We start from the raw sequence: 68,021 nt of genomic DNA, 5'->3' as shown, positions 1-68,021 counted from the left end.
TTTCCCTTCATACTCCAAGAGTGTGTGAATCAATAAGTCTGAATGGAGCCCAGTATTTGTATTCTGAAGTAAGTACCCTGGGAATATTTGTACAGTTCATCTTTTAAAACATCACAGGAAGTACTGAAAGACGAGGTCTGAAAGATTTCTGAGCCCTTCTCGTTTTTTGAAAGGTTATTTAGTCTTCACTTCGGAATGATTGGCAATGCTTTCTGGCCAGGATGGCTGTCCTATCACTGTGATAACCTCTTCTGTACTAAACGCATTGCTGTAACATTAAAAAATAAAGAACTGGAGAACAAAATAAGCCTATGGAGCAGAAATAGAAATGTGAAAGAGAGAACATTGCTGGGCTATGAGTTTTCTGGGCTTGAGGCGGGGTCACGTGAGGGTTCTGGGTATGACATGTTATTCGAAGTCCCCATGTGGGGTGGGGACACAGAGTCAACGCAGTGCGCAGAGTCAGGGGCTAGAGTCACATCCACTTAGATCTAGGGTTTCCAGAACACTGTGGACCTAGAGAAGAAGGAAAGGACATTTTGAGCAGACACAGCCGGTGACCAGCCCTATTCTAGAATAATTAGAAAACTGACCATGGTTCTACATTGCAATAGAAGTCTTAAATTCAAAAGAGAAAATTTCTCTGACCTCAAATCCAATTAGAATTCAATAAAATTATTTTGAAATTGAATTTCTAGTAATATGCTCCTAAAGTTGTTATGACTTAGGCCAACAAAGTAAGGCAAAGTAAAATATATTTAAAATAAAGGCTATTTCAAAATTGGTTGTTGAACACATCCAAAAAAATATAAAGAGAAATCTGTTATTTTAAATGCATTTATTATACTCAATAAACTTGAAAACAAATGTTCAAGATATAGAGAACAACATTAAAAAAAAAACAGAAAAGACAGCCTGCAGAATGGGAGAAAATATTTGCAAATGATTTGACTGCCAAGGGCTTAATTTCCAAAATATACACAACAGCACATATAACTCAATAATAGAAAACAAAATAACCCAATCAAAAAATGGGCAGAAGACCTAAATAGACACTTCTCCACAGAAGACATACACATGGCCAGCAGGCACATGAAAAAAATGCTCAACATCACTGATTATTAGAGAATGACAAATCAAAACTATACTGAGGTACCACTTCACACGGGTCAGAATGGCCACCATTGATAAGACTAAAAATCCTGGAGAGGGTGTGGAGAGAAGAGAACCCTCATACACTATTGATGGGAATGTAAACTGGTATAACCACTGTGGAGAACAGTATGGAGGTTCCTCAGAAAACTAAATAAAGAACTACAATATGATCCATCAATCCCATTCCTGGGCATCTATCTGGACAAAACTACAATTCAAAAGATACACACACCCCTATGTTCATTGCAGCCCTATGTATAATAGGCATGACATGGAAAAAAACCTAAATGTCCATTGACAGATGAGTAGATTAAGAAGATGTGGTACATATACACAATAGAATACTACTCAGCTGTAAAAAGAATGAAATAATGACATTCACAGCAACATGGATGCAACTAGAGATTCTCATACTAAGGGAAGTTAAGTCAGAAAGAGAAAGACAAAATACCATATGATATCACTTATACATGGAATCAAAAATATGGCACAAATGAACCTATCTACAAAACAGAAACAGACTCACACACGTGGAAAACAGAATCGTGGTTGCCAAGGGGGAAGGGATTAGGAGAGGGGTGGACTGAAAGGTCGGGGTTAGTAGATGCAAACTATTACATATAGAATGGATAAACAAAGTTCTACTGTATAGCACGGAACTATGTTCAGTATCCTGGGATAAACTAAATTGAAGAGAATATAAAAAAGAAAGTATGTGTATAACTGAGTCATTCCTCTATACAGTGGAAATTAGTATAACACTGTAAATTAACTACAATTAAAAACAAAGATATAGAGAACAAACCAGTTGTTACCAGCAGGGCAAGGAAGGAGGGCAATTAAGGAGTAGGGGGGTAAGAGATACAAAATAAGCTACAGGGATGTATTGTACAACATAGGGAATATGGCCAAGATTTTATAAAAACTATAGAGTACAACTTTTAAAATTTGTGAATTGCTATATTGTACACTGTAATATATAATAATACACAGCAACTATACTTTAATAAAAAAATAAGCAACTAGCAAACCCAGGAAAAGTATGCTTAGGGGGTTCCCAAGACCGCCACCAGTTCACCTTCAGTAACTCACTGAAATGGCAAGACATAGGCAGCAGTGTAATGACAGCTATAGGTTATTCCAGCAAAAGCATATGTAACAGGATCAGCAAGGGGAAAAGAAACATTTGGAAGACTCTGGAGAAATCCATGCCCAGGCTTCCTATGTTCTCCCTTCCTGCTCAGAAGGGATCTTGCCAAGCATGGATCTTTCTCCAACAGCAAGATGCCATGTTTGTAGTGTTTGTTTCCAGGGAAGCATGTTTGTGACTCAAAATCTAGAATTTTTACTCAGGGCTTGTAGGTACCATAGGCCCATTTCCCCCCCCCCCCATTCCAGACCCCCAGAAGGAAAGCAAGTGTTTAACCAGAAATGGCATTGTTTGCACAAATTATCTGAGCAGACTGGAATAGCAGGTACCTTATCACCTACGCAATGTTTTTAAAAGTCAAGTTCCTAGACACTGGTCAAGAGGCAGCCCTGCAAGCATGATCTTCTAAGTCAAGCCTGCTATGTTAACTCTTTCCTGTATACAGTTAAACCAAAAGCAAAGATAAGGATAAGCAATAATCAATCAGTGACATAGAAAACAAAAGATGCAAAGAGGAGGTCCACTTTACCAAAGCTGGTTCTTCGTAGACAGAAATCATAACAAGCAAAAACAACCACCACAACAAACCAAACACCAGAAAACACACTGCCCATCAAAATCAACTGATAAACCTGACTCTTGACTAATCAGAGGGTGTTGGAGGAGGGAGGTAGAAAGGCAGAAAAAGCCCAGATGTAAAATATTAGGAATGAAAAGGGGCTGTAGTACAGGTTTGTTAGAATAAAAAGATACTACTTTGCTGTCTAAGCTTCCAAAATGATTAACATGAGAAGTAGAGATTTTCTAGAAAATACTACTACAACTAACATAAGGATGTATACAAAATCGGAGCAAATCAATAACCATTAATGGCTTTAATAGTGACATCTATAAAACATTTAAAGAAGAATTAAATCTAATCCTTCCAAAAAATACAAGAGCAGGGAACACTTTCAAACTCATAAGCCCATTACCCTGATATCAAAGTCAGAAAAAGACATTATAAGGAAATTACAGGTAAATATCCCTCTCCTCATTAATAGAGAGGCAAGAAAACTCAAAATGATACTAGTAAACCTAGATCAACAGCACGTTAAAAGAGATGCAGTGGTGGTTCAACAAATCAATAGATGTGACACACACATTAAAAAAATGAGGGATAAAAAGCAATGGCCATCTCAATAAATGCAGAAAAAGCATTTGACAAAATTAAAACACACTGTCAAGATAAAAACTCTCAACAAAGAAAGTATAGAAGGAAATTACCTCAGCATAATAAATACTATATGTGACAAGCCCATGGCTGACATCATGTTCAATGGTGAAAAACAGATTTTCCTCTAAACTCAGGAATAAACAAGGGTGTCCACTATTGCTATTTCTATTAAGTATAGTACTGAAAATCCTTTCCAACAAGAAAAGGGATAAAAGGCATTCAAATTGAAACGAAGTACAATTTTCTCTTTGCAGATGATATGATCTTACATACAGAAAACTCTGAAGAGTCCAAGATCTGTTAAACAAATTCAGTAAAGATGCAGGATATAAAGTCAACACACACACAAAAAAATCAGTTGCATTTCTATACACTAACAATGAACCATCCAAAAAAATAAACAGTCTCATTTACAATAGCATCTAAAAACTAAAACACTTGAAAATAAACCAAGGAGATAAAACATTTGTACACTGAAAACTATAAAACATTGATGAAAGAAATTAAAGGAGTCACAAATAATGGTAAAGATTCTGTATTCATGGATTAGAAGACTTACTATTGATAAAATGTCCATACTAATGAAAGTGGTCTATAGATTCAATGCAATTCCTATTGGAATTGCAATGGCTTTTTTTTTTAAACAGAAATAGAAAAATAAAGTCCTAAAATTCATATGGAACCAACCCCTGAAAAGCCAAAGTATTTCTGAAGAAGAAGAATAAAGTTGGGGGGCATCACACTACTGATTTAAAAATATTACATTGCTACAGTATTAAAGACATATATAGATCAGTGGAACGGAGTAAAGTACTAAGACATAAACCCATACGTATATGGTCAATTGATCTTTGGCAAGAGTTACAAGAATGCACAATGGGGAAAGGACAGTCTCTTCAACAAATGGTGCTGGGAAAACTGGACATTACCATAGAAACAAATAAAGGTGGACTTCTACCATACACCATAAACAAGAAAATGACAATTGATGAAAGACTTGAATCTAAGACCTGCAACTCTAAAACATCTGGAAGAAAACACTGGTGAAAAATTAATGTTCAAAATATATAAGGAAGTCGTAAGCTCAATAACAAAAAAAGAACCCAATTAAATGAATGAAGGACCTGAATAGCCATTTCTCCAAAGAAGACAAACAAATGGCCAATAGGTATAAAAAATAATGCTCAACATTACCAGTCATCAAGGAAATGGAAATCAAAACTGCATCATTTCACACCTGTTTGGGATGGCTATTTATTATTATTTATTTATTTATTTATTTATTTTTGTCTTTTTGCCTTTTCTAGGGCTGCTCCTGTGGCATATGGAGGTTCCCAGGCTAGGGGTCTAAATCAGAGCTGTAGCTGCCAGCCTACACCACAGCCACAGAAATGCGGGATCTGAGCCGCATCTGTAACCTACACCACAGCTCAAGCAATGCCGGATCCTTAACCCACTGAGTAAGGCCAGGGTTCGAACCCACAACCTCCTGGTTCCTAGTTGGATTTGTTACCCACTGAGCCACGACGGGAAATCCAGGATGGCTATTTTTTTTTTTTTTTTAAACTCAAAAACCCAAAAGTTAACAGATGTTGATGAGAAGAAAGTGTAAGCTTGTGACTATTGGAGAGAATGTAAACTGGTGCACACTCTGGAAAATAATATGGATGTTTTTTAAAAATTTTAAAGAAAGAACTACCATATGATCCAGCAATCCTACTTCTGGGTTTTTAGTTCAAAAAAAAAAAAAGAAAAAGAAATCAGGAGTTCTCATTGTGGCTCAGCAGGTTAAGAAACTGACATCGTGTCCATGAGCATGCAGGTTCAATCCCTGGCCTTGCTCAGTGGGTTGAGGATCCTGCATTGCCACAAGCTGCAGCATAGGTCACAAATGCAGCTGAGATCTGGTGTTTCTGTGGCTGTGGTGCAGGCCAGCAGCTGCAGCTAACATTCAACTCCTAGGCTGGGAACTCCCAGATGCCACAGGTGTGGCCGGCCATATAAAGAAAAAAAGGGGGGGGGGAATAAAAAGAAATGGGATATTATTCTGCCTTAAAAAGACAAAAAAAAGTCCTGCTGTCTACAACAACATGGTTGAATCTTGGGAGTGTTTAAAACAAACCAGTCACAGGAGGATGAATGCTGCATTATCCTACTCAAATGAAATAGTCGCATTTGTTTAACTAAAGGAGTCACACAGAAGTAGATAGTTAAATGATGGTTGCTGGGGAGTTGGGGGAGAGGGAAATGAGTTTTTATTTAACAGATACAATGTTTCAGTTATGCAAATGAATAAGTTTTAGAAAATCTGCTGTATAACATTGTGCCTATAGCTAACGATATTTATTGCACACAAAAATTTTTTAAGAGGGTGGATATCATGTTAAATATTTTTACCACAATAAAAAATATTTCTGCCCCAAAGTCATCATAAACACTCTTAAGAAACAACATAGGAGTTCCCTTTGTGGCTTGTGGTTAACAAACCCAACTAGGATCCATGAGGATGTGGGTTCGATCCCTGGCCTTGCTTAGTGGGTTAAGGATCCAGCATTGCTGTGAACTGTGGTGTAGGCTGCAGATGCAGCTCAGATCTGGCATTGCTGTAGCTGTGGTTTAGGCCAGCAGCTATAGCTCCAATTCAACCCCTAATCTGGGAACCTCCATATGCCGCAGATGTGGCCCTAAAAAGCCAAAAAAGAAAAGAAAAAGAAATAACATAGTACTTTGCAAATCCACAAGAATTAGTATCCAGAATATATAATGTCATGCAAATCAACAAAATTCTGATATAAAGTGACAAAAGCAATAACATGCAGCACACAAAAGAGGAAATGTGATAAAGAGCAATCTCTTTAGTAATCATGAAAGTTAATTAAAATCCAGAAGCACCATTTCCCCCCTTTCGGATTGGAAAATATTTGAGTTTCCTGAAACTGTGTGTTGGTAAAGAGTGTGGAGAAACTCTAGAGGGAGGGTAAACAAGTTCAACAACTTTGTGGAAGAAATGCTAAATATCTAGGAATAGTAAGCATGTATACTCTGTGTGTGCACATAGCACACACCCCAGCATTTACCTTCCTGCAGAGCTGCACCTGAGAAGCACCTAGGAACATGCGTGTATATGCAGGAAGAGTTGTATATACAAGGATATAAAGAGCAACATTAATGAAAACTAGCAACTGGTAGCAACTTAAACCTCCTTCAACAAAGACTGAATGTATTATCATTGTGGATATATAATAAAAAATCAAAAGCAATACTGAACAAAGATGTACAAAACAAAGGTATCTAATATTCATGGATACATGACATTTAGAGACCCAGAAATTATATTGTCATACCTTTTTGGCCTATAGCACTAGTCCATATCTTGGAAATCAGGAGGAACAACCACCCTAGTAGGAGGAAGCCCTTCATGTGGTTAAACCCTGAGCCAGAGCCCATCAGGAAACAGGAAGTTGTGAGGGGTGGGCTGACCCTTGTGTTATAAAAGGGAAGCCATGCTCAGATGTTGGTAGTTAACCACATTTTGGACGTCATTATAGGATATTCTATTACATCAGCTTCCTAAAATGTGGTATTTTATGCTTAAAATTGCATGTTAGTGGGGTATGTATGCAAAAGATTGAGGGTTTCTAGAACTGTCTCCCCTGTGCCTATGAAAGGGCCTGTTAAATTGTCATATAGCTCTTAGATTTAGTGAGTTGGGAAGGCTGGTTTTTAACCATGGATTTGAGGATCACTGAGACCCCACCTCATTGCTGATGAGAATAAGTCATCCATTAAGTCCTTATTTTTGACTTTTGACATATTATTCTCTTCCTAACTCCGGTCGGCTGGTGAAGAAAACTCTTGAGTGAGGAGAGCACTGTTCCAGAAGAATTTAATTGTTCCATGCACCTGAGAAGACAAATGCTGAGAGAATTTGGTTAAGATGATTGTTTCACCTGCTCTCACATCAGTCCCCCAAACAATCTCTAAGGCCGTGGTTCTCAAAATGAGATCCCTGGGCATAGTATCAGCTTCACCTGGGGGCTTGATAGACGTGCACCTTCTTAAACCCCACCCTCAGGGACTGAACCAGAAACTGGGGTTTCTGTGTTTTCTGAGGCTTTCTAGCCTTAAAACTGGAGGCAGAGCTAGGGAGAAGGTGCTCTGCTTGTTTTTTTTTCCACCTGCCTTAACTTCTAGCTGCTTTCAACTGCTGTAAGTGTTTCAAAAATACTCTGGGACTAATCCATCTACACTTTAATCGACTACCCAAAACCTGGGATGATAGTGTTGGCCGAGTGGAAGCTCTGCTCTCAGCCTGTAGTAGTTATGGGTCAGAGTAGGGAACCCATTAGCAGAATGGGTTCTGCTATAAAACTTATAATCAAAACTTATAAATAATGCTAAGATTATAGGCAGGATCCTGGTAGAGCATCTTAATTTTCAGACCCGAGAAATGGAAGTTAAATGAAATGTGGGATCTTTCGGTTGATAAGAATAACTTCTTATTCCTTTTTCTATCACACAGATTTTGGGCATCTTCCATAAGCCAGGTAGCAGTCTAGCTGTTAGGGGTGAACAAACCAGCAATATTACCTCCATCACAAAGCTTACATTTTACTGTTGGATAAAAACAGTAAACAAGTAATTACACAAGCATGACATATAATGAACTATTAAACAACAGCTAATGGGACTGAAAACTGATGAAGGGCTATATTCAGAGAAGGCTATTCTAAGTAGAAATCTGAATGAAGAGAGGGAGGGAACCATCACAAATGTTGGAGAGAGAAGTTCCCATTGTGGCTTAGCCATTAACAAACCCGACCTGTATCCACCAGGATGCAGGTTTGATTTCTGGCCTCACTCAGTGGGTTAAGGATCTGGCATTGCCGTGAGCTATGGTATAGGTTGCAGATGTGGCTCAGATCCCACATTGCTGTGGCATAGGCAGGCAGCTGCAGCTCTGACTGGACCCCTAGCCTGGGAACTTACATACACTGTGGATGTGGCCATAAAAGGCAAAAAACAAACAAAAACAAATATCAGGGAGAGACTCCCTAGGAGAGGGATCAAAAAGTACAGATGTTGTGGGTGGGGAAGATGCAGCAGGCATGAATAAGATAACTCTTAGTGGCCTACTCTCTTGTGTAACTTCTCTATCAGTGTGGTAGAAGCTGTGAATATGCTGTTATTTCTGTAATTAAGTTACTTTACAGAGCACAGGGGATTTCTTTTTTTTTTTTTTCAGTTGACTTAGAATTAATTCAAAGGGAGATCATTTGGGTGGGGCTAATCTAATCACAAAAACCCTTTAAAGGCAGAGCTTTTCTCTAATGGTGGCAGAAGTCATTAGAGACATTTGAGAGCATGAAAAGGACCAGCTCCCTTGCTCGTTTGAAATGGAGGGGTCCATGTGAGAGGAATGTGGGCAGCCCCCAGGAGCTGAGAAACCTATGGTTGAGACCTAACAAAGAAACAGGGATCTCAGGCTTAAAAGCCCAAAGGACTGAATTCGGCCAACATCCTAAATGAGCTTGGAAGCAGATTCTACCCCAGATCCTGCAGATAAAGCCCAGCCTGGCCTATATATTGATTTTGGCCTCATGGGACCCTAAACAGAGGACCCAGTTGAGCCTGTGTCTTATGACCTACAGAATTATGAGGTAATGGGAGGTATTGCTTTAAGCTGACAAATTTGTGGTGATGTGTTATGCAACCATAGAAAACTAATAGACTGTGGTTCCCCGGGGGAGGGGGAGGGGGGGAGGGGGAGGGCGTGGGATGGATTGGGAGCTTGGGGTCAACAGATGCAAACTATTGCTTTTGGAATGGATTAACAATGAGATCCTGCCGTGTAGCACTGAGAACTATGTCCAGATACTTAGCAATAGAGCATGACAATGGGAGAACAAAGTACGTATACAGGTAATGTGTAACTGGGTCCGCATGCTGTACAGTGGAAAAAAAAATTGTGTTGGAGGAAATAACAATTAAAAAAAAAGAAAACTAATACAGAGGGTGTTTTGGGTGCTTGAGAAAATGAAAAGATCATAGTTGCTGGAACTGAGTGAGGTGGGATATAGTAGAGAAAGCCATGCAACGGTAAAGAGGAATAGATTAGAAATCATATAGAAACATGGATTTAGCCCAAACACAAAAAGGGGAATGAAAAATGCAAGAGAAAACCCTAAGATAGAGAGCACCTATTTAGAAACATATATTAAAATATGTTTTTCACATTTGCACATATATGTTAAAAATCTTTGCAGAGTAATATGGAAGGATACACAGTAAATATTTTTAAGGGTGACCAATAAGTAGTAGGAACTGGGATTGGAGAGGTTGAATTAAGGAAAATAATGAGAGTCTTTCATAGATGAATGATGCTAGTTGGCCATGATAAAGAATATGGTCAAATGAGTTCCGAGATTCACAATTACAAAACATAGCAGAACAAAAAATAGATAGGAGTAAAACCAAAAATAATTTTAACTATAATTACAAATAATATTAAGAATGGACTATGTGCCAGATACTTTTCTAATCATGTATTTGTATTAACATATTTAGCATTTCCAACAAACCTGTGGGAGAGGCACTACTATAGTCCCATTTTAGAGATGAAGACATTGATACATAGGCAGTTTAGGTAGCCTGCACAATGTCACACGGATATTAAGAGTCTATAAAAATGAAAATTCAGTAGTCTGTCTCCAGAATCTACTTTCTCAACCACTATGCTAGGGTAGGTCACGGAGTCTCATTTCTACCAATGGAATTCATCTCAATCAGCAGTCTTAGTGGAATATTTACACACATGAGAGTACACACTTTCCAGGGGGTGTTCATGCACAATAATGTCAATGCATGTGAGAAGGACATAATTTTGGGGGGCCAGAGGGTGAGGTGTTATGGCCTGAATGGTGTCCCTCCACAATTGCATACTGAAGTCCCAACCCCCAGCACATCATAACATGACTCTGTTTGGAGACAGAGTCTTTACAGATGTGATTAAGATTACTTGAAGTTGTTGGGATGGGCCCTAATCCTTTATGTCTGATGTCCTTATAAGAAGAGGAGATTAGGACAAGGACACACACACAGACGAGACCATGTAGGGAGACAGAGATGGTGGCCATCTATAAGCCAAGGAGAACAGACTCAGAAGAAACCAACCCTGCCCATACCTTGACCTCACAGTTCTAGCCTCTAGAATTGTGAGAAAATAAATTTCTGTTTTTAAGCCACCTAGTCTATGGTACTTTGTCATGAAAGCCCTAACAAACCAATAGAGTATGAGATGAATGATTTGTTCTGCTATGGGATATTTGACTCTATTATTAAGTTAGCCACCCCAAAAATCTTTTTTTTCCCCTTCCAGTCCATAGTATCTAGATATGTTGAGCCAAATAGAGTGCCAGATAGTCCTCCAGCAAAGAAGGGTTTATTCAGGATTAGCAGAGAGTTACAATCTGGGGTGACAACCATGACTGACCACTTGCAAGTGCCCACACAGTAAGGACTGGAGACCCCTTTTATAGGGAGGAAAACTGTCCATGGCTTTTCATTGGCTGAGTCCTTACCAGGAAAAAGAGTCTTCTTCCTGTTGGGCTCAGCTATCATCCTAGGTCATGAGAGCTCCCCCTCCTGGTCTCCTAACTCAATTTTTTTTTTGTGTGTGTGTCTTTTTGCCTTTTCTAGGGCTGATCCTGCTGGCATATGGAGGTTCCCAGGCTAGGGGTCTAATCAGAGCTGAGCTGCCGGCCTATGCCAGGGTCACAGCAACTTGGGATCCAAGCTGTGTCTGTGACCTACACCACAGCTCACAGCAATGCCAGATCCTTAACCCACTGAGCCAGGCCAGGGACCAAACCCACAACCTCATGGTTCCTATTTGGATTTAACCACTGAGCGATGACAGGAATGCCCCTAACTCTATTTAATTGAGGTTTCTGTTTATTTTTACGGAGAGTAAATAGAGAAAATATTTGGTGGCACCCGGAGAATGGATGTGATGAACACTTTCTATTATATTTAACACTCATTTCTAGATCCAATTACAAATATTACCTAAGAAGAGGCATACCCCAAATTCAGGACAAGCTCCGATCAGAGAACCCTGAAAATCTTTAATTTTGGACTTATTAGTGGTGTTAGAGTTTTGACTTCCTGCTTACCACCTGCTTGGATAGTCTAGGATTAAACCCTTCTCCACATTGCCCATCAGAAGCCCTGTCAGTAAAATGAGACTATTTCCAGGTATCTTCTATTTCTTTTCTCATTTTGGAAATAGTGTAGGCTGAAATAGGAAAGTCTTTACCCACAGCACTCACTTTGTTTCCAGTAGTTCTGCATTTAATTCTAACCAATCCTAAATAGATTATCTGGATTTCTAGCCATAAACTAGGATTAACTCTTTTTTTTTTTTTTTACATTTTTTTAGGGCCACACCCATGGCATATGGAGGTTCCCAGGCTAGGGGTCCAATCAGAGCTACAGCTGCCAGCCTATACCACAGCCACAGAAACATCAGATCCAAGTTGCACCTGCAACCTACACCACAGCTCATGGCAATGCCAGATCCTTAATCCACTGAGCAAGGCCAGGGATCAAACCCGTAACCTCATGGTTCCTAGTTGGATTCCTTTCCACTGTGCCATGACGGGAACTCCTAGGATTAATTCTTTAACTACAGGTACTAAACAACCAATGAAAACATAAGTTTTGCATATAGCAAGTTTTATGTATGATGAGATACTCTAGCACAGCGCATTAAGAAATAATAATCTATTAAGAGAACACACGTTTTATTATAATTCCTTATGTAGTTAAAGGAGAGGCAGGCCATTATTAATAAGGGAGAGTAAAATGAAGGGCTATTCCATTTAAAATCAAGTCATCTAAAACATTTAGAAGTGTAAGGTAACAAATGGGATCCTTAGACAGTATTCCAGCTTTAACGTGCAGTCGCGTTATAGAGATTGGAATCATCTTCTGAATTCTCAGGTGGAGAAAGATGAACTGTATGATATTTTAAGGGGTAAAACTGCACATCAAGATAGTTCTGCAAAGAGAAAAAAAGAATCAGAATCTGCTGCAGTACAGTTCTCCATCTTTATCTCAGAGGGTCTAGTGTTCCTAAGTCCCATTCCTAAGGGATGGTAGACAGAAAAAGAGGTAGTGCTTAGGATTCTGTCCTTAAAAAAATTAACATAGGAGTTATATATGTCTGGGTTTACAAATTTTTTGCTTCTTTTAACTATGAAATAATATATCAGAGATATGTAACATGTGTCTGATTTAATATAGCATCTCTAATATATCAATTTTTTTCCTTTTTATAGCCACACCTGCTGCCTATGGAAGTCCCCAGGCTAGGGGTTGAATAGGAGCTGCAGCTGCCAACCTACACCACAGCCATGGCAACACGAGATCCAAGCTGCATTTGTGACCTATGCAGTAGCTTGCAGACATGCCGGATCTTTAACCCACTTAGCAAGGCCAGGGATCAAACCTGCATCCTCACAGACACTATGTCAGGTTCTTAACACGCTGAGGCACAATGGAAACCCCACATCCCAAATTTTATAAAGGGCTTGCCATCTCTTTAGTATGCAAACATCCAAAAGTTTATAATACAGATATCTGTATGTTTTCATAATTTTCCTTCTCGTTATGTAGGAAGGAAAATACATACAATGTAGGAAATACATTCCTTGGCAGACAGGCTTTTAAGCTTTTCAGGATAGTCTGAATTTAAGATATTTCTGAATGAACATTCTCATGGATGATCTACCTTACCAAAGTCCACAGTCTATGGTTTTGGTATTTCAAGACATTTATATGCTATTGGTAGTGATTTTGGTAAAAATATTTCATTTCTTGCCTCACCCTCTGTGGTTTCTGAGGAACAATTTGAGTCATGTGGTTAATACCATTCAATATATCAATTAGTGCCAGACAGACAAGGGGTTGCCCATAAGGGAAACATCTCTGGTAAGCTAGGAATACCCTAACCAGCCTTTCCCAAATTGGAAGCACAGGTATTTACAGAGTTTCCTTGAAAAAAAACAAAGTCTTGTTTATGGTCATAAAATATCTTTGGGCAGCATACTTTAAGTAATCTCACCTGAACTTCCCAGGTGATTGTCTTTCCAAAGTGTAAATGTGGTATTCCTGATCTTTTCAAGGGGCCACCTTGTTTATTTGCATTATTTCGTAAGATTCTTTTTTTAGGAGCTGGATGTCTACAGAAAGGGAAAAGAAGATAAAGAACGAGAATTGGGATTAAGCTCTTTGCAAGTCCTGGTGGCTGAGGTTCAGAACCTGCAGACAAGCCCTCACTCTTCACTTTCCCTGCTTTTGTGCCAGCAGCCTTTCCATTACTGGGAAAAAAACTATGAAGCGTTGTTCTGCCTTTATTTTAGAAAATGAGTTATTAATTTAATAGCCAAACCCAGCAAGCTTTATCTAAAAAGGAAGCCCTTCCCAAATATATCACCAGATTTGTTTTTGCTGGCTGATCAGAAGTCATTGAGTTAAAATTTAATGACCTTAGAGCATTTGCAAAAAGCATCTAAATGAGCCAATAAGAGTCCCATATCATGGAGGAAGTTAAAATATTTAACATTAAACTGGTTAAATCTAGTAGTCTAATAAACTCTGCTTTGCTTATAAATTCTTAGTAATCAGCCTTCTCTCAGCCCCTTGTTGATTTAATCATGACATCTAATCTTCCCAATTATTCTTGGCTAAGAGGTAAGAAATAGAATTTGTAATATGGACAATAAATATAATTACAACCAACCAATTTCTTAGTCTAAGAGCTACTAGATATATGGTGAAATTAGACCTGCTGGTATTACACACAGCTGTATAACACATTGAAGAAAATTAGTTGATATAAGGATGGCACCAGCTACTGTGTCCTGTGTATTTTTTATGATTAAAATACTGCTCTAATCTCCTGATGTGCATTCTCTTTTAATCCCCACCACAGATCTGTGAAATGGGCACTATTATTTTCTTTTCTTTTTTTTTTTGTCTTTTTTTTTGCCTTTTCTAGGGCTGCTCCCGCGGCATATGGAGGTTCCCAGGCTAGGGGTCTAATCGGAGCTGTAGCTGCCGGCCTACACCACAGCCACAGCAACATCAGATCTGAGCCACATCTGCAACCTACACCACAGCTCATGGCAATGCCAGATCGTTAACCCACTGAGCAAGGGCAGGGACCGAACCCGCAACCTCATGGTTCCTAGTTGGATTCGTTAACCACTGCGCCATGACAGGAACTCCTGGGCACTATTATTTTCACTTTAAAGATGGGAAGATAAGACCCAGAGTTACTAAGTGACTTCTCAGAGTTACTAAGTGACTTCCTCAAAAGTCATGCTGGTCATAAGTAGCAGAGCTGGGAGGTGAACTCAGATTAATTTGATACCAAGAGAGTAAGATTCTCATGAAGGTATGGTAAGCCTGGTCATAGTAACTTGCTCTCAGCCCTCCTCTCCTCCTTGAACCTGTAAAGGCGGTTGAGAGGATATGGCATTAGTTTGGTATTATAGACTCACCGGGGCACAACACAGGCCACAGGCATTGAAGCTTCAAGATCTGAGAACTTTGACTTAAAGATGATTTTCGATATGAAAAGGAGACGATCTTCTGGGAGGACCTACTGAGACAAAAGGAAGTGTAAGTCAACTTAAATATTTCATTAGGAGGAGTTCCCCTTGTGGCCCAGCAGTAACAAACCCAACTAGTATCCATGAGGACTGGGGTTTGATCCCTGGCCTCGCTCAATGGGTTAAGGATCTGGCATTGCTGTGGCTGGGGTGTAGGCTTGCAGCTGTAGATCCCATTCAACCCCTAGCCTGGGAACTTCCATCTGTGGTGGGTATGGCCCTAAAAAGAAAAAAAAAAAAAAGATTTCATTAGAAGTTAGTGGTTCAGTCAACATCTCTTAAAAGTGAACACACTCACATTGAAAGGCTATGTTCCCAGTGGGACAGAGGACCGTTTTCTAAGTGGCCAGAAGAATTAACATATGAGTCACAGGATGTAAAAGCACCTGCCAGTTGAGTTTGAATAATACTTTCTCAAATTCATTATTTATCATTATCAATGATAGAAAAAGTTTATAACTTCTTCTCTTGAGAAACTATTCTTTAAATTCCAGGAGTCCTTAAAAATACTGAACCTGACCTTTGAATCATAGATGAGCAAGAAAAATATCTAATTAGAAAGAATACTTTAAATGTATATGTGTACATGTGATTGGGTCGCTTTGTTGTACAGCAGAAAATTGACAGAACACTGTAAACCAACAATAATGGAAAAAATAAAAATCACTTAAAAAAGGAAAAGCACAAAAGCAAAACAAAACAACAAAACAAAACAAGATCTAGGGTAAATTCATGTAAATTAAAACACCCCAAATTATAATGCAAAAAAAAAAGAAAGAAAAAGGAATAATTTGAATAGTTCTACATGGTCTTCTGAAATAACATTTTTAAGGAAATGTGAAAAATGTAGCATACACAATAGGAAGAGTTAGTTTCATTATCTGGACACTGCCACAATGAATATTTGGGCATATTTTCTTTGTTTATTCTCAATATGCATTTCTTTTCTCGCCTACTTTTTATTATTTATTTATTTATTTTTGTCTTTTAGGGTCACACTGGCAGCATATGGAGGTTCCCAGGCTAGGAGTTGAATCAGAGCTACAGCTGCCAGCCTACACCACAGCCACAACATGGGATCTGAGCCACATCTGCGACCTATACCACAGCTCACAGCAACGCCAGATCCTTAATGCACCAAACGAGGCCAGGGATCAAACCAGCATCCTCATGGATGCTAGTCAGGCTCGTTAACCACTGAGCCACAATGGGAACTCCCTCACCTATTTTTTAAAAAGTTTTATTGAATTGTAGTTGATTTACAATGTTGTGATATTAACATTCCTGCTGTACAACAAAGTGATTCATTCATATATATACACGTATCCATTTTTTCCCCAGATTTTTCCCCCCATGTAGATTATTACAGAATATTGGGTAGAAGTCCCTGGGCCACATAGCAGGTCTTCACTGGCCAATAATTCCATATACTGCAATGTGCATATGCCAGTCCCAAACCCCTAATCCATCCCTCCTCACCACGTGTCCTCTTTGGTAACTATGAGTTTGTTTTTAAAGTCTGTGAATCTGTTTCTGTGCTGTAAATAACTTCATTTGTATCATTTTTCTAGACCCCACATAGAAGGGATATCTTTTAACATAATCGAAACTCTCTTATTAGCTTATCTGGCCTCACCATTCGTTCTCATTAATATCCCCAATTTTTTCTTTTCAGGACCATGACAATAATATTAAAATCTGTTTTAAAAGAGCCCTAAGTCTTTGTTTCTTAGTTTTCGAGAGGAGAAAAGTGAAAGGAAATCACATTTCCCTTGGGTTTCTCACAGGAAGTTAGGTGGAATGAGATAGTAGGGGAACACCAGGCATTTGAGTTACCCATGAGGCTTTCAAATGATCCATTTCCCACCCCAGACTGATGCCCTTGATCTCTCCATCCTGACTCCAAAACCCCTGGAAGGAGCTGAGATGTCAGAAAGTGAGTCAGATAGTCATTTGAAGAATGCCATTTGAAAGCAGCAGATGTGTCAACCACTCACACTCCTTCATTTGCCTACAGCCAGGAGGGACTGGCTGCTTCTTAAGACTGTAAAAACTTAGAGGGATGTGAAGCTAGTGGGTTAGCTTTTACAACACAGAACATGGATGGGCAAAGTTCAGTAAAAGTCCAGCTAGTACATCCTTTAGGCTTCATGGGTTATATGGCCTCTGTTGCAGCCACTCAACTCTGCAATATGGTGTCCGAATAGCCACAGACAATTAGTAAATAAATGAGTGAATAGGTGTGGCTGTGTGCCGATAAAATTGAATGTAGGAACACTCAAATTTTATTTTTAAATACATTTTACCCATTACCATCATTACCACCAAATTGTTATCTTCATCTTATTTTTTTATTTTTATTTTTTTGGCCACATCTACAGCATGCAGAAGTTCCTGGACCAGAGATTGAATCTGCACCACAGCTGTAACCAGAGCCACAGCAGTAACAACACCAGATCCTTAATGCATTGAGCCATGAGAGAACTCACTTTTTTTTGTTATTTTTTAAATCATTTTAGTATTTAAAAATATCTTCTTAGCTGATGGACCATATAAAAGAAGATGGTGGGGTGAGATAGGGCCAGCAGGGTGTACTTTGCTGACCCCTGATATAGGGATGAAAAAATAAGCCTGGGCTTTGCTAAAATTAGTACAAGTTTAGAGTTCTTGCTGTAACCTAATGGGATTGGTGGTGTCTCTGGAGTGCTGGGATGCAGGTTCAATAATCTGGCATGGTGGGTTAAAGGATCTGGTGTTGCTATAGCTGTGATGTAGGTCACAACTGCAGCCCAAATCTGATCCCTGGCTCTGGAACTCCATATACCGTAGGGTGGCCAAAAAATAAAAAAAATAAATAAAATGAGGACAAGTTCCACATCTTATTTAGGTTTGCATTCTCTACAGGAAGGTACAACTGACTGACAAGTGGATCCTCTTCATTCCTACCTCTGTTCTGCTCTTGGCATGGATGTGACATTCGGCAAAATCAGCTTAGCTTGTTACCAGGGAAAAAACTAAGAAAACTCCCATGTCATGCAGTTTGTGAGCCTGAAAGTCTCTGAGATAATTTAGCTGGTTATGAAGATACCTAATTACCTCGGTCCTGATGTTGCAGTCAGTGGGATGGTAGTCAAACTCATAAAATCTTTGATAAACCGAGGTTACAGGACATTCATCTCCCAGAAATACTTCATCAGGAGCCATAGGTAGGCCATTATCAAATGCAGTGGACTTGACTCTGACCAGAAATGTAAAGAGGCTGCATCGTATATACACTATTGAGAGGAAAAAAAGAGAAAGTGTCCAATAAGACAGTGGTCCTGATTCAGGGAAGCTCAGAGCCAGTTAACAAAAAAAAAAAAAAAAAAAAAAAGCCATCCCCATTTGTTGAGGAAAAACAAATTTTAGAGATTTTTCTAGTCCTACCTTTTCCCTTCAAACACTCACATGTCCTCTCATCTACAAGAAGAATCCAGGTTATCCTGTATGTGGATTAGAAATAACCCAAACAAGGTCTGAGAGGCCCATTTTACAGTCTAAGGGGAAGACCATGTCCACTGTGACATTTATATTAATAATTACAGGCAAAAGTCTACCTAGCTTTATTCCCAATTTAAACTCCTGGAAAGAAAAAAACTTTTGCCTTATCTTGGTATCTGTTTAATCTTGGTATTTTTCTCAAGCAATGTGGTTATTTGACCAAAATTAACAAAGCCAGGGTAGAAATCTAGTGATCATAGCTTAAACTTTGTGCATTTTTTTTTTTTAGCCACACCCATGGCATGTGGAAATTCTCAGACCAGGGAGTGAACCTGCACTGCAGCAGCCACCCAAGCCACCGCAGTGACAATGCCAGATCCTTAATCCATTGTGCCACCAGGGAACTCCAATCCTGTGTACTTTTTCAATATTTTCTCTTACTACTTTTTGTGATCTAGTAATTAGATTCTTTAATTTTTTTTTGTCTTTTTAGGGTCGCACCCGTAGCATATGGAAGTTCCTAGGCTTGTAGTCTAATTGGCACTGTAGCCACTGGCTTATGCCACAGCCACAGTAATGTCAGATCCAAGCAATGTCTGTGACCTACAGCACAGCTCACAGCAATGCTGGATCCTTAACTCAATGAGCAAGGCCAGGGATTGAACCTGTGTCCTCATGGATGCTAGTCAGATTTGTTTCTTCTGAGCCATGACAGGAACTCCAGATTCTTTAAATTTTTGCCCTCTTTGCATGAGAACATAAGCTCCATAAGAATGGAGATTTGGCCCATTTTGTTTATTGCTGTCACACTTACAGCCAAGAACAAGTCCACAATAACTTCTGATACATGTTTGTAAAATGAGTACATGAATGACACTGCCAATTGCTGAGAAAGTGGAAAGTAGGCACAGAGCATCCCTGATCACTGGGCTGTTTTAGGAGAACAGGTAAAACTTGGATTGTGATGGAGAGGAGGCCCCAAAGATGAAGTCTTCTAGATGTTTCTGCTACAGGTTACAGCAAACTGGTAGTTTCAAGAGATGTTATATCCTGCCAGTCAAAAGAAAATCAAAGGGATAATATTTACAGTTGAAACAATAAAGTTTTCTAAAGGCCAAAGAATCAGAATGATATAGAAATACAGGATCTGGCAGTTAAATCTCAGAGTAATTTGGTACTGCTGGTATTTTAGAGAATAAATTGGAAAATCTGAGGAGGAATTATATGCTGTTTTAAATAGGCAGGTATAGAACTACTGGAAAGTTACCTATGGGGGAAATGACTTTTAGGAGTCAACCGTTCAGAGTCCCAACACCATCTTTAGCTGCTGCTGGGGCTTTCCAACCACTAGAGAATCTCAGTACTACAATAGTGAAAGTGACTACACAAAACAACCGGCATGTCCCTTCTTCCTTTTTGGCTCATGTATGGTGGGTAGGCTGGGTATTTTTTCTTTATTCAGAGAGGAAGAGGGCGACTTGAGCATTAGGTCACTTGTCGTTCTGGGCAGTGTGTTTAAGAGGTGCAAAGACCCTAGTTGGTGACTTGTCAAAATAGAAAGAAGGGCAATGTTGCCCGAATGTACACAAACCAAAAATGAAATACTGCCATTTGCAGCACCATGGATGGATCTAGTGATTATCATATTAAGTGAAGTAAGTCAGAAAGAGAAAGACAAATACCATATGATATCACTTATGTGTGGAATCTAAAAGAATGATAGAAATAAATTTATTTACAAAACAGAAATGGAATCGCAGACAAACAACAATGGAAACACAACTATACAATATCTATGGGATGCCACAAAAACAGTTCTTAGAGGGAGATTCATAGTGATCAGGCCTTCCTCAAAAAAACAAGAAAAACAATCTAATCCACCACCTAAAATCATTAGAAAAAGAAGAACAAACAAAACCTAAAGTGAGCAGAAGGAAGGAAAACATAAAGCTCAGAGAGGAAATCAAAAAAATAGAGATTAAAAAAATAGAAAAAAACCCCCAATAAAACCAAGAGCTGGTTCTTGAAAGGGTAGACAGAACTGACAAATCTATGGCCAGACTCACCAAGGAGAAGATAGAGAAACCAAATAAACAAAACAAGAAATGAAAAAGGAGAAATCTCAACTTGTACTGCAGAAATACAAAAAACCATAAGAGAATACTATGAACAACTATACACCAACAAAGTTGACAACCTAGAAGAAATGGACAACTTTCTAGAAACATATAGCCAACCAAAATTGAATCAAGAAGAAGTAGATCATTTGAACAGACTGATTACTAGAATGAAATTGAATATGTAATACAAACATTCTCTACAAACAAAAGGCTAGGATCAAATGGCTTCACAGGTGAATTATACCTAACATACAAAAAAGAAATTATACCCATCCTTCTTAAACTTTTTCAAAAGATTGAAGAAGACGGAATACCCTCAAAGACAATCGATGAAGCCACCATCACCCTAATGCCAAAACCAGACAAAGATACTACCAACAAAGAAAATTACAGGCCAATATTTTTCATGAATACAGATGCAAAAATTCTTAACAAAATTTCAGCCAACCAAATCCTACAACACATAAAAAAGATCATACACCATGACCAAGTGGGATTCATTTCAAAGTTCACAAGGATGGTTCAACATACACAAATCAATCAACATCATACACCATGTTAACAAAAGAAAAGTCAAAAACCACATGATCATCTAAATAGATACAGAAAAAGCATTTGACAAAATCCAACATGATAAAAATCCATTCATAATAAAACTCTTACCAAAGTGGGTATATAGGGAACATATTTCAACAAAATAAAAGCCATTTTACAAAAAACTCACAGCCAATATAATACTCAACAAAGAAAAGCTGAAAGCCTTCCTGCTAAAATCTGCAACAAGACAAGGATGCCCACTGTCACCAATTTTATTTAACACAATATTGGAAGTCCTAGCTACAGCAATCAGACAAACAAAAGAAAAGGTATCCAAATTGGAAGAGAAGAGGTAAAGTTGTCACTATATCCAGATGACATGATATACAGAAAACCCTAAGGACCCCACACAAAAACTACTCAGACTGATCAATAAATTCAGCAAAGTAGCAGATACAAGATTAACATTCAGAAATCAGTTGCATTTCTGTATACTAACAATGAATTATTAGAAAAGGAATATAAAACAATACCTTTTAAAACCACATCCTCCAAAATTAAATACTTAGTAATAAACCTGACCAGGGAGGTGAAATACTTATATGCTGAGAACTATAAAACATTAATTAAGGAAATTAAAGAGGATTCAGAGGAATGGAACCATATTCCATGCTCCTGGACTGGAAGATTTAATATTGTTAAATGGTCATACTACCTAAAGCAATGTACAGAATTGCTAATGTGATCCCTATCGAATTACCCATGGATTTTTTTTTTTTACAGAACTAGAACAAATTATGTAAGTATAAAAGATTACCCAGATTTGACAAAGCAATCCTGAGGAGAAAAAAAAGCAGGAGGCACAACTCTCCTGGACTTCAGACAATATTGCAAAGACATAGTAATCAACACAGTATGGTACTGGTGCAAGTATAGACATACAGACCAATGGAACAGGATAGAGAGCCTAGAAATAAACTCAGATATCTGTGGCCAATTAATCTTCAACAAAGGAGGCAAGAATAGAAAATGAGAAAAAGACAAATCTCTTCAGCAAGTGTTGTTGGGAAAACTGGACAGATCCATGTAAACTGGTGAAACTAGAACACATCCTCACGACATGCACAAAAATAAACTCAAATGGCTTAACGACTTAAGCATAAGATATGACACTGTAGAACTCCTAAAAGAGAACATAGGCAAAACATTCTCTGACATCAACCATACAAACGTTTTCTTAGTTCAGTCTCTCAAGGCAATAGAAATAAAAAATAAACAAACAAGACCTAATCAAACTTAAAAGCTTTCAAATAGCAAAGGAAACCACAAGAAAAAACCTACAAACAACATATAGAATGGGAGAAAATGGTTGCACATGATGCAATCAACAAGGGCTTACTCTCCAAAATATGCAAAGAACACATACAACTCAACAACAACAAAAAACCAAACAACCCAATCAAAAATGAGCAGAAGACCTAAATAGACATTTCTCCAAAGAAGACATATAGATGGCCAACAGGCACATGAAAAAATTCTCAACATCACTAATTATTAAAGAAATGTAAATCGAAAGTACAATGAGGTACCACCTTACACCAGTCAGAATGGCCATCATTAATACGTCTACAAATAACAAATGCTGGAGAAGATGTGGAGAAAAGGTAACTCTCCTACACTTTTGATGGGACTGTAAATTGGTACAACCACTATGGAGGACAATGTGAAGTTCCTCAGAAAACTAAATATAGAACTACCTATGATCCAGAAATCCCACTCTTGGGCATATATCTGAACAAAACTGCAATTAAGATACATGCACCCCTATGTTCATTGCAGCACTATTCACAATACCCAAGACATAGAAACAACCTAAATGTCCACTGACAGATGAATGGATTAAGAAAATGTGGTACGTATATGCAATGGAGTACTATTACTACTCAGCCATAAAAAGAATGAAATAATGATATTTGCTGCAACATGGATGCAACTAGAGATTCTCATACTAAGTGAAGTAAGTCAGAAAGAGAAAGACAAATACCATGTGATATCACTTACACATGGAATCAAAAATATGGCATAAATGAACCTATCTACAGAACAGAAACAGACTCACAGACATAGAGACCAGACTTGTGGTTGCCAAGGGGGAGTGGGGAGGGAGTGGGATGGACTGGAAGATGGCTGTTAGTAGATACAAACTATTACCTTGAGAATGGATAAGCAATGAGGTCCTATTTTACAGTACAGGAAACTATATCCAATCTCTTGGGATAGAACATGGTGAAAGATAATATGAGAAAAAGAATATATATATATATATATATATATGCATGACTCGGTCAATTTGCTATACAGCAAAAGTTGACACAACATTATAAATCAACTATAATTTAATTTAAATAATTAAAACTTTTCAATATTAAAAAAATAATAATAAATAAAAAATTAAATAAAAACTTTAAAAAAAGATATGGACTCACAGACATAGAAAATTAACCTATGGAACCAAAGAGGAAGGGAGGAGGGATAAAGTAGGAGTTTGGTATTAAAATGTACACACCACTATATATAAAATAAATAACAAAGACCTACTGTATAGCATAGGGAACTATATTCAATATCTTGTAATAACCTATAATGAAAAAGTATCTATCTATCTATATTACTTTGCTGTACACCAGAAACTAATACAACATTATAAATCACTTATACTTCAATTAAAAAAAGTGAGAAACCACAGTGAGCACAGTGTGGGGTAAATATGATTTGGTTTATTATTTGAAAAGTCTGTTCTGCTAGGTCAGAGGAGAGTGGAATCAGGGAGATTAGTTACGAGGATGTTCAAATAGACCAGATCTAGCTTGAGCTGTTGTAAAGAAATGGAGAGAACCAGTGGGGTTCTAGAAACAGAGAGGCTGCATGTGGATGCAGACTCTGGGGGTGGGGATAATTATAAAGGATTCTGAATGGACAATGCTGCTGTTAACCGAGATAAAGAAAAGTAGGAAGAGACACGATTGGGATTTAAAAAAAATGCATGCATTTAATTTACAAAATGATAATTTAAAGATACATATCGTATATCTAAGTTAATGTGTAGAATAGGTAGTTAGAATAGTTCAAAGGAGATGATACATTAGCGTAAGATCACAGAAAATTCAGCATGTAGAAGATACTAAACTGAACTCACATGTGGTAGGGAATGGTTGAAGGATCTTGCCAAATCTGCTAAGAGTTAACTTTGCCCACAATGAACAAAAACTGACTTCACACTGAGTTCCAATTTTTTTTTTGTCTTTTTGCCATTTCTTGGGCTGCTGCCACGGCATATGGAGGTTCCCAAGCCAGGGGTCAAATCGGAGCTGTAGCCGTCAGCCTATGCCACAGCCTCAGCAATGTGGGATATGAGCCTCGTCCGCGACCTACACCACAGCCCATGGCAACGCCAGATCCTCAACCCACTGAGCAAGGCCAGAGATCAAACCTGCAACCTCATCATTCCTAGTTGGAGTCATTAACCACTGAGCCACGACGGGAACTCCATGAGTCCCAACTTTGTTTAGAATTAAGAAGTGAGAAAGTCTCTGGCTTTTTACTAAAGTTCTATTGTGGAATCCTCTTTAGTGCTTGTTAAAAATGCACATATTTGGCCAAGTTCTCAGAATTCCAATTTTTTAGGTGGAGTGGGACCCATATGTCTGCATTTTTAATATGAACCTCAGGTCTTCTCTGCATTAGAAATCTTCAAAAACCACTGAGAGATGTGGCACTTGCATTGTTAGAACTGAGTTACGCTCTTAAGCTGAGAAAGATCATTTACTTTTTCTCTAGAAATAGTGCTTAGAATGCCCCTCCAGAGGTCCTCATGCATATATTTAAAATAATTGGATTCTGGAGGTGGACCAGACTCTTATCTCTTGAAAACATATTGGGAGGATGGGATTAGGATGGAGGAATAGAAGGACTGGAGCTCAACTTCTCTCCTAAAAACAACAAAATTCACAACTAAAGGCTGAGCAATCTTCAACCAAATGGACCGTAAAACTTCAAAAAACATATCCTACTCCAGAAAACAAAGAGGAGAACACATTAAGAGGTAGGAGGGGCGAATACGCAATATAATCAACCCTATACCTCCCGGGAGGGAAGCCCCACAGACTGGAAAGTAACTGGCTCACAGAGACTCACCTACAGGAGTGAGAGTTCTGAGCCCCATAGCAAACTCTCACATGTGGGGATCTGGCACTGGGAGAAAGAGCCCCTGGAGCATCTGGCATTGAAGGTCAGTGGAGCTTGTGCACAGGAGCTCCATGGGACTGGGGGAAACAGAGACCCCATTCGTAAAAGGCACACACAGACTTTCACGTGCACTGAGTCCCAAGGCAAAGCAAAGTCTCCATAGGAATATGGGTCAAACCTGACTGCAGTTCTTGGAGGACTTCCTGGGAAAACAGGGGTGAATGTGGTTTGTTGTGAAGAAAGGACACTGGAAGCAAAGCTCTTGGGAATCTTCAGCAGTGTGCCTTTCTCTGGAGGTGGACTTTTTGGGAAAATCTGGCCTCACCCATCAGTCAGCACTGAGAAGCCCCAGGGTAAACAACAATCCAGGTGGGATCACAGCCCTGCCCCTCAGTAAACAGGCTGCCTAAACACCCCCCAGGCACACAGCCACTCTAATCCCATCCAGAGACTAAGCCCACCCACCAGAGGGATTAGAATCAGCTCAGCCTACCAGTGGGCGGGCATCAATCCCTCCCATCAGGAAGACTAGTGCAAGCCCCCATACCAACTTCAGCCACAAGGGGGCAAACACCAGAAGTAAGAGAGGCTATAACTCTTATTACCTGTAAAAAGGTCACCACACCAAAATCCTATAAAAATGAAAAGACAGAGAAATCTAACTCAGATGAGGGAGAAAGAAAAAAAAAAAAAAAAAACAGAAAATCAGCTAAGTGATGAGGAAATTCTCAGCCTCCAGGAAAAAGACTTTAGACTTTTGATGGTGAAGATGATACAAAACATTGGAAATAAACTGGAGGCAAAGATGGATAACTTACAGAAAACACTGAGCAAAGAGATACAAGGTATAAAACTTAAACAAGAGATGCAAAATACAGTAACTGAAATAAAAAAAATTCCCTAGAAGCAGCTAACAGCAGAATACAGGAGGCAGAAGAACGAATAAGTGAGGTGGAGGACAGATTAGTGGAAATTATAGATGTGGAACAGAAAAGAGAAAAAATATTGAAGACAAATGAAGAGAGTCTCAGAGAATGCTAGGACAATGTTAAATGCCATCTGTATTATAGGGGTGCCAGAAGGAGTAGAGAGAGAAGGGGACAGAAACAATATTCCAAGAGGTAATAGCCAAAAAAATTCCCCAACATGGGAAAGGAACCCCTCACTCAAATCCAGAAAACACAACAAGTACTATATAAAATAAACCCAAGGAGGAATACCCTGAGACACATATTAATCAAACTGACCAAAATTAAAGACAATGAGAAACTACTGAAAGCAGCTAGGGAAAAGAAACAAGTAACATACAAGGGAACACCAATAAGATTATTGGAAGATTTTTCAGTAGAAACTCTGCAGGCCAGAAGGGAGTGGCATCATATACTTAATGTGATGAAAGGAAAAAACCTCCAACCAAGATTACTTTACCCAGCAAGGCTCTCATTCACATTTGAAGGAGAAATCAATACCTTCACAGATAAGCAAAAGCTAAGAGAATTCAGCAGCACTAAACCAGCCTTACAACAAATACTATAGGAACTTCTCTAGGCAGAAAAGAAAAGACCACAACAGGAAACAAAAATACCACAAATGACAAGGCTCACCAGTAAAGGTATATATAGAGATACAAGATCATCCATGCACAATTATGCCACCAAAATGAGAAATCATGAGAAGAGGTGAGTACAAATGCAGGACACTGGAGATGCACTTGCAGTGAAGAGACCAACAACTTAAAACAATCCATATATATATATATATATATAGAGAGAGAGAGAGAGAGAGAGAGAGAGAGAGAGACTCATATCAAAACTTCAGAATAACTGCAAACCAAAAATATACAATTGATACACAAACAAATAAGAAAAATCAACTCAAATACAACACTAAAGTTAGTCATCAAACCACAAGAGGAGAGAACAGGGGAAGGGAAGCGAAGAAAAAAGAGCAATAAAAACAAATCCAAAGCAATTAATTAAATGGCAATAAGAACATACATATCAATAATTACCTTAAATGTTAATGGACTAAACACCCCAACCAAAAGACGTAGACTAGCTGAATGGATACAAAAACAAGATCATATATCTGCTGTCTTCAAGAGATCCACTTCACTTCTAGGGACACATACAAATTGAAAGTGAGAGGATGGAAGAAAATACTCCATGCAAACAGGAATCAAAAGAAAGCTGGACTAGAAATACTCATAACAGACCAAATAGACTTTAAGATGAAGAACATTTTAAGGGACAAAGAAGGTCACTACATAATGATCAAAGGATCAATCCAAGAAGAAGATATAACAATTTTAAATATCTACACACCCAACATAGGTTCACCACAATGTATGAGGCAACTGCTAACAACCTTAAAAGGACAAATCCACAATAACACAATCAGAGTGGGGGACTTTAACACCCCACTTGCAGCAATGGACAGATCATCCAGACAGAAAATCAATAAGGAAACACAGGCCCTGAATGAAGCATTAAACCTGATGGACTTCATAGATATTTATAGGACATTCCATCCAAAAGCAACAAAATACACATTCTTCTCAAGTGCACATGGAACATTCTCTAAGATTGATCACATCCTGGGCTCCAAATCCAACCTTGGTAACTTCAAGAAAATTGAAATCATATCAAACATATTTCTGACCACAACTCTATACGACTGGAAATAAACAACAAGAAAAAAACTGCAAAAAACACAAACACGTGGAGACTAAACAACCAACATGCTACTAAACAACCAATGGATCACTGAAGAAATCAAAGAGGACATTAAAAAATACCTAGAAACAAATGACAACAAAGATACCACACTCCAAAACCTATGGGATGCAGCAAAAGCCATTCCAAGAGGAAATGTTACAGCAATCCAAGCCCACCTCAGGAAACAAGAAAAAGCTCAAATAAACAAGCTAACTGCACATCTAAAGCAGCTCGAGAGAGAACACACAAGACCTAAAGTTAGTAGAAGGAAAGAAATCATAAAGATCAGAGCAGAAATCAATGAAATAGAAACAAAGAAAACCATAGAAAACATCAATGAAAAATGAAAAGCTGGTTCTTTGAAAAGATCAACAAAATTGATAAACCCTTAGCCCAACTTATCAAGCAAAAAAGAGAGAGGACTCAAATCAATAAAATTAGAAATGAAAAAGGAGAAGTAACAACGGACATCACAGAAATACAAAGGATCATAAGAGACTACTATATGCAACTACACCCCAATAAAACAGAAAACCTAGAAGAAATGGACAAATTCTTAGAAAAGTACAACTTCCAAGACTAAACCAAGATGAAACAGAAACGATGAATGGACCCCTCACAAGAACTGAAATTGAAACTGTGATTAAAGAACTTCCAACAAACAAAAGTCCAGGAACAGATGGCTTCACAGGCAAATTCCATCAAACATTTAGAGAAGAGCTAACACCTCTCCTTCTGAAACGATTTCCAAAAAGTGCAGAGGAAGGGATACTCCCAAACTCATTGTATGAGGCCCCCATCACCCTGATACCAAAACCAAAGATTCCACAAAAAAAGAAAACTACAGGCCAATTCCACTGATGAACTTAGCTGCAAAAATCCTCAACAAAATACTAGCAAACCACATCCAACAATACATTAAAAGGATTGTACATCATGATCAAGTGGGATTTATCCCAGGGATGCAAGGGTTCTTCAATATCCACAAATCCATCAGTGTGACACACCACATTAACAAAGTGAAGAATAAAAACCATACGATGCTCTCAATAGATGCAGAAAAAGCCTTTGACAAAATCCAACACCCATTTTTGATAAAAACCATTCAGAAAGTGGGCATAGTGGGAACCTACCTCAACATAATAAAGGCCATATATGACACACACAGCCAGCATCATTCTCAATGGTGAAAAGCTGAAAGAATTCCTACTGAGATCAGGAACAAGACAAGGATGTCTGCTCTTGCCACTACTCTTCAACATAGTTTTGGAAGTCCTAGCCACAGCAATATGAGAAGTAAAAGAGATAAAAGGAATCCAAATTGGAAAGGAAGAAGTAAAACTATCACTCTTTGCAGAGGACATAATACTATACCTAGAAAATCCTAAAGACTCTACCAGAAAACTGTTAGTGCTCATCCATGAATTTGGCAAAGTCGCAGGATACAAAATTAATACACAGAAATCGACAGCATTTCTATACACTAACAATGAAAGATCAAAAAGAGAAATTAGGATGCAACCCCGTTTACCATCACATCCAAAGGAATAAAATACCTAGGAATAAACCTACCTAACAAGACAAAGACCTATAGTCTGAAAACTATAAGACACTGATGAAAGAAATCAAAGATGACACAAATAGATGGATAGATATACCATGCTCTTGGATTGGAAGAGTTAATATTATCAAAATGATTATACTACCCCAGGCAATGTACAGATTCAATGCAATCCCTATCAAATTACCAAGGACATTCTTTACAGAACTGGAATAAAATATCTTAAAGTTTGTTTGGAAGCACAAAAGACCCAGAATAGCCAAAGATATCCTGAAAAACAAAAATGGAGCTGGAGGAATCAGGCTTCCGGACTTCAGACCATACAACAAAGGAACAATCATCAAAACTATATGGTACTGCACAAAGACAGACATATAGATCAGTGGAACAGGACACAAAGCCCAGAATTAAACCCACACACCTACAGTGAACTCATCTATGATGAAGGAGACAAGAATATACCATGGAGAAAAGACAGCCTGTTCAATAAGTGGTGCTGGGAAACCTGGACAGCCACATGGAAAAGAATGAAATTAGAACACTCTCTAAGACCATACACAAAAATAAACTCAAAATGGACCAGAGACCTAGATATAAGACCAGGTACTGTAAAACTCTTAGAGGAAAACATAGGCCAAACACTCTCTGACATAAATGACAGCTCTCAGATCCACTTCTTAGAGTATTGACAATAAAAACAAAAATAAACAAATGGGACCTAATCAAACTTCAAAGTTTCTGAACAGCAAAGGAAACCCTAAACAAAACAAAAAGACAACCCACAGAGTGGGAGAAAATCTTTGCAAATGAATCACTGACAAGGGATTAACCTCCAAAATTTATAAACAACTTCTGCAGCTCCATACCAAAAAAACAAACAACCCCATCAAAAAATGGGCAGAAGATCTAAACAGACAGTTCTCCAAAGAAGACACACAGATGGCCAAAAATCCCATGAAAAGATATTCGACATCACTCATCATTAGAGAAATGCAAATCAAAACCACCAGGAGGTATCACTTACACCAGCCAGAATGGCCATCATCCAAAAGCCTACAAACAATAAGTGTTGGAGAGGGTGTGGAGAAAAAGGAACCCTAGTACACTGTTGGTGGGATTGTAAATTGGTGCAACCACTGTGGAAAACAGTATGGAGATTCCTCAGAAAACTAAACATAGAACTACCATTTGATCTGGCAATCCCACTCCTGGGCATCTATCCAGAGAAAACCATGACTCACAGAGACACATGTACTCCAATATTCATTGCAGCACTATTTACAATAGCCAAGACATGGAAACAACCTAAATGTCCATCAGCAGAGGAGTGGATCAAGACGATGTGGTACATATACACAATGGAATATGACTCAGCCATTAAAAGTATTGAAATACTGGCATTTTTTGCAACATAGATGGACCTAGAAATTATCATGCTAAGTGAAGTCAGCCATACAATGAGACACCAACAATCAAATGCTTTCATTGACATGTGAATTCTGAAAAAAAGGACAGACTAAACTTCTTTGCAGAACAGATACTGACTTACAGATTTTGAAGGAGACAGTTTGGGGGGTGGGGGGATGTGCTGGGGTTGGGGGATGGAAATCCTATAAAACTGGATTGTGATGATCATTGTACAACCACAAATGTAATAAATTCATTGAGTAATAAAAAAGGAAAAGAAAACATATTGGCACATAACTCTCTTGACCTCATTGTCTGAATTTCTAATTCTAATCACTTGGCACTTTGTGTTACCAAACTGAAAAAAAAAAAAAACAGTTTCCTCTGAAATGGCTGAGAAACTAGAGACAAGCATTTGATACATACACAGAACACTATGAAGTGTTTCCTCAAGGTTTATTCCCAAGCAACATTCTCCATAGCTGAAGCTAAGATAACCCTTCCATCTCAGATAAGTGGAAACTTCTCTCTAATCAACCCAATTTTCCTTATAATGTGATGAGCTATTCTTGAAGGAGGAGGGGATATTGTGGGGGCAAAGGAAGCTACCAGGGATAAGGCCAGGTCAGGAAACAAGGCATTCCAACCTCAACCATTCAATGCAGATCATTTAGGGTAGACCTTTAGCTGTTAGCAACGTAGCAGCAAACTGAAATATTCAGATTTGGAACATCAAAGATGCAGTCTTGTTATTGATCATCAATTACCCAGAAAGTCCCCTATTCCCCTGGAATTACCTGGCTGTTCTCCAGAACAAGTCCAAAGCAGAGAGAAAAGGAGGTGCAGACCTCCTAATGCCGGAACAACTCTCATCTGGCCAGAGTCCAGGGCAACATCCATTCAGGCAACAGGAAGTTGTGAGAGGTCCAGCTGCCCCGTGTTAATATAGCTGCATCCCTTCAGGTGTCTACAATAATCCATTGCTTGGGCAGCTTGAGGAGAGCCTTTGCTAATTATAAGCAAAACCTCCTGAAATTGAAATATTATAGGTACTAGAGATTAGTAAGGTGATTAGCGTGAAATGAGTCATTTGAGTGTAAGCACTGAGCAACATTTATAAAGCTATGTGTTAGGGTTCTCCTGAGAAACAGAACCAAAAGGATGTGTGTATCTAATTTTTTTTTTGGCTGCACCCATGGCATGTGGAAGTTCCTGGACCAGAGATCAAACACGTGCAGCAGTTGCTACTTGTGCCACAGCTTCAGCAATGCCAGATCCTTAACTTGCTATACCATGAGGGAACTTCCTATGTATGTTTTCTTTTTTTTTTTTAGCTTTTTAGAGTCACACCCTTGGCACATGGAGATTCCCAGGCTAGTGGTCAAATCGAAGCTGTAGTTGCTGGCCTACACCACAGCTACAGCAACACGGGATCCTTAACCCACTGAGTGAGGCCAGGGATCGAACACTCAACCTCATGGTTCCTAGTCAGATTCATTTCTGCTGCGCCACGACAGGAACTCCTTTATGTTTTCTTTTTAAATAAAGAATTGGCTAGACTTCATAATCATGTGATTATGGGGGTTGAAATGTCCCAAGATCTTTAGTTGGCAAGCTGGAGACTCAGGAGAACTGATAAGGTAATTCTAGTCCAAAATGTTTCAGCTTGAGTATGAAGGCAGGAAAAACCAATTTTCCACCTGGAAGGCAATCAGGCAGGAGGAGTGCCTTCTTATTCAGCCTTGTCATTCTATGCAGGCCTTCCACTGTCTGGACAAGGTCCACCCACCTTAGGCCAGCAATCTCCTTTACTCAGTCTATGACTCAAATGTTAATCTCATCCAGAAACACCCTCACAAATGTCCCATAATAATACTGGACCAAATATCTTGGTACCCTGTGGCCCACTTAAGATATATGTAATCATCACAAACTGCAAGGTTATATCAATAACATTGATCTGTTCTCTGAGATCAGATACCTTATCTCTAGAAGCTATGTGATCTGCATAACGTATTGCAGACAGGTTAATTAAACTGCAGAGGAAAAATCATGAATGTCCTTCCTGAAGTTCTTAGATGAGTAGCCCGCAGACATGAGGGCTCCGGGTAGATTCATATGGAAGGTGGAACACCAGTTTGAGCCTGTGTTTCACGAAGATGGCTATAGGGGCACATGAAAAGGTCCTCCACATTGCTAGTTATTAGAAAAATGCAAATCAAAACTACAATGGGGTAGCATCTCACACCCGTCAGAATGGCCATCATCATAAAGTCTACAACTAACAAACGGTGGAGAGGGTGTGGAGAAAAGGGAACCCTCCTACACTGTTGGTGGGAATGTAAATTGGGATAGATACTATAGAAGACAGTATGGAGGTTCTTTAAACGAACTAAATGAAATTACCATATGCTCCAGAAATCCTACTCCTGGACATCTATCTGGAGAAAACCATAATTCAAAAAGATATATGTGCTCCAATGTTCATAGCAGCACTATTCACAATAATTAAGACATGGAAGCAACCTAAGTGTCCATCAACAGATGAGTAGATTAAGATGTGGTGCATAAACACAAATGGGATATTAGCCATAAAAAAGAATGAAATATTGCCATTTGTGGCAGCATGGGTAGACCTAGAAATCATCATCATTCTCAGAGAAAGACAAATATATCACTCACATGTGGAATCTAAAAAAAGTGATACAAATGAACTTACTTACAAAACAGAAAGAGATTCACAGACATAGAAAACAAACTTATGGTTACCAAAGGGGAAAGACAGAGGAGGGATAAATTAGGAGTTTGGGATTAGCATATACATGCTACTACATATTAAATAGATAACCAACAAGGTCCTACTGTATAGCATAGGGAGCTATATTTAATATCTTATAATAACCTATAACAGAAAAGAATCTGAGGCTGGACACCTGGAACTAACACTTAATTAATATTGTAAATCAACTATAGTTAAATAATTTTAAAGCTGACTGCAGGAAAGTTCTGGATTTAAAGGAAGGATTGGACTAAGGTAGAGTTAAGAAAACATATAATACTGTTCTGGAGGGGGGAGAGGCAGATAATGGAAAATATTTGATATTGAGTTAATGTCATTTAGTGTGACGTCACGAAAGAATGGATGGAGGGAAGGGCAGATAAGCAAGGATGACTTAACGGGAGGAAATGGGAGATAGGCAGAGAGACTAGTTAAATTTGAGAAACCTCTGACTACAGTTTTGAGAAAGGAGATAGTAGTGTGAGCTCATCAATTATTCAACAATGTTAACCGGAGCCAAGGAGAAGGTAATATCTAGGGCTAAATTGGAACCACTCACCCTTATCTTTTAAGAGAGAAAAATTAGAAATTCCGCTGTGGTGCAGTGAGATCAGTGGCACTATGAGATCAGTGGCACTGGGACACAGGTTAAATCCCCAGCCCTGTACAGTGAATTAAGGATCTGGCATTGCTACAGCTGTGGCTTAGGTTGCAGCTAGGCTCAGATCTGATCTCTGGCCTGGGAACTCCATATGCCACTGGGTGGCCAAAAATGGAAGAAAAAAAAAAAAAAAGAAAGAAAGAAAGAAAAGGAAAAGAAAAATAAAATCTGTGCAGCTAGTTTGGAAGCCCAATGTTTCACGGTCATCAAAACACCACCCTTTCGAACTAGTATCAGCGAAAGCCCACTCATACTTGGCTCTTTCCCAGCACATGCCTAAATCAGAGAAACAAGTAGCAGGTAGCTCCACAAAGACCCTCACTGTGATGGGTCACAAGTGAAGAACACTGTGAGCAATCGGAAGTTGAGAGGAGCTGAGAAGACTCAAAAGGGTTGGTACCTAAAACCACTCACAGATGGATATGGTTACCCATTACTCTGGAGAACAAAGAGAGCCCTCCGCACACTTGGAGCTCCACACTCCTGAGGTTTGAAGTGCGGGGTATTACCATGTCAAATCAAATGGAATCATTTTGTGAGTCACCTGGAGGAATTTGAAGTGCCTGGGAGGGCGTTGTCTACAAGCTAACCTTCAATACTATTATACGGTTGTTCCCAGAGTGTGGTCCCCAGGGTAGCAGCATCAGCACTGCATGGGAACTTGCTAGAAATGCAAATTCTTGGTCCCACCCCCTCAGGAATGGAAGCCAAATAATCCATGGCTTTACAGGTTCCCCAGGGGATCCTAATTCAAGGGAAAGTTCAAGAGCCATTTTCCTTTGTAGGGGGCTACCCAGGTGTGATGATTTTAGGAATGCCAAACCTCTGGGCAAAAGGCTGAGAGACTAATTTTTTACAGTTAGACTTAATTTTTCAGACTTTAAGTCTCTTATCTATCTGGGAAAGACGAGGGGAGTAGCTTCATCTACTTCCCATTTTAGACAAAATCAAACTAGGTAGAATTACAGAAATTTCAAGAGTCAAGTTAATCACACATTGTTATCATTGGTAATGCAAGATCTCTTTCTTGATTTGATCCATTGATCCCTCCTCCACGGTAGGCAACTGCTCTAATGTATTTATTGACAATCTTTTGCATCCAATGTGAAACATGTGCTGTTGTCCTGTGTGCATGAATCTTTACTTAAAATGGCATCTTAATATTCTTTTTTAATGAATTATATTTGTAGTTGTACAACAATCATCCCAACCTAATTATCTTAATATTGTATCTCAGTGATCTTTCCTTTATTCCCTCTGTGTAAATATCGACATGGCTTCTCGCTGGCTATCTTCCTATCTTTACTCAAAATTTTCTTCTTGAGTCCTTTTCCTCCACCCTATCTAAAATTTCACACGCATCAACATTTCATACCCATCTCTTTTTAATTTTTCCTTCTTAGCACTAACCACGTGCAATACATTTTACTTACCCATCTTTTTTTTTTTTATTAGGATGTAAGGTCAAAAAGGAAAGAGATTTTTGTCTTTTTGAAAAATTAATGTATTCTTCAAGCATAAAACAATAGTTTGCTCATAGTAACTCTCAATAGATGGTGGGTAACTGAACGAATGCCATGGGGTCAGTGTAAATAAAGCACCAAATCACTGATGATTCTATTTCAAATAAAATTTTGCATAGAAAAATACTTCTAGAATGAAGTCAATTGAAAATATGGGGTAATCTTGCAATGCACCTGGCCTGGGCCTCTTCAAAGGTGCAAGTCCTAGAAAATATATATTTTTGTATCTACCCGTCTATTCATTCATCCTCATGATTTTTTTTTTTTTTTTTGGTGGGAGGAGGTTTATTTTGCGAGCTTGGCTTGGGTGCATGACTTCTGCAGCTTCGGGGGCATTTTGATTGCTCCCTGAATGGCTCTTAAAAACATTGGCAAGAACTGTAAAAATAAAAGATGCCAGAACCTTAACCCAAGGAGCAAGGCCAGGGATCAAACCTGCATGCTCATGGACACTATGTAGGGTTCTTAACCTGCCGAGCCACAGCTGGAACCCCAGGGCAAAACTTTTGAAAGTGAAGCAGCTTTCCTTACTTACTGGGCAGAAGAGGTAATAAGAGGATGCAGGCTCAAATGGCCAGTTTCTCAATCCCTGAGCCCTACCTAGGGAGGTTTTCAGAGTCTTAATCTTGCCCTAAGCAGAGTAAGATCAAGGTGTCTTTTACCCTTACCGGGAAACTAAGATGCCCCTTATGAAAATGATGGTGGAAAGGGCTGGGGCTTGGACCATTCCAGCTTCAGCTAGTGGGTTTCCCTGGCTTGAATTCAACCTAATTGGACATGCAAATTGAAAACATCTATTATTAATAATGTATACACAGAAAATATGTGGGGCTTACAAGGGTAGGGTTGACTAAGCAGGTAAGAACACATCCAGGTCCATGACAGAAGCTCAGGGGCCAGTTTGGACTTTGGAAAAACCCCGTCCTATACTTGGGGATCTTATTTTACCTTCTCCATCATGTCACACCCAAGAAAGTGACTGTGCTTGCATCATTACCACAGAGCATACAATTAAAATTCTTTTGATGGTAATAGGGCTTCTAAATTTAAAAAGGTGATAACATCTTGACCAAAGTAAAATTTGAAAAGGTATCAGTAGAGATGACCATAACTTTCAGAGTTTTCTGTGCAAGTAGCCACTTGACACAGAATCTTTGGGACCAAGAATGGAAGAGTGGCTGGTATTGTTTGTATTGGGGGTGGAGGGATGTATCATAATATGACCAAGGGACTGTCAGAGGGACATGTGGGTAGAGACAAAATCCAACCCTTTGAACTTGCATTATAGAATAATTTGGTGGGGGGGATATAAATAGACATTCTGTTCACTCACCCTTCTGAGCTCTCTCTGCTTCTAATGGGTTTTAATTTCTATTTACTATCTTCCAAGCAAGTGTACTATCCATATTCCTACATACAACTACTACAAATTTTCAGCAGCTACATGTTCAATAGTTGTTGAGAATAACATTGGTGATAAACTTTCTCCCAGATCCCACCTTCCCTTTTACCCAGCCCAGTAGCCCAGCATGCTAAATGAGAAATCCAATAAAGGCAGATATATAATAAAATATGCCTTTTTATTCATGGACATATGGCCACACTGAAAGTTAAAAGCACCAATGGCCTTTCTCAAAGGCATCATGGTTACAATAGATTAAAATGAATTAAAAAGATATAAATAACATAAGAATAAAATGCCTCATGACATCGATAAACTGGATTACTTCTGTGTTGCTGTTGGATGTCCAGGAGCACACACTTCTAAAGTTCATAGAGGAAAGAAGGAGTCAGGTTCCTTGGAAGGGAGTAATTGTGTGGTCCATAAAAAGGCGTTGACTGTAGAAAAACAAAATTCATAAGCAACTGATATTTGGTATTTATGAAACCCAAGTTTCAGGGATATTGTTCAAACAAACAGGAGGACTCTCTGAGTTCATACCAAGGGGAATGGAACTAGTAAGACTATTTAAGGTGAGCTTTAGGGTCTGATTTTCTTATAACTCCCAGATATGAATTGTATCCCAGATGGTTTGAGATAGTCCAGATTTTAAGAACAGGAGCAACCTGGATCCCATCTCTTAAAGATTATAGAAGGAAAACAAAATTCAAGGGAGTCTTGCACATGTTTGAAATATTGTTTGGCTGCATGTAAATCAATGAAACTGGAACACACCCTCACGCCATGCATAAAAATAAACTCAAAATGGCTTAAAGACTTAAACATAAGACAAGACACAATCAAACTCCTAGAAGAGACATAGGAAAAACATCCTCTGATATCAATTTTACAACTGTTTTCTCAGGTTAGTCTCCCAAAGCAACAGAAATAAAAGCAAACATAAACCAATGGGACCTAATCGAACTGACAAGCTTTTGCACAGCAAAGGAAACCATTAAAAAAAAAAAAAACCTCAAAAGACAACTTACAGAATGGGAGAAAATAGTTTCAAATGATGCAACTGACAAGGGCTTAATCTCTAAAATATACAAACAACTTATATAACTCAACAAGAAAACAGTCAACAACCCAATTGAAAAATGGGCAAAAGACTTGAATAGACATTTCTCCAAGGAATATATACAGATGGCCAATAAGCACATGAAAAAATGCTCAACATCACTTTTTATTAGACAAATGAAAATCAAAACTGCTATGAGGTAACACCTCACACCAGTCTGAATGGCCATCATTAATAAATCCACAAATAACAAGTGCTGGAGGGTCTGTGGAGAAAAGGGAACCCTCCTGCACTGCTGGTGGGAATGTAAATTGGTACGACCACTATGGAAAACAGTATGGAGGTACCTTAGAAAACTATACATAGAACTACCATATGACCCAGAAATCCCACTCTTGGGCATATATCTGGACAAAGCTTTCCTTGAAAAAGACACAGGCACTTGCATATTCATTGCAGCACTATTTACAATAGCCAAGACATGGAAACAACCCAAATTTCCATCAACAGATTATTGGATTAAGAAGATGTGATACACACACACACACACACACACACACAATGGAATACTTCTCAGCCATAAAAAAACAAACTAATGCCATTTGCAGCAACATGGATGGAACTAGAGACTCTCATAGTAAGTGAAGTAAGTCAGAAAGAGAAAGACAAATAGTACATGATATCACTTATATCTGGAATCTAATATATGGTACAAATGAACTTTTCCACAGAAAAGAAAATCATGGACATGGAGAGTAGACTTATGGTTGCCAAGGGGGAGGGAGTGGCATGGATTGGGAATTTGGGGTTAGTAGATGCAAACTCTTGCCTTTGGAATGGATAAGCAATGAGATCTTGCTGTATAGCACTGGGAACTATATCTAGTCACTTATGATGGAGCATGATAATGTGAGAAAAAGAATGTATGCGTGTATGTGTCACTGGGCCACCATGCTGTACATAGAAAATTGACAGAACACTGTAAACCAGCTATAATGGAAAAAAATAAAAATCATTACAAAATTTTAAAAAATGAAATTTTGTTTGAACTGGACCGAGTGGGAAAACCCAAAGGACTAGCTCCAGTGTTCCCTTCCAAGGGCCCTCCTCAGCTTTAAGAAAGTTGGTCTCTTCACAGAAGTGAAGAAAAATGTTTGAAACTGGCAATCTCTGAATTTATCAACTTCTCTTTTCTATCTCAGTTCTCGGTTTTTGACTCAGATATTCAGTTCTAAACTTAATCAAGTGACATCTTTACTGTTAAGGGAAAAAACCCATAGGGTGAGTAGAAATTTATGACTGGAAGGTATAGGGTCATCCTCCTATAAATACCAAGGATGGTGTAATACAACTACGAGAGAGAATTCAGTGTAACGCCACTCATACATAACTCTACCACTGAATTGTATGCCACTCAGACCCTAGTGGGGATTTAGACCTTGCCTGTTGTTACTTGTCCTCAATACTTTTTTTTTTTTTGGTCATAAAATCTCTGATTTGACACATTAAATGTTGGCTTTTTTAAAATTTTATTTTTATTAGAGTATAGTTGATTTACAGTGTAGTGTAGATTTCTGCTGCACAGCATAGTGACCCAGTCATACATTTATATATACATTCTTTTTCTCATGCTATCATGTCCTACCCCAAGAGATTGGATATAGTTCCCTGCGCTGTACAGTAGGACCTCACTGCTTATCCATTCTAAATGGAGGCAACTAGAGATTCTCATACTGAGTGAAATAAATTAGAAAGACAAATACCATATGACATCACTTATATGTGGAATCCAAATATGGCACAAATGATCCTATCTAAACAGAAACAGACTCACAGATGTAGAGAACAGAGTTGTGGTTGCAAGGAGGAAGGGGGAGGAAGTAGGATGGACAGAATGTTTGGGCTTGGTAGGTATTGGATTTTGAAGGTATCCTTACCCAGTTATCTCTGAAGTGGGCATAACCACATCTCACACAGTATCTGTACTGTATCAAGAACCAGTATTGAACAGGTGGAGGTATGATTAAGCTATTGATTCTTTCAGTGTCATTAGTGGACTTGTCAGGGGAGACACAGGAGCTTTCAAAAGAAAAAAAGAAGAGAATTGAAAAGTAATACCAAGGCTTAAGATATCATTCCTGGAATTGATCTTTGGGCTCAGATATTAGCAAGCTATGCTTTAACAGCTATAACTTTTCATTTTATTTTAAGAATAATACATTATTGGAGTTCCCGCTGCAGCACAATGGGATTGGTAGTATCACTGCAGTGCCAGGACACAGGTTCAATCCCTGGTCAGGCAGAGTGAACTAAGCAATCTGGCGTTGTCACAGCTTGGATCTGATCCCTGGCCCAAGAACCCCATGTACCATGGTGCAGCCAAAAATAAACAAACAAACAAACACATTATCATGTTCTGTTCAATACCCTCACCAAATCCTTTATTGTGGGCTAATAAATTATGTAACCAGAAACGTTCTCTGTTAAATTAAGAAAAACCATTTTAAGATATGAACAGGGATTTTTGCTTGAAAAGAGTAATAGGTCCAAGGCAAGATTTTCCTAGAATCTCTTAAAGTTTATTAACAGGTCTGCAAAGAGCTAATAAAAGCTATTCTTTTTATTCAAAAGACAACATCAGCCAGTTTAGAAGCTGAAAGAGCTTACTAACCATCACAGAATGGCGTAGCATAGCAATGTAAAACAGCAGCTTGAGTCATTCTACCTAGGATTAAATCTAGGACTTTCTAGCTAGGTGACATTGGCAAATCATTCAATGCATCTAAGACCAGTTTCTCAAACATTAAATATTAGTGACTCATGCATAAGGTTGATAATGATGATTAAAATGCCTTAAGTTCTTGTAAACTTGTGGCTGGCACATGGTAAGTGTTCAATAAATGAGTTTTTTGTTAGTAGCAAGGATCAAACATTTTTCTGGTCAAAAGCTGTTGCCTGACAGTCTGTTCTTAGCAAAGTTTCTACTTCTTCTTATTTAATTCCAACTGGTTTAAAAGAAATTGTACCCTTACTGCTCAAACAGTAGAATTTTCTTTTTCTTTTTAAAATTGGGATGTTGGATACTGTTTTGTTTTTTTGGTTTTTTTTACCCCATATTTTTAAGTTTCCAGAGAAGAAAGGTATATGTTGGTTTGCTGTCTGGGAGAGAAAACCATAGGAGGAAGAGTTTCACCTTCTATGGGCCCTCTCCCTGCATTTTTCTCAGTGGAAGAAGAAAATATTATCCAATAGTAAATTTGAGAGAAAGAACTGATCATTGACCATTCGGTCCCAGTGTAGTTCTCTTTGTGGAGCCAGACTGTCTTCAGAGGGTCACCTTCTGATCTGCTCTGCAGCCAGGAGGCCAGCTTACCAGATCAGTTCTTTGCAGGCAAGGGGGGAAGATTGCAATCTTCCAGTTCTTTCTCCTGAGTCAGTAAATTCATATCATGGTGGCAGTTGTAGGGAGGTTTATAGTTGCAGGTCTAAAGCCTCATTTGCCAGTTGGCTTTATTAGAAATAAAGCTGCATCCTGATCAACATCTTCTCTATCCTCTGACTTATTACTTCGTTGATATCAAATTCAGGAGGGGAAATGGATTATTATTTATTTGACTTCCCAAACCCCAACTCTTCTGCACAAGCAGAGCCTCTTGAATTACGGAAGAGTCAAAGCCCATCTATCCATCTGCCTAAGACACCTTACATGTGTGTGTCAAGTGTTGGTGCCATGAGTAGATTAGGCAGCATACCCTCATCATGGATGGGAGAGTGAATAGAAAGAATCAAGGATCTAGAATTAAGAAGCGAGGTTCACGTCTGGCTTTGTAACTTGTGTAACTCACTCATCCTGAGTCCTGACAGCTGAACAGTGAGATGCTCCAGAGATTAAATAATATTGGCAGACATACTATCAAGCTAATCTAGATAGAAACAATCATGGCGTTCCTGTTGTGGCTCAGCAGTAATGAACCTGACTAGTATCCATGAGGCTGCAGGTTTGATCCCTGGCCTTGCTCAGTGGGTTAAAGCTCCAGTGTTTCCATGAGCTGTGGTGTAGGTTTCAGATTTGGCTCAGATCCTGCCTTGCTGTGGCTGTGGTGTAGGCCAGCAGCTACAGCTACGATTTGATCCCTACCCTGGGGACTTCCATATGCCGCTAGTGTGGACCTAAAAATAACAACAAAAACAACAAAAAAACCCCCAAACAACTATGACTTTCGAGGTCTCTGGATAAATAGTGCTACATTTCAGCAAAAAGCTATAGTATGTAAGGAAGAAAAAAAAGGATGTTTTGCACTAACCTGGGAACCATACACTCCAAACGAAGTTCAGCAGAAAGTAAGTGATTCCTTGGTTTGTAGGTAAGCCAGGAATTAATGAATGTTCCATCATAGAAAACCTGGTGGGGAAAAACACCTTTGAAATTTGTGTTTATTTGTCGCAAAATATTATTTTATTCAAATTTAAAACTGTTCACTCTCTAGAGATCATGATATTGACTGCAATTAGGGTAATTAAAGTTTTCCTTGGCAAAGCGGAGGCATTTAACTTCAGGAGAATACAGAACAAAAACACAGGGCATATGATTTTGAATAGAATTGGCAGCTAAGGGTCAGTTGATCCTGAGTGTTTTATGTTCAACTGCTCAAATCAAAATTAAAAAATCATGAGATTCAAGTTTTAAAATGATACAAAAGGTGATGAATGTATTTTAAAACAAAATGCTTTACTTTGTATGCAGTAAGTCAGAGTACAGCTTTGTGGTAAAATGGTCCTATATTCTGAACAGTATAATAAATTTCATTTTTTAATAACTTAGATTATTCAAAAATTATATAATATGTATCAAATCATATTTAATGCAATAATTACAGCTAGAATTGGCATACATTCTTTTTCTTTCCCAGAATATTAAAAAAAAATTTTGAGGGGAGTTCCCATCATGGCACAGTGGAAGACTAGTAGCCATGAGGAGGTGGGTTCAATCCCTGGGCTTGCCCAGTGGGTTGAGGATCTGGCGTTGCTGTGAGCTATGGTGTAGGTTGCAGATGTGGCTTGGATCTGGTGTTACAGTGGCGTAGGCCGGCAGCTGTAGCTCTGATTTGACACCTAGCCTGGGACTTCCATATACTGTGGGTGCAGCCCTGAAAAGCAAACAAAAAAAAAAAAAAAAAAAAAAAGAAAAGAAATTTTTCGAGGAATGAAAAAAATTTCACATCTTAGGAGAAGAATTTTTCTACCAGGAAAGGATTTTTTAAAAGACAATATTGTGGGGTTTTGAAATACTTTATATAGCTTCTAATTAAAACATAATATTTTCTTTTTGATCTGCTCTTCAAATCCTCGAAAACATTAGCCTGATAGGAAGATAGGTACTTAAAACTTCTGCATGTGTTCTACTGAACAGAGTTTTCTGAATGTAAAATATGCACATATTGCAGGAAGCATGTGAAATATGTTTACGGCTCAGCAAATGAGGTATATTTCCTAAAATGATATCATCCTGGGTTTAATTCTCTGTTGGTGTGTATTTCTACCTAACTTTATTAGCTCTCCACTGTTTATATTATTAAGATCTTAATGTATATTTTGTATGTGTATCTTCTTTTTTTCCCACTTTAATAGGGAAGTTCTTATGTCATCAAATTATAGATTTATTAGCTACAGAGTATCCTGGCATCTAAATGATTTATCTGTTTCAGAAAATCAAGTCAAGTGGTAAGATTTTTTAAAAAGACAATTAGGAGTTCCCTGTGTGGTTCAGCAGTTAACAATCTGTACTGGGAGCCATGAGGATGCGGGTTCAATCCCTGGCCTTGCTCAGTGGATTAAGGATCTGACTTTGCTGTGGTGTAGGTTGCAGTGTAGGGTGTTTAGCTATATCTCTGGCCTCTGCTCACTAGATGCCAGTAGCACTCACTGCAGCCCTGCCTGATGTGACAACTAAAATTGTCTCCAGACATTGCTGAATGTCCACTGGGAGGCAAAAAATCACCCCAGCTTGATAACTACCAGTTTAGGCTGTTGCCTAGGACTGTAGGAGTGACAGTTGTTTTTAACCATTAAAAGTGGATCAAATGACTTTGGATCTCTCCCTGGCAAGGATGATGGAGAATATCTGAGTCACTGGATCCCACTGGAGGGATTAAGGGCTGGCAAAATGGCATGTGCTGGACAAGCATAAGTGGCGCCCTCAGACCACAACACTTATGGGTCAGCGAAGAGGCTCCATTGAAAGAACTTCACACCAACATGTCCAAACAACCCCTTCTATTGACTTGTGGGTAGGTTCCTGGCAGAAAATACTTAACCCCATGGCTAAAGCAGTGCAAACCGAGATAAAATGGATGTAGTGTTACACTTACCTTTGGTGTGATGGAAAGCTCCTATATCAAAACCTTTCCAGAGCTTTCCTTACTCTGATGTTGCTATAATATGGATATATTTTCAATAATCTTTTGTGAGATAGAGAAGAACAAGCAAAGTCTATTTTGAGTTCAAAATACCTCCTGTAACTTTCCTCCAAACTCCTCCAGGTAGTTTTTGTAAAATTGTTGCTGTATATTCTACAATTAGAGCTGCTTTTTTAAAAATTAGAAATTTTAATTAAAGTATAGTTGATTTACAATGCTGATTTCTGCTGTACAGCAAAGTGACCCAGTCATATATATATGTATATATATATTGTTTTTCTCACATTATCTTCCATCATGTTCTATCCCAAGAGATGGATATAGTTCCCTGTGCTGTACAGTAGGACCTCATCTCAGAGTCATAATGCAAAACAAAATATGACAAAGGGCAGAAGCAAATAAAGCTCTGCTCTATATTAACTTTTTGAGTTTGGTTACATTGCCAGTATTTGTGCTTCAATTCCTTAACCTGCACAAATAAGGATGGCATTTCTCCATAGAATTATGAGGATTGGAAAATGTGTGAAAGTGCTGATAATATATTTATATCATGATACACGCAGACTCCAAGCTTCAGAAGAGAATGGTCTTTGGGCCTCCTATTCACTCTTCATGTTCTATACATAGTAGGTCTCTGGGAAATGAATGAAAACAGATAAAAGGTTTTTGTGTTCTTTCTGGGCTTCCGCTTAAGCTATCATACCAATTAGAAGTGCAAATGGCATATTATAATAAACATAAAGCAACAGTTTCAAATTTTTACAGATGATACTAGGTAAAACAGTTGTTTCTCTTACCTGTATTTCAATTCCACACAAAGTAACAGGATAATCAAATTCAAGTTCATCTGCTCGCACATGAATTGCCAGACAGCCAGTGCCCAGAAATAATTCATCAGGGCCTACCAATTCATCTTTATAAAATAGTGCTCTTTTAGCTATAGTGCGGAAATGAAGACAGCTACATTGTACCAACACTGTTAAAAGAGCCAAAAAAAAAAAAAAAAATCAGCCAGCAATTCTGTTTCAACAAATAGCTCAAAGTTTGAGCAGTATTAGGTAACATGAAGGAAGACCAGCTTCAGCTAAAAGAAATGAGCTTAGAGAGTTGTATAAGAAAATGATTCTTTTCACAGTACAACACCCCCTCTTTCCACCCCAGCCACCCTTCCTCCCTGGCGCCACCAAAAATGGTCAGAATCAACCTGCAGAGCCCTCAGAATGTCTACCTGAGAAACAATGGCAGTGGCAGCTCCATTTGGTGGAGGAGCATGTCCTTATTAGGGCTCTCAAGCCAGGTGCTAAGTTCCCTGAAACCTAGTGTCCTGGAAAATGTGAACTCTTGGAAAATAATCCCCTATTTTAACTTTTTGCCCATGGCTCTGTGTCACACAGGAGCAGATGTACCAAAAATATGGAGAGAATGAGAGACTCTTTCAGGGTCACAGAACTCTTAAGAGCTGGACTGAAAATCATGCCAGGTTCATTGCTTATTGAGACCACATTCCATTACCTTGGCAGATCTGATTTTTATACCTGGCCTAGACTTCTCTCCTGAGTTTGAGAGTCTTCTTTCCCATTAGCTACTAGAGAGCAAGTGGATATTTGAAAGAGTCCACTCAAAGGGTACATGTCCAACACAGAAATCCAAACTTTCACCCCACTCCCTGTTTGTTTTCTATCTCTCTTGATAACACCACAATGCATTCAACTGCCAAGTCAAGAGACACAAGGATTTATTCCCAACTCCTGCTTTTCCTTTGGACCAGCATCCAGTCCACTGAATCTTCTCACTTTTACCTTTGAAATTAAAAAAAAATTTATAGTTCATTTACAGTGTTGTGTCAATTTCTGTTGTACAGAAAAATGACTGTATATATATTTATATACATTCCCTTTTTTATATTATCTTTCATCATGGTCTATCCCAAAAGGCTTGATATAGTTCCCTGTGCTATACAGTAGGAGCTCATTTATATCCATTCTAAATGTAATAGTTTGCATCTATCAACCCCAGACACCCAGTCCATCTTACTCTCTTCCCCCTCTCTCTTGGAAACCACAAGTCTGTTCTTTATGTCTGTGAGTCTATTTCTGTTTTGTAGATAGGATCATTTGTGGCCTATTTTTGGATCTCACATCTATCCACTTTTCCATGAGAAATGCCCTGACCCCCAGTTCCACTGTTTCTCCTGGACCACCTCCATAGCCTTGTAAAGGAGCATCCCGCTTCCATTTTTGTTCTCCTTCTAGAGCAATTGCAAACATGAAATCAGATAAAAACTATTTCACCAGCTTGCACACAACTCTCCAATTGCTTCCCATTATGCCCAGCAAACCTGAAGTTGTAATGGCCTCTACCACCTTCACTGCTGTGGTCCCTGAGTATCTGCCCACCTAACCTTCACTGATACACTAAACTCTAGCCTAGTGGTCTCAGCCTATCAGACCCAAATGCTCTAGTTCTATAATAATCAATTTTAATGTCTCCTTTATTATCCCTAAATAAAATTTATAGATAATCCATCTATACACATTCTTTAAAAAGTCACTATAATCCACTAATTGCAATATCAAAGAAATAAAAAGAAAGCAAGCTATAATAAAGTAGCATGGATATCAATATGTAGATACTCAGAGTCATCTACACTTATATCAAGAGTCATAGTGTGTGACACTGCTGCTGATACACAGAGATTTAAGTACCACAAAATTCAGGGGAGAGATATTTCCAGAATGATGAAAAACTCAGTAAGGTTCCAAGCAAACTGATGTGCAATTTTCCTTGGTTTTATATGTAGAACCTTATAAAAAGACTATTTATATATACATGAATGGTAAATTCTAGGTTTGGATATTACACACATGTTTGCCTCTAAGATAAAAGAATGGGATGTATTTGAAATTCATATGGGACAATTCTTTGCAGTATGAGATTGTCTCTTGAATTTTAGGCTGTATAGCATATTTTCTTTCCCTTAGTCTTGTTCAGAACAAAAACATAAATTTCCAAAGCACTCCAGGGGGCAATACAATGTGTTTTAATCCCTCCCTATGGTTCATTGAGGTGGCCACTTCCTTTCCAATTCCTTTTCTCTGGATATTTGCTTTGATGACTTTTCTTTCACGTCCTAGTTCAATGTCGGCTTCTCAGAAGACCTTGCACTGAGTGTTCTATTCAAGTGCCTTTTCTTTTCCGTAGTTATTCCCATCTCACATCATGCCATTTATTTCTATTATCACCCTTATCATAAAATTTGAGTCAGTTATCTACTTATTTATAGTGCCTTCTCCCCAACTATAAGGCAGGATTTATAAAGATAGAAGCTGTTTACTGTTATATTTTTACAGCCACCAACAGTCAGGCACATGGTAGGTAAATAGATGAGGGAAGAAAGTGTTAAATGGAAATTAACACTGGGCATTCTGATACCCCTGTTCTAAATGTTGGGAGGACAAAAACAGAGGTATAATATGGCCTTTGTATTTGGAAAAGGAGGAAAGATCTTGCTCAGATTCTAGACCCTTGTGAGGCAACTGAAGTATCAACGGCGTTACCATAGAAACAGAAGTAGCCCAAATAAAGCTGCCTGAGCCTGAGTTCTCTAGGGAAAGTTCAATATTGAGGGTGAAGATGGCATGTGGAATTGCATCAAAGTTACTTATTGCCAGCTCTAAGTCTTAAGGGACACTTCACAACATGCCCTAACAGCCTCATAGGCCTCTTTAGCCACCAGGTATATCCTAATACTGGGGAGAAAACTCACGTTTTCGATTCCATTATTTGAAACTTTGGGAGAAATCTATACTTACAAAGCACCTGCATACTCATTCTTTTTTGATCTGTCATATTTCTACCATTATTTTAAGTTTGAACGCAATCTCTTGGGAAATTGAACATGATTCTCTGCATTTGACAGACAAGGAAAGTAGAGACTCAAGGGCTTTGGGTGCCTAAGTTTATAATCTGGTCGGGGGTCACCGTGGCTATTGTATCAGCCAACTTGTTTACCAGGGACCCCTTGTTTAGAATTGATGGTACTTTCCACATCCTTCATCCATCTGAACTGGTTTGTGAATGATGATGCCAATTTGGGGGAAGGCGTCAGGCAAGGCTTGGAAAGAATGGTATAGGGTGGGTGAAACCTTAGGTCAGCCCCAATGCCACAGACACTCAGCATACTTTCTCATGTCCATACCACTACCCTGGTCTCCAGAATTTGGTTTCTGGTGTGAGCAGGAAAAAGACCAAAGTCTTTAGCATGAGCTGCCTTGAAGCAAGCCAGGCATTGTTCTCGGCTATGGAGCCCCAGGTCAGGGCCAGATGGGAACGGGGTGGGGGGGTCAGAACGGGGGCCCCTGGCTCTTTGTGGGGTGTTAGCACAAAGGGAGTGTTCCCTTTGATTTTCTTTTCCACCTGCCTCACCTCTGAGTCCTGAAATTTCAGTGGCAGACCAACATTCCATTCCTAGCTTCCACACAACTTCTACTTAAAAAAAAAAAATCAGCTCTCTAATAACCATTGCAAAAGCACATTACTCTCTATATCAGAAAGCCTGTGCAGAGGGGATGGTTGTGCTGCTTGCTCCCCTGTCCCCAAACACCTCAAGATCCCCTGTTACCTTTATACCCCTTTGGTCTCCTCCACCTTTTTTTCAGCCTCTCTGTATTCTATCCCCATTGGTGTAGCAGCCTAGACACAGATGACCACCACTGAACTAAAGGCATTTTGCATAACTTTTTTTTAAGGCAAAAATCAGAAGGTGTTCTCTGCTCTTCAGCCCCCAAAACTTCCCCTAAGTAAAGACAATGCCATCCCGAGGCCCTACCTCAAATATGTTCTCCTAGACTATGTCAATTCTACCTGCTACATAATCTATCTTACTTTTTCCTTCTGAGCATTTAGAATGGTTTACATACCTGCAAGATTTTTAAGTTAGCATTTGCCTCCCCTGAGCCACCCAGGTCTCTATGGTCTACACAGCCTGAATATGTTGGGAAGGGTTCTGTACCAAATTCTTCCCAGGTGCCAGAGTGAGACTACACAATGCCAGTGGGGAAACAATCTGAAAATCCCTCTTTGGGGACCAATCAGACCCATGGGATCAGAGGGTAGCCCAAGGTCTGTCTTTACAGCATATTGACAACTAGTCTATGCTTCACCCAGTGGACTGCAGGGAGGCACTGGAATTTTTAAGAAGGGGTTGAATCAGCATAGTAGCTCAAGAAACCTTATGCAATGATGTTCTGGAGGGGAAGAGAGGAAATTAGATAAGGGAGGCCAGTTAAGAACATGTAATTAAGTAACTTACACGTGAAGTGGTGAAAGAACAGTTGAGGTGTCAGCAATGGGAAGAGAAAGTCATGTGCAAGAGCATTTGGTCCAAGAATAACTTGGTGGGCATTCCAGTAGCTGACAAGCAGGAGAAGGTGGGAGGAAAAGAGGAGAGACAAATTGGAGAAACTTCAGAGAAAGTAACTTGCATACAATACCCCTTCACTCATTCAGCATTATCTGCTGGACTCAAGGGGAGGATAAGGCTGGGGCCATGAGAGTTGTAGAGTTCTTCCCTTTTAGGAGGAGCCAATCAAGTCCAAGCATCCAGAAGCTCATAACTCAAAGCTCCATCATTTGGGGTTCACTCATACCTGGCTCTTGCCCAGAACACATCCACATCAAGGAAACACATAGAAGCAGAAGTCCTCCCAACGCCACAGAGGACTTCATGATGCTAGATCCTGGGCTCAGAGGTCCTCAGGCAACAGGAAGTTGAGACCAGCTGGGGAAGCCAAAGAGCTTTTATACCTGATGGCACACACAGATGTATTCTGTTAACTCAGTTCTGCAGTGAGAGAGAAAGCCTTTAGACCTATTATCAGCTCTGGCTCCTGAAGTCTGACCTTTTCTTGATCACTTAGATATTGAAAACCAGTATCCTATAAAGGGAATACAGCAAAGCATCATGGGGTAGCCCCAGAACTGTCTTTTTGAAGACCTTTGAAGTGCTCAGAGAGATGTCATTCGCAGGCCAATTTTTGATACTATATGGGACTTAGGGTGGTCACAGCTCTGACCTGATGATGCCTTTCAGCACTCACAGATGGAGCCATTCCCCTTCCCCTAACCCGTTTGTTTGTTTGCTTGTTTATTTTTACAAATTTTCCTAGGGTGCTAGAATTGTCTGTATCAGTAGCTGCAGAACTTGCCCAACATTATCGCCCTGGAAAAGAGATGCCAACAGGGTCAGGAGGTCCAACCTTGACCACCCCTGTATTTGTGAAAAATCAATCTTACAGAGTCCCGTTCTCTTAAATGCTATGTTCACATCCTTCTTAGGGGTCGGATAGTCTAACTCTTTGCCTTCTTTTTCTTTTCTAACCAGGCTTTCATATTCCCAGATAGACACAGTGGTCAATTAGCCCTCATGGATGTTCCTAGGTGAGCAATGCACATCTCCTGAGAGCCTGTTTAATTGGAAGATTTACAAAAGTCCTATGATCTATGAAAAGCTTAGATTTTCTTCAAGTTGGTGCCTGTGAAAACATTGATTAATTTCTCCCAGTAGTGCTGCTTTTCCTATACTGGGATTTATACAAACTTAAGACTGCCTTGAAGTACCACAATACAGTCAAAGAGAAAGGATGGATATGGCAAAATTCCTGGAGAATTTGTTCTAAGAGCTACTTAATGACTTATCTGGAAAACAACTTAAAATGTTATTTTAAATGCAAATAAAATAAGTGTCATTGTAGAAAGGCACAGAAAACTTATATACATACTTAGAAAAAACTGTATTTCAAGCATGCATCTTCCAGCTATGATCCTATACACTTATGGTGTTATTAATTTCCTCTATTTCAAAGATAGTATGAGAAGCACCAGACAGGCAGATCTGAATATGGTATTAATTCAGCAAAATGGCTTAAGAATTTTATTGAGTATAGCAAGTCTAATAGCTAAGTTTTAAGTGTATTCAGTCCAGTGGGAGATTCTGTTAACTAGATGATGTAAGAAAATCCATGAAATAGTTAAAAAGCAAATGGATACAAAACGTTAAAATACAAAATTAAAGTTTCATCTAACATATTCCTTGGTGATAGTCATTGTGATAATTATTCTAATGTGTATGTATATATACACACACTCTTATTAGAAATACATTCTAGGAAATGATATATATGCATATCTATACATGAATTTAATATATAATGTTTCTAGAATATATACATATTTATAGAGGTATACATATATTTCCCTACAGACACACTTTGGAAAAAACTGCACAAAATCATCATCATGGCTAATGCCAAATCATGTATACAGATACTCTACAATACTTTATATGTATGTGTGTATATGTATGTGTGTGTATAGTGTAGACATATAGACACAGTGTATATAACTATGTATATATATTTATACATATATAGTATATAGATTTACTTTGTCATTTTTAATTGCTGAGTATCAATGCAGTGTACAGATAGATCATAATTGATCTAACTCATATCAAATGATGAATTGCTGCCTTCTAAATTTGCCAGTATAACAAAGAGTGTTACAAATAACATGTTTTAAGATAAATTGTTGCAATCTCATGTCAGTATTTCTATAGAATAAAACACTAGATGAGGAACTGCTGTGATAAAGTATGTTTACTGTATTTAATATTATTAAAGACTGAATATTTATTGCTAAATCACTCCTTGGAAATGTGTCGACTTACATTCGTGTAGGGAGTAAACAATATTGCCTGTTTTTTAAGGACCCCATCATCACTGAATGCTAATGAATCTCTTAAACTTTGTTCCCCAGGTGGATGAAAATGATACCCCTTTGTTTAAGTTTGCAATTCCTCATTACTTGGAGTCGAGAATATATACAGCTATGAATCTTCTGTATGTGACAGATACTTGACAGTTGCCAGGCACTGTATGAACTACTAGCTCAAAGTAGCCCAGAGTTCCATCATCTGATGGCACAACATTTCTTTCAATGAAGCCATATCTTTGTGCAACTGGGGATGTAGTGGTTGCTATGATAAAAAGCAAAAGCAATCATGGGAAAATAGATGTGGAACAAAAAAATAAATAAATAAAAGTATCAATGTCCAATCAGTTTCCAAGATATGAGAAGTTGTGTGTTGTTGACGAAGCATACACATTCTGTTAGTAAATAACTGTGGTTATTTAAACAATAAAATTAACATTAAATTTTTTTTTCAGCGTATGTGTTTTCTTGTTTTCAAAAAGCTATAAAGTTGTTAGGGCATAAGTACTTACTAAGTTATTTTGGGCATTAATAAATGAAGCCATTAAGTATTCTTTTGACCTAGAGATGCTCTAAAAACAATTACTAAGCCACCAATAGAACTATGTGAATGTTTGGGACCCTCCGCTGTAACTAACTTGTACATTTTCCAAGGGAAGTAATTCTTTTTGTAAAAAAAGAGCAATTTTGAAAAATAGAGATGGGAACCCTAAACCCAAGGCAAGGAGAAGGAGAGGATGTAGAGACACAGAGAAGTCTCCTTTTCGAAGGTTCAATATCTTGATTGTCTGAAGCGAATGTTGGCGGACCCCTGGTCCAGAGCTTAGTAAGAATGAGACATGGATGTTCTGTTTCTCTCACTTGGGGAGACAGGACTGTAGATGGGACCTCTGGACACCTTATCAAGTGAGAGATTTTTTCAATTTATTTTCTTGCCTGCATATAAGTGTTAAGGAGAAATAGCTGAAAGGTTTTAGTGTTACTAGCCACTTACCTGAGGGTTCATTTGAATCAGTTAGGTGTCTGGAGATCACACTGGATACACACAACGGTGAATTACAAATGACAAAGGATAGTGACTTACTAGCCCTGTACAGGCTACCCTTTGGTCCAAGTAACTAATAAACCTAATGTTGCTCGCTTGTATTAATTATTTTATTAACTAGATATGGGAGAATCTGTCTTAATTATGACTTACAGTCCAGAAGCAATAAGTAAAATGTGACCAAATAAAATTCAAAATAAAATTAAACAGTAAAAATATAACAAATAAAGTCAGAAGACAGCTGACTTCCTGGGAGGAACATATTTGTCAAAGATAAAAGCATAATCTCTCAAATATATGAAGAGTCTATAACATAATAAAAAAGAAAAAAATCATAAAAATGCACAATGAAAAAGAAACATAACTGTTCTTAAATTTGTAAGATCTTGGATTTCCCATCATGGCTCAGTGGTAACAAACCCAACTAGTATCCATGAGGACTCATGTTTGATCCCTGGCCTCACTCACTGGGTTAAGGATCTGGCATTGATGTGAGCTGTGGCGTAGGTCGAGAATCAGATCCCATGTTGTTGTGGCTATGGCATAGGCTGGCAGCTACAGCTGATTCCACCCCTAGCCTGGGAACTTCCATGTGCTGCAGGTGCTGCCCTAAAAAGAAAAAAAATTTAAGATCTTTAACTTTACTACGAGCCTATGATTATTCTTGCCAAAAAGGTTCACTTGCTTCTAATTTGAAGAAATAACTAAATAGATTCTAAATGTGGGTCTTAAGACAACTAGCTATGACTCTGCTGAAAAGATATCTTTATTAAAACAAGTCAGGAGGCACAACTAATAAGATGAAAAAAAAACTCAATAAAGATGAACAAAATTTTTGAACAGACACTTCTTTGAAACGAAGAAACAGATGGCAAATAATCACATGAAAATTTGTGCAACATCATTAATTACTAGGAAAATGGAAATTTAAATCACAATGAGAGAAAAATACATATTAGAATGACCCATAATATCAAGTGCTGGTGAGGATATGGAACAACTAGAAATCATTTTGGAAAACAGATTAGTAATTTCTTAAAATATTAAGCATACACTTGTTATACAACCCAGCAATCCCACTGAAAAGAAATGAAAACATCTGCCTATACAAAGATCAATGCACAAAAGATTATAGCTTTATTCATAATAACCCCAAACTGGGAAACAGCTTAAATGTCTATCAACTCATAAATGATTAAACAAGTGGTATAGCCATATAATGAAATACTATTTAGCTATAATGAGAAGAAAACTACTGTTACCCCTAAGAATCAAAATGAATGAATCTCAAACGCATGATGCTCAGTGAAAGAAACCAGATACGAAGGGGTACAAACTGTATGATTCCATTCAAATGACGCTTTGGAGAGGACAAATATAGGGACAGAAAATAGATATGTGGTTGACTGGGAGGTTAGCCGATGCAAAGAGAGGCAAACAGGAACATGTGGGATCATGGGAATGTTCTCTATCTCGACTGTCGTGGTGTTCACATTCTGCATATATTTATCAAGACTCATGAAACCGTACACCTTTTAAAGACCGAACTAAACTGTTTGTACATTTGCCCTAATTTTTAAAAAGTAAAAAAGTAGTTAATATTTAAACCGAAAAGGAAAGCTGAGAGACAGGCTTTAGTACATTATAGAGGATTAAAGGGATACTATAACCCAACAATGCATCAATCTTTATCATATTCAGAATATAATAAATAGTAATAAATTGCTGTGAAAAGACACATTGCTAACAACTGGAAAACCTTAAATATGGCCTGTATATTGCATAATCACCATAATAAGTCTGGAGGTTTCTGGAACCGCAGTTGCAGTAGGTAAGGAGGAGAAGGTCTGTTTCATCTTTCCGCTATTTCCTATAGTGCCTCTCACGTAACCATTTCCCTCCAAAAATTAAAATATACCCTCACTCACTAAAACATACATATTAATGTACTTAATTTTTGTAAGTACTTAAAATGTTGAGAGCTTTTTAAAAAATACTGAAAATAGAAAAAGGAGGTTTTTTTTTTTTTTCAGGGTATAGCAAGCTATTGGGGGGTTATTGCAAAAAAAAAAATAGAGGAGAGATCATGAATGGAAGCTACAGCTATCCCAGGCTAGGGTCTAAAATGAGAGCACAGCTGCCAGCCTAGGCCCACAAAGCCACACCAAACACCAGAATCGAGCCATGTCTGCAACCTACATCACAGCTCACAGCAACACAAGATCCTTAACCCACTGAGTGTGGCCAGGGATTGAACCCCCAACCTCGTGGTTCCTAGTTGGATTCCTTTCCGCTGAGCCATGAGGGGAACTTCTCTCCTAGAGATTTAACCAGATACATTTAAGACTTAAACCACACATTCCTTTACCGGTTTGCTAACAATTTGTCGACAGTTGTAGTTTTGCTGATTGGTAGATGTGAAAATCAGACACATTGATGTATCTACCTCTGCACAAGCCTGGCCTTCATTTGTGCTGTTCTTTAGCATTGCTAACTAGATGGCAATATCTATGAAATATATTAATATGCTTTTTATATTAATATGCATAAAATTTCACAAGGATAAATATTTAAATATACATATATTTAGCCTACATCAAGTGGAATATAAATAATTTGGTAAACTCTTAAATAGAAAAAATGTTAATGAATTATATATTTTTCTTTTCCACTGTTCCCCTCAGCCATTGGTTCCCATCTGTTACCAGGTACCAGGTTTGCCAAGTTCTGGAAATGCAAAATACATGGGGATGGTCCCTGCCCTTGAAGATCTCATCACTTAGTGGCCATTACTTTTAGAATAGACTGTGAATGTAAGGATAAAATCCACATAATACCAAGAGTAGTTAAAAGCATTTATCTAATCATTTCTAGTTCCTGTAAATTTCTCCTTACCATGTTATATTAAAACAGCACAGGAGTTCCTGTCGTGGCGCAGTGGTTAACGAATCCGACCAGGAACCATGAGGTTGTGGGTTCGATCCCTGGTCTTGCTCAGTGGGTTAAGGATCCGGCGTTGCGGTGAGCTGTGGTGTAGGTCGCAGATGCGGCTCGGATATCATGTTGCTGTGGCCCTGGTGTAGGCCGCGGCTACAGCTCCGATTCGACCCCTAGCCTGGGAATCTCCATATGCCGCGGGAGCGCCCAAGAAATGGCAAAAAGACAAAAAATAAAATAAAATAAAATAAAATAAAAAGCACAATATCACTGAACTTGAGGAAATGGTGTTGTAGAGGAAAAAAAGCAGCAGCAGAATGCATTTGAACCAAATATTCTTTTAGGCCCATTTTCTTAGAGAGATTTTGAAATTGCTCATCTTCATCTTCTCTTCTGAGGAAAGGAATTTGAACCTTGTATAAAATATCTTCAGGCCTTGCTAAAAATTATAAGTCAGTATCACTGATATTACCTCAGAGTTTGTTAGAAATGCAGGATTTTAGCTTGACTCCAGACCTTCTAAATCAGAATAAGCATTGTAATGCCATGCTCTGGTGATGTGTTTATGTTTTAAATTTTGATAAGCACTGCTAATGAGCATCAACACAGCATGCATTCTGAAGGCAAACCCTTCAGAGCAGTGATTCTCAAAGTATGGTTCTGGACAGTTTCAGTACCATCTGGGAACTTGCTAGGAATACAAATTCTTGAGTTTCACCCTGTCTTACTGAATCAGTAGGATGAGGCTAGCCAGCTGTGCCGAGCTTCATTGACTTCTGCAGGGAGTCTGATGTCTGTTAGGTTCAAGAGCCATTGTTTAGAGGTTTGTTGGTGAATTAGGAGAAGATAGGAGAAATCAGTCTTATAATCCTCAAATCCTCATAACTTCATCTTCTCAGGTACACAGGACAATTAAATTCTCTTACAGTTATTATCATTACTTTTTTAGTGCTTAGACATGGAGATAGATATTATAGGATCATAGAAAGTTTTTATAAAGCAAACATTAGTGTATAAAAATAACTTTGGGGAGTTCCCGTCGTGGCGCAGTGGTTAACGAATCCGACTAGGAACCATGAGGTTGCGGGTTCGATCCCTGCCCTTGCTCAGTGGGTTAACGATCCGGCGTTGCTGTGAGCTGTGGTGTAGGTTGCAGACGCGGCTCGGATCCTGCATTGCTGTGGCTCTGGCATAGGCTGGCAGCTGCAGCTCCGATTAGACTCCTAGCCTGGGAACCTCCACATGCCGCGGGAGGGGCCCAAGAAATAGCAAAAAGACAAAAAAACAAAACAAAACAAAACTTTGTATTTGATGATTGAGACTAAGCAAATGAAGTAGAGCCTTCTCTTGATCTTTGAATCATATTTAAAAGACCTGCTCCCTATGCTTTCAGTAGTCATCATTACAATTTGTGTGTGAGTTTCATGGGTGTTTTTTAGGCTTGTAAAATTCATTGTTCCATGGGAACAAAACATTTGAGTAAAAATTGTTGGGTTTTAGACAATGAACTAATGGTATATTTATGGCATGTGTGTGCTGCCCAAAGTTGGTAGTTAATTACACACACATGAGTGCAGCTTCTGCTATTTTGGCTTAAAGTGTGCTTCTCCTAGCATCCTGTTTCCCCAGTGGGATTTCATTTGCAATCTGGGACAATGAAGAGTTTATTGGGGTTAAGAGCACTCTTTCTGCTTTTTTCTATGACATGGATTTGTGTTGGCGATTAGTCAGGTATCACATACAACTTGAAGAACAGGAGTTTCTTTTTTTGTCTTTTCAGGGCTGTGCCCGTGGAATATGGAGGTTCCCAGGCTAGGGGTCTAATGGAGCTACAGCTGCTGTGCTACACCAGAGCAAGGCCAGGGATCGAACCCACAACCTCATGGTTCCTAGTCGGATTTGTTCCACCATGCCATGACGGGAACTGAACAGGAGTTTCTTAAGTGCTGAAAGATGGGGCTTTCAATGTGCTGTTTGGATTGTTCTTGATTTTGGTCTTGCTGAATCCTAGAAACAGCTAAGAATACTTAGAGTGTAGTTTTCTTTTAGATGCTTGATCTTAAGATGATTGAGTACTAGTTCTGAGACTGTAGAATGTGCCCAATTTGAGAGTTTCATGCTTTCCTCAACCCCTCATCTTTTCTGACCCCTTTCAGATGATGTCATTTCTTGAGGCTCAAATATCTGAAATGGGTTGAATATAAGGAGTGTGTGTGTGTGTGTAGAGGGGGCGGTAGGGGCACAAAATGACTTCCATGGGCATTGGCAGGACCTCAGGACTCTGGAGTGTGACATGCAGGAAGAAAGCCTTATCAAGGGCTCTGTTGTCACTTATACTATTCTTCATAAATCCATTGTTTGAGAGGGAGCATTTAGCCCTTTCCATGTGGGATGAAAAACTGGATATTCCTGCTACTTTCTCTATTTAAGCATTGAAACTCTGTCCTGAGCAAACAGGATAGTTGGTCGCCCTAAGTATAAACTTTGGTTGTCAGATTCTAAGGTTGAAATTTCAGAGTTGCAATAAGAGTTTGTATGTTATCAAATTACCTGTTTCACAGGACCACCCAGGTCTGCTGTGTAAGGTGACTTGCAAGGATCTTGGTGTATTCATTATGTTTTTCTCCCCCTTTCCTTTATTTAAAGCAGACAACCATAAAAGTCACATAAATATTCATTGACCCTCTCTTCAACCTTATTAAATCCATAGTTGGCTACAGTTGCTTACTTTTTTAAATTATTTTATCACTCAGATGAATTTATCACACCTGTAGTTGTATAATGATCACAACGATCTGATTTCACAGGATTTCCATCCTGCATCCCAAGCATATCCCCCCACCTCCCAAACTATCTCCTCCGGAGACCATAAGTTTTTCAATGTCTGTGAGTCGGCATCTGTTCTGCAAAGAAGTTCAGTCTGTCCTTTTTTTTCAGATTTCACATGTCAGTGAAAGCATTTGATATTGGTGTCTCATTGTATGGCTGACTTCACTTAGCATGATAGTTTCTAGGTCCATCCATGTTGCTAAAAATGCTGGTATTTCGTTCTTTTTGATGGCTGAGTAATATTCCATTGTGTATATGTACCACATCTTCTGGATCCACTCCTCTGTCGATGGACATTTAGGTTATTTCCATGTCTTAGTATTGTAAATAGTGCTGCAATGAACATCGAGTACATGTGTCTCTGCGAGTCATGGTTTTCTCTGGATAGATGCCCAGGAGTGGGATTGCCAGATCAAATGGTAGTTCTATGTTTAGTTTTCTGAGGAATCTCCATACTGCTTTCCACAGTGGTTGCACCAATTTACAATCCCACCAACAGTGTGATAGGCTTCCTTTTCCTCCACACTCTCTCCAGCACTTACTGTTTGTAGACTTTTGGATGATGGCCATTCTGGCTGGTGTAATGTGGTACCTCAGAGGGGTTTTGATTTGCATTTATCTAATAACGAGTGATGTTGAACATGCTTTCATGTATTTCTCGGCCATCTGTATGTCTTCTTTGGAGAACTGTCTGTTTAGATCTTCTGCCCATTTTTTGATGGGGTTGTTTGTTTTTTTGGTATGGAGCTGCAGAAGTTGTTTATAAATTTTGGAGATTAATCCCTTGTCAGTGATTCATTTGCAAATATTTTCTCCCATGCTGTGGGTTGTCTTTTCATTTTGTTTAGGGTTTCCTTGGCTGTGCAGAAACTTTGAAGTTTGATTAGGTCCCATTTGTTTGTTTTTGTTGTCAATACTCTGAGAGGTGGATCTGAGAAGATGTTGCTGTCATCTATGTCAGAAAGTGCTTGGCCTATGTATTCGTCTAAGAGTTTTATAATGTCTGGTCTTATATCTAGGTCTTTAATCCATTTTGAGTTTATTTTTGTGTATGGTGTTAGGGAGTGTTCTAATTTCATTCTTTTCATGTGGCTGTCCAGTTTCCCCAGCACCACTTATTGAACAAGCTGTCCTTTCTCCACTGTATAGTCTTGCCTCCTGTGTCATAGATTAGTTGGCTATAGGTGCGTGGGTTTACAGTTGCTTACATTTTAATTTCTGATAGAAGTCAAAGATCAGGTAGAATTGCCATCCCCATGGCCTGCCCTGAAACTATTCTCTTGCCTCCTTGACCAGGTGTGAGTTTTGTAATTATTCATTTCTCTGTGCATTTTAAAATTTTACGTCAAATTTGTCGATCCATAAATGTAGGTTTTGCAGGCATTCAGGTTTTTTTTTTTTTAATTTCTGTTTCATTCTATGGCTTTTTTCATTGTTGTTATTGTTCAACACTATTTAGAGATTTATATGTGTAGCTTCAGTTTATTTTAACTGTCAAATGGTATGCTATGGAGTTAATCTGTCATAAATGGTTTCTATTCTCCTGCTGGGAGGTGGAATTTTTCCATGTTTGGCTGTTACATGTAGAGTTTGAACTTGAGTGTGTTTTGCATCCTCAGGGATGGGATCATGAGGTCACAAGGTGGGCATATCTGAAAACAAACTCACTCTTGCTCATTCTTGTCTAACAGGGTATGACAGTCTACAGTTTTCCTAGAAGAATAATATTGTTATTTTCTCCAGCACTTGGTGCTTGCAGATGTCTTACTTTTTGACAATCTGAGGATGAAATAATAAAGCAGGCTTAATTTTAACGAACGTTTTTATTTTTAGATAGTTGTAGAGTCATACACAGTTGCCTAATGCATGACAGTTGTATAAGACATACTACAGAGAGAGATCGAGTGTACCGTTTACTCAGTTTCACCCGATCGTAACATCTTACAAAACTAGAGGACAATATTCCATCATAATGCGCCATTAACACAGCCAGGTTACAAACATTTCTATCACAACCAAGAGCCCCATGTTGTCCTTTGACAGCCATGTCTACTTCCCTCCTGAGTTCCTCATGCAGCCCTTCTCCCCTCCCACCCCAGTCCTTTTAGCTCTGGAAACCATAAATCCATTTTCCATTTCTACAATCTTGTCATTTTGAGAAGGCTGCATAAATGGATTCATACAATATATTAGTTTTGGGGATTGGCTTTTTCCACTCAGCATAGTTCCCTGGAGATTCATTCACATTGTTTTATGTATCACTAGTTCATTATTTCTGTTGTTGTTGAGTGGTATTCCATGGCATGGATGTACCACGGTTTAACATTTTCCCATCGAAAAACATCTGGGATGTTTCTAGTTTTTTGTTATTATATTATAAATATTTGCATGTGTTTTATGTGAATATAAGTTTTTACTTCCCTGGGTTAAATATCAAAGACTTCAATCTCTTTGTCATATGGTAGTTATATGTTTAGTTTTTAAGGAAACTGGGAAACTATTTTTCAGGGTGGTTATATTTTACATTGCCAGCATCAGGGCATGAATGGTCCGGTTCTTCCATACCCTTGTCAACATTTGATGTTGTCACATGTTTATTTTAGCCACTCTGATAGATATGTAGTGATATTTCCTTGTGATTTTAATTCTTAATGGTTAATGATGTTGAACATCTATTCATGTCTTTATTTGCAACCTGTATAACTTCTCGGTGAAAAGTTTGCAGGTTTAAACAGTTTCTACTTGGCTTGTGAGTTTTCAGTATCCTCTGAGGCTCCTTTTTAGTATCCCAAGTGCAACCAGAGGATTTATCTTCATTGAAGACTAGATAAATAGCTAACTTAACTCTCTATATCCCATGTCTTACCCAATCCAATATTTTTTAGGTTATTCTAATTTTCTCCTTCTGGACCCTAGCCCAGATAGAAAACTATATTAGAAAATGATTCCCTTTCTCAGACACAAAAATTACTATCCAGTTATTAGTTGGAAGGGAAAAGATAAAGCACTATAGACACTCAATTTCTATAAAAGTTTGGTTGCTAAGTTTTATTTTTTGGATAAGTCTTTATTCCTTTATCAATACTTGGTTTCTTATTTTACATATCATGAAGCTGTGGATACAAACATGGAAACAAGAACTTGCTTAGAACTACTTTAGTTGAACATTGGAGATCAAAGATGCTCTACACTTCTTAGCGCAGATGCTATAATATAGATATCGTCTATGATGCCAGCTCCATAAATGATGACTTTGGAGAGTTGGTTCATAAGATTTTATTTCATATTGATTTTTTTCATATATGGATCCACCTAAGAAACTCTTTGAAGGATGTTTGTATGGGTATTTTCAGAGAATAAAGCAAAATATGGAGAACATATTTTACAGACTTGCTCATCTCTAAGGCACGTTTTTAGTAGAAAGATGATCTCTTCATTTATATTAACTGGCTGTGCTAAAATTTCCTGACCTGATCTGAATAATAGCAATACTAACAGGAATTTTCTCTTTTCTACTTCTTAGCTATATGAGTACAGTGAAGCTACTTTTGGTTCTATGCCAAGATTAAACCCACGGTATTTCACAATTTGTATATGGACCCTGATGAAGCATTTTTAAGAGATGGCTGCCCTGTAACCTGCACATCATTGGATGATCACTATGAGTTTTTCTATTATTCTTATGACTGTGGCATAATAACAAAAGTAAGAGGAATAGATATTTTACCTAAAACCTGAGCATTGCATGATTCCTTCAACAGGTCTCCAACCTGGAAGTCACTAAGTCTCTATTTGAAATATGGCTGGACTAATTTCTATAATAGTCTCATTCAGGACAGAGGAAATTAATGAAGGAGGTGCTAAATACTTTTTTTTCTTACTGGGTAATAACTACAAACTCTAATGTGTACCTTGTAGATATTAAATCCAACTAGTAACAGAACAGGGAGATGACAGATTTGAGAGGAGAAAAGCATTTTCCACACATCATAAGTTTATCATATAGTTTCCCAACCTAGTGCCTAGTGATACATTGCAATTCATAAATTTTGGCCAGGTATTATCACAAGAAGGAAGTAACACTAGTCAAACATCAGAAGATTCTTTATTTCTTTTCTTTTCTTTTCTTTCTTTTCTTTCTTTCTTCTCTTCCCTTCCTTCCTTCCTTCTTTTTAGGGCTGCACCTGAAGCATATGGAAGTTCCTGGGCTAGGGGTCGAATCAGAGCTGCAGCTGAGGCCTGTGCCTCATCAGATCCAAGCCCCATCTGTGATCTACACCACAATTTACAGCAATGCAACATCCTTAACCCACTGAGTGAGGCCAGGAATTGATCCCATAGACACTATGTCAGCTTATTAACCTCCTGAGCTGCAATGGGAATTCCTGGAAGAATTTCCAAAGTAAATGTTTCATACTCTTTCAGCCCTACCCAACCTCATTCACCAGAGATTTTGATGTGGCTTATTGGGGCACAGTGAAAGACAAAGTATGCAAACCACTAATAAAAATATAATTGGGATTTTGTCTTAATTAAAAAATTAACAGCCAACAAAAACTTGCTATAAAGTTACTTATTGTTTTGCTTACTACCAAATGGAATATTAAGAGAAGAATATAACTTTTCAGGTCTCAATGAACCTGAAAAAAACCCAAAGACTGGGTTCTGTAGAAAGCAAAATTTGAGATAGAGCTGAGCATGTAGGATGGTTATTAAGAAGTATCTATTTTTATGCTAGTACCATACTGTTTTGATTAATACTGCTTTGTAGTATATTTCCCCCCAACGGAAATTGTTCCATACACAGCTGTAGAATCAGTATGTCTGTGGGAGGGACTAAGTTAAGAATTTTACATTGCCATCCTAAGCCAAAGGTAGTTTAGCTTGTGATGCCTCCAGCTTGATTTCTCTCTGAATTTCTTTGGCTATTCAAGGTTTTTGTGGTTCAATACAATTTTAGGATAGTTTTTTTTCTGTTAAAAATACAATTGGGATTTTGATAGGGATTGAACAGAATCTATGGATGGCTTTGCGTAGTATGGATATTTGAACAATATTAATTTTTCTGGTGCATGAACCTGGGATATCTTTCCATTGTTTGTCTCCAATTTCTTTCATCAAATCTTGTGATTTTCAGTGTACAGATCTTTTACTTTCTTGGTTAAAATCATCCCTAAGTATTTTCTTGTTTTTGATGCTATTATAAATGGGATTTTTCTTTATTTTTCCATATATTTTGTTGTTAGTGTTTAAAAACATAACTAATTTCTGTATGTTGACTTAATTGTTTAAACAAAATTCTCAGGGACTTATGGTGAGTGAAGGCAGCTCACATGTTCCAAATTGTATTCATATGATCTCAATGCTCATTCTCTCTACCACTAAGTTACACTAGTTACAGGAGTGTTTCTCAGAAAGCGATATAAACAAACACGTTCCTGAATATGAATCACAGACCTTTTTTTTCCAATTAACAAGTACTGATTGCCTTTCATGTACAAGCATTGGGCCAAATTTTAATCCATCTGTCATTTAGGAAATGGCCTGGTTTCCCATGAACATATGTTGTGTATACTCATTTCAGTAAGAGTATGGCCATTTTTAGAGAGCCTAAAGGATCTATAACTTATATTCAAATAATTTTATTTTCCTGAGACTGTTGAGACAAATAATTTGTTTAAAAGTTCTCTTCATCCCCTTAGACTTTCCAGAATACTTTTCTGCTTATAACTAAAATCAAGTATATCTCAAGAAACTCTGAAGACAGAGCTGAAATGCCACTGTCACGTGTCGTCACAAAGCGAGGAGGGTATGTCAGAGTCCTGTCCTGGCCCCAGTTTCATCTTAATCTTCCAGATAAGAAACCAACCCTGAAAAGTTAACAGTCATAACTAGGGGGAGACAGACATAAACCCTAATGGGAACACCAATCTGTTGATCCCTGACCACATATGCTTTAAAAGTTATTGCAATTGTCTTCTAGGATATTATAATACCAGGAATGATGATTTTTTTTAGTACAAATGTCAGAGTTGCTGAAAACCTGATAGATCTTAGCCAGATCGTAACCAAATCTGGTTATTTTGAAGTTTGAACCCTCATTTAAGATTCCTGAAATAAATGAATAAGAAATATGTCTGACTTCTGAGAAAGTCTACGGAAATCAAGCTTTATATCAGAACAACTTTGATCAGTTTGACAAAATTCTGATCGTTGGCAGGACTTTCTTTGGATAATTTTTCTATTAGAGTCCACTGGTTAAAATATTGAACTGAGTTGTTTTTTCTCTCAGTGATTACAGAAGAGCCTCACTACATAGTGTTCTTCACAGATAATAACAATAATAAATAGCAGTTAACATTAATTAATCACTTAGCATATTCCTGTACTGATGTAACACTTATTTAAGTGTTTGTTCTTCATGACAACTCAATAGGTAGATACTATTATGCCAATTTAGGGGTAAGGAAGGTGAAGCACAGGGAAGTTATTTGCTCGAGATCATTTTCTGGTAGAGAGTAGAACCAGAAAGGAAAACTAGAATTTGGTTTCTAAGCCTATGCTATTCAACGCTACAAAACACTGCCTGCGATGTTCTTGAACAATAAGCAGAAATCAATAATCTATTCGTAATAGGAATTTGGTTTTAATTTCAGCCTTGCAAACAAAAGGGTCTGAAAAGATCTTAGATTCATGTGATAGTTCTCTATTTTCTTTTCTCACTTTAGTACGTATCCTATTTTAAGTGAAGCTGAAAGTGGAGATAATGAAACTAGCTCTGAAGACATAGCTTCTGAAATGCAGCCATGGTAAGGGCCCTTGGAACTGGCATTTTACCATTTTATCGAGGCATGTCCTAGGTAAGAGCCAATACAATTGGCAAGGAAATGCCATGTATCTATTAAGGTACTTTGTGCCTAATAAGCTTCCAGTTCAGGAATGACCAATTCATGCATGCCTATGTTTGTTGACGATATTGCCAATTACGGTGGTTTTGCTAATCTGTCGTGAACTGGCAGGGATCTCATTTAAGTAAGAGCTGTCCTTCTTGGGCATCATATGAAATTCTATGATAAATACAAAAGCGAAAGAACTATCCATCAATTACAACATTAATACAGTGCTGAGTTAAAAAAATCAGCATCAAGCTAAGTCTGCAACGTGGAGGTTTAGATATGTTGTAATCCGTGGGGAAGTGAACTCAGAAGTGCCATAGTTCTTGATTGCAACTTCTTCCAGAAAGGGCCACATGCCTTAAGGCAGTGCAGTTCTTCATTCCTGAGTCACAGATGAAAGGATTTTTAAAAAAATTTCACATGTGTTAATTTTTGGTTCTCAATAAAGAGATGGAGCTATGTTTATGGAGAGTATCAGGGTAGTCTTGGACCCTTTGGATTGTACTTCCTAGCTTACAGAAGCAAAATGCATTTACACATGCATTGCACTTGAATCATTGCACATTTAAGGATATGGTCTCAAGGACGGAATATTTCCTTCCTTTCTCTCATTCTCTTTTTTTTTTTAGGGCTGCACCTGTGGCATATGGAAGGTCCCAGGCTAGAGGTTGAATCAGAGCTGTAGCCACTGGCCTATACTGCAGCCACAGCAATGTGGGATCCGAGCTGCATCTGTGACCTGCACCACAGCTCATGGCAATGCTGGATCCTTAACCCACTGAATGGGGCCAGGGATCAAACCTGCATCTTCATGGACACACTTTGGATTCATTTCTGCTGAGCCATGATGGGAACTCCCCTCCTTCACTTTTAAAATATGGATATTTATTTATTTTAATTAAAGTATAGTTGATTTGCAATGTTGTGCCAATTTCAGCTGTGTAGCAAAGTGACAGTTATATACAGAATCTTTCCTGTAATGGTCTATCCCAGGATACTGGATATAGTTGCCTGTACTCTACAGTAGGACCTGTTTATCCATTAAAAATGTAATAGTTTGCATCTATTAATTTCAAACTGCCAGTCCAAGCCTCTCCCTCTTTCCTTCTCCCTCACTTTTAATCTACACTCTCTCCCATTCTGTGCCTCCATGCATATAAATTGCTTTACCTAAGAATAATAGGCTCGTAGAAAAAGCTAAATGTTTATACTGGGATTGGTTTTTTTAAAACTGTCTTTCTTCCATTTCAGGAAGAATCTGAATGAGATATTCTCTTTGTGTGTCAAATGATGGACATTTACTGGGAGAGAAGAAATTAAGTCTACAGAGGCAACCTCTAAAATGACTGCTTAGGACTAAGGATTTAATGTGCTATTTTGTAGAAATCTGAGGAGCTGGTATGGAACTTAATGAAACTCCAATTTCTTCTATTTAAA

General features: G+C 38.4%; 2 protein-coding genes across 2 annotated transcripts; both read right to left on the bottom strand.

The window, feature by feature from the left end:
- Positions 12,362–32,265, bottom strand: LOC110259712 (putative oocyte-secreted protein 1 homolog). Its single transcript, XM_021085459.1, has 5 exons — positions 32,064–32,265; positions 18,296–18,474; positions 15,089–15,189; positions 13,648–13,765; positions 12,362–12,582 (listed from the first exon to the last, which is right to left on the bottom strand). The coding sequence occupies exons 1-5, from the start codon at positions 32,164–32,166 to the stop codon at positions 12,475–12,477; spliced, it is 609 nt and encodes a 202-aa protein (XP_020941118.1). The 5' UTR covers positions 32,167–32,265; the 3' UTR covers positions 12,362–12,474.
- LOC110259711 (putative oocyte-secreted protein 1 homolog) lies at positions 37,810–50,855 on the bottom strand. The gene is made up of 5 exons (XM_021085458.1): positions 50,756–50,855; positions 45,905–46,083; positions 42,996–43,093; positions 40,629–40,770; positions 37,810–38,068 (listed from the first exon to the last, which is right to left on the bottom strand). Exons 1-5 carry the CDS (start codon positions 50,832–50,834, stop codon positions 37,994–37,996), a joined length of 573 nt encoding a protein of 190 aa, XP_020941117.1. The 5' UTR covers positions 50,835–50,855; the 3' UTR covers positions 37,810–37,993.

Source organism: Sus scrofa, chromosome 2 (assembly GCF_000003025.6).
Source record: "Sus scrofa isolate TJ Tabasco breed Duroc chromosome 2, Sscrofa11.1, whole genome shotgun sequence".
Lineage (NCBI taxonomy): Eukaryota > Metazoa > Chordata > Mammalia > Artiodactyla > Suidae > Sus > Sus scrofa.
Note: the sequence above shows the minus strand (reverse complement) of the source record. Positions and strands in the feature narration are given on the sequence as shown.

Bases quoted from the DNA above. Each gene is read 5' to 3' on its own strand.
- LOC110259712 (XM_021085459.1), bottom strand. From the start codon at position 32,166: ATGGATGTTGCCCTGGACTCTGGCCAGATGAGAGTTGTTCCGGCATTA. The intron at 15,190-18,295 runs GTAATTAGGTAT...TTGTCTCAGTAG, and splicing joins ACTGCAACATCAGGACCGAG to GTCCTCCCAGAAGATCGTCT. The intron at 13,766-15,088 runs GTGAGTCTATAA...CCCTTTCTGTAG, and splicing joins GTGGCCTGTGTTGTGCCCCG to ACATCCAGCTCCTAAAAAAA.
- LOC110259711 (XM_021085458.1), bottom strand. From the start codon at position 50,834: ATGAAGTCCTCTGTGGCGTTGGGAGGACTTCTGCTTCTATGTGTTTCC. The intron at 43,094-45,904 runs GTAAGAGAAACA...TTTCCCCACCAG, and splicing joins TGTGTGGAATTGAAATACAG to GTTTTCTATGATGGAACATT. The intron at 38,069-40,628 runs GTAAGGATACCT...GTTTTTCTACAG, and splicing joins CCCACTTCAGAGATAACTGG to TCAACGCCTTTTTATGGACC.